The sequence below is a fragment of the Thamnophis elegans genome, chromosome 2, assembly GCF_009769535.1.
Source record: "Thamnophis elegans isolate rThaEle1 chromosome 2, rThaEle1.pri, whole genome shotgun sequence".
Taxonomy (NCBI): domain Eukaryota; kingdom Metazoa; phylum Chordata; class Lepidosauria; order Squamata; family Colubridae; genus Thamnophis; species Thamnophis elegans.
In genome coordinates, this window is record NC_045542.1 from 14140170 (window position 1) to 14212258 (window position 72089).

At 39.2% G+C, this 72089-nt stretch overlaps 2 protein-coding genes across 2 annotated transcripts in view; both read left to right on the forward strand.

The window, feature by feature from the left end:
- UBL5 (ubiquitin like 5) overlaps nucleotides 1–4209 on the forward strand; it is an 8752-nt gene extending 4543 nt beyond the window's left edge. The window contains exons 4-5 of the mRNA XM_032210251.1: nucleotides 972–1009; nucleotides 2092–4209. Of these exons, the coding sequence (XP_032066142.1) occupies nucleotides 972–1009; nucleotides 2092–2135 (82 nt within the window). The 3' untranslated portion in view covers nucleotides 2136–4209. The remainder of the gene's footprint in view (nucleotides 1–971; nucleotides 1010–2091) is intronic.
- Nucleotides 4210–10914: 6705 nt separating this feature from the next.
- PIN1 (peptidylprolyl cis/trans isomerase, NIMA-interacting 1) lies at nucleotides 10915–44216 on the forward strand. Its single transcript, XM_032210231.1, has 4 exons — nucleotides 10915–11020; nucleotides 22711–22911; nucleotides 33941–34051; nucleotides 42708–44216. The coding sequence occupies exons 1-4, from the start codon at nucleotides 10963–10965 to the stop codon at nucleotides 42815–42817; spliced, it is 480 nt and encodes a 159-aa protein (XP_032066122.1). The 5' UTR covers nucleotides 10915–10962; the 3' UTR covers nucleotides 42818–44216.
- Nucleotides 44217–72089: the final 27873 nt, after the last annotated feature.

Consider the following 72089-nt stretch of genomic DNA (forward strand, 5'->3'; position numbering starts at 1 on the left):
AAACTGAGCCTGGGGCGCCTTGGACAGGCCACTCGTGAGCTGGGCCTCTTCTAGGTTTCTTAGGGCTTATATACCTGCTCTGCTTATTGAGCACACCAGCAATAGCAATAGCAGCAATAGCAGTAGACTTATATACCGCTTCATAGGCCTTTCAGGCCTCTCTAAGCGGTTTACAGAGAGTCAGCATATTGCCCCCAACAATCTGGGTCCTCATTTTACCCACCTCGGAAGGATGGAAGGCTGAGTCAACCCTGAGCCGGTGAGATTTGAACCGCTGACCTGCTGATCTAGCAGTAGCCTGCAGTGCTGCATTTAACCACTGCGCCACCTTGGCATGGATGGAGTCGTTAAGCAACACAATAATGTGATGCCTGGCTTAATAACTCCCATTACAATGGTAGGTCAAGGACTATCTGTATCTTACAGTTTAGGAAGAAGCCACTGCAGTCTGTAACTGATGAAAATGGAATAAATTGTAACAAAGATTCATGCTTGAAAGAGAAACCTTGAATTGTGACTAACAGCAGACTGATAATCTGTACAAGTATTTAAGTTGATACAATTTGATGGATGAGTTTTTACTTTGGAATGGAACAAACTTGTGATGGTTCCCACAGTGCCAGCTGTTTAATGCTGATTGGCCCTTCATTTTATTATTGTGATTGTTTATACGGGCAGTCTTCAATTTATAACCAGTCACTAACTGGCTGTTCAGTTATAATGAACTTACCTTATTTACATACGACCAAGATTTGAAGTCATGGGGGTTCTCTCCCCTCCTGCATGCTTACATGAATGAACGGCGACTATGAAAAGGTCATAAAATCAGGTCTGTTTTATGATGATGATGATCACAACTTAAGTTGAGGCCTGATAGTATTTGATTGTGATAATTATTGACTTATTGTTACTGAACTGTGTAAAAGCTACAGTTATTTTTATACTTATATTTATATATATATATATTATAGGTATACAATTTTCAAGGACCACGTGATGCTGGCAGACTGTATCCTTTAAAAGATTGACAGTAGAAAAAGAAAATGTGACATTTTAACCTTTCTTTAAAATTACTTGCATGGCTTGTTATTTTTTGGGGAGGCATTTAAGTTTTAGTCAACTACCAAATCATCAATTGATTGTATCTCCTTTTAGACATTTTAACATGCTTATATATAGTATCTATGTTTTCCACATAATGTTTTGATGCTGAAATACTCCAAACTCAGAATGTCTTGTTCAATCGTCAAAACATTTACAACATCAAAACATCAATTTCAAGTATATTGAAAGTGTTTCTGCAAATTGACTTTTATCTTTGTTCTGAGGTTGAACCACCTTGGATATATGCAGAACAGCCTATTGTAAGATCAGAATGTTTCGGTCTCGAAATTAAAGATACCCTGAACTGTTTTGAGCACTAAATTTTGAAAATAAGGCATTTTTTAAACGTGTGAAACAGCTCTCTTCCAAACATAAACTTCTAAAATGTTCAAAATGAGAAATGGCATGAAGCATACTCAACAGTTTAAATTGAAAATTAAGGCTTTCTAGACTTCTACCTTTCCCATTTCCCAAGCCTTTTCCATTCAGTATGTTTCCTTTATGACCCCAGAATTCTCAGCAATATAAATCTTTCCAGTTCTATCAAGCCTTTAAGACATAAATTGTTTGAAGGACTCCATTTTTTGGTAATTTTTGGTCATTTTTAGGAATTGTGTACCCTGTTGCTTGATCCCTACACTATTCTGTTTTTCTGTCTTCTTGAGCTTTGAAAGAAATGGAAATTATAGGTCTTGATACTAATTGACAAGCACACTAACGTTCTTTGTCTCGAGAAAATAGAATTGGGCTTTAAATCCTGAATAACGGGGGGAAGCCAGATATTTGGGGCATTATAAAAATATATATGGTCATATTATATATATATATATATATATAATATATATATATATTTGCATAAACAGTATTGACAGTATTTCCAAAGGATAGTCACTTTGGCACGATGTTATTTTCAAAGGCTAAGCCTATTTTTAACTTGTATTTGTTAATATTTTCTTGTAAAAATTAACCTTAACTCCTTACTTTCAGATGAAATCCATGATGGCATGAACCTGGAACTGTATTATCAGTAGTGTTTGGTCATAACAAGTGCTATTTTTGCTCTTTTACCTTGTTCTGAATTTTCAGTTTATAGATGGGTTACTTTGTGGTTTGACATTAAGTCAGGAATATTTTATCCTTGATGGCAATAAATCAGGAAACCTGTATTCAAACCTTGTTTTATGTATTTGTATTGAATAAATGTGATTGACACATGTGCTCGATGCTTCTTTAAAAAATATTAACCATGGTGTTAGTGAATGTGACTTTAAAAACACAGCTGTCAGGAGATAAGCAAGAAAGTGCCCCCCCCCCCTACAGTTTCATTTAGCTGATAGCTAATCTTGAAAAATATTTGAACTTGCCAGAATTTGCCATCACTTGCATTAAACATGACCTCCACATTTAGTGTTGTCATGTTACTGAATATTGTTCATTCAATTATTATCCAAGGGTGCAGAATTCTTGGACAGATTCAGTAAACGTATACTGGTAGTTGTTGTTGAGACAGTCTGTCTTCTAGGTAATTCAATCATTTCCCCTTCAAATCAGCTAAAGGTATTCTTAATCCTGATATGTGACAGATCAAACAACCTATGTAACTAATTGCCAGGCAAAAGAAGGCTGATTAAAAACTAAAATCAATTTTGTAGCATGAATTCCTGGCTCAAGTGTTAAGCATGTGGCTAAGAAAAATATGTTTCCCCATTATCTGGAAATTAGGTGAATTTCACAAGAGATAATTAAAACCAGTCTTAAGAAAAGTCTAAACATGACTTTTTATCTTTAGTAGTTACAGCAAAAACAGTATTGAAAAGAATTATAAAATTCTCCTAAGATCACAGCTGAAAGTTGAACTTAAACTTTTAGGCAGAAAATAAATATTGGTCTGCCCCTAATTTAGAGGACTTCTGCTATAGGTACTAAGCTGAATAAACCACACAATTTACTGTGTACGATGAGTATAAATGCCAGAAATAGTAATGAGAAGAAAGAAAGAAACCAGTGCTAAATGTTGATTATCCCTTTAAAAGCCATTTTTTTTTCTGATAATCTCCTCAGTCTCCACTCTTTCTTTACTCCTCCCCCTTACAGTTTTTTGAAGATTCATCAGTTAATTCTGAGGCTGTTGTGAGGCGGAAGGTACCGTTTCTTTTGTCAGCTTCTATCCCCATTTTTTTTTGCTCATTTTTCCTCGATTTCTGCTGGCTTTTCAAAAGAACAAAGGCTCTTTAATATGGAAAGGGGTGGGGGGTTGGAGGGAATCTTTCTTTGCTATTGGTTCCAGGATATATAACTATCTCTTGTGTAGATATATTTTGGGGAAGTCTGAATTCTGGCTGAAATTGTGGTCTTGTAAAAGTAGACTAGCTGCTCACCAATATCTTATTACATTTAATAGGAGAGGGCAGTGCCAGTTTAAAGTCGTGCTTTAGGTCTGTTATGGGGGAAGAATCTACTTTGGTTTCTATTGTATGTGATGATCTTAGCAAAGGAGAATTAGGAATGCAATTCTGTTCTCTTTGACTTTGGGGCATTGGATCGTATCTTTCACCATCTTTGAACAAGGTGTTGCATTGCATATATTGTATCCAGTGATTTGGCTGGTTGTTTCTAGAAATAAAGATTAGAGAAACCATGGCCCATTGGGTCATTTCTGTGAGACTTCTTTATCTAAACCAATGTAGAATAGCCATGGGTAGGCAAAAAAGCAATGGAAGTGGAATGAATTCCAACTTCCTGCGAGCTGCCCCATTGACTTTGCTTGTGGGATGTTGACAGGAGCATTAGAAATTGCAATAATGTGACTGGCTGCAGTGTGATGCTGCAGTGGCCACAACTTTGCCAATACAAATGGTGTGAAGATCCTTGAAATTTCAATCCCACTGGAATAACAGGTCCTGGATTTTGGATGCATTTTTAAGTTAGCCTACTTGAGATATCTTAGTTCAAAAAATGTTGTCCGATGATGCATGGTTTTGCCCAATTGAAGATTATAAATAGATAGGGGAGTTTTAGTAGCATAAATAGATGAAGATTTTTGCGCTTTGGCAGTACTCATGGCTCATTTAACATATAATGAAGCTACTAGGAGGCAATAAATGTGAATGAGTTGTCATCAAGATAGAGATGACAAAACCTTATCTCATTTTTCATTCTGTACATTATATAGCAGCAGATATGTATACAGAGAAAAGGTAGTGCATTAGAGAGGACTCTATAAGTGTAGAATGTCTCCTTGGGAAGACGTATATTGTATCTATATTGCATTTCCAGCATCTGGCTAAATCATTCATTTCCTAGGCAGTATAAAATTTGATAATCTGGGACTTCAGGTGGAGGCATGACAGAATGGAGTTGAAGACTGAAGAACCGACAAGTAAAGGTTCTTTGGAACGTCCCTAAATAAGGATATGATAGGACAGGGGTGTCAAACTGGTGGCCCATGGGCCAGATGCGTCATGTGCAGGCCACGCTCCCCCAGCTCCGCAAAGACAAAAACATTTCAATACGTCATGTGACGCAATTGAGTTTGACACCTGAGGGATAGGAGATCACCTACATATGCTTTGGATGGTTGTTCCTTTTGAGGAGACTGCAGGATAACAGTCTCCCATGGGACTGAAAGCCAGGAAATGAAGGAACCAGCCATCTTGCTCACAAATGTGGTAGAGTTTTTAAAAGGCACCAAATTCATTATCCTTACTTTCTAATTATCTTCAATGATTGCATATTTACTATTTTAGTAGATATATTCAAAATGAAAAGTTTGGGAAACCATTGGTGAGTTTACTTTCCCCCTTCAACAATTTTTTTTTACTATGTTAATAAAATTAAAGAATTGGAAATAAGCAGCAAAAGGTTAAATAAGTTTGATCGAAGAAAGGTATAAACAAATTAAGGTCCAGACAGCTTTGGGATTTGGGCTTTTACTATAAGATTTTGAATAATTAAATAAAACACCATCTCACTGGAACCAGAATGTTTTTGCCTTTCTTAATTCAAAATAAGAACTTTAGCTTTATGAATTAAAATTGGATATTAGGTCTAAAAATTCCAGGCAGAAAAAGAAAAAAAAGTATAAACTGTGTTCTTCAATTAATGTGGGAATTTCTAAAATGACACAAAATACTTTAACATTAGAAATAATTCATTTTTTTTTCAAAAATTGGGCCAAATATTAGTAGCTAAAGTTTTCAGAAATGTCAGCAATAATGTCTGCTGCTGTGGCTAGACTTATGTCCAAAAAATGCAGAAATAATAGAACCCGTAATGGTGTGGATTATAAGATAGATAATTACAAATGAGAAGCCAGGGAAGTGATCCTGATAAGGACTTTTTATTGGATATCCAGAAGCTGGTTAAAGCTTTGAAAATCAAAGTGGAAATACAAATGACAAATCAAGACAATGACTTGGATAATGACTTTTTATTGTATTTAAAAATGAGATTTACTAAAGCCTTGAAGAAGCCTCTGTGATGGGAAGAAGGAAGAAAAATTGAAGAGGCCAAATCTTATGACAACGTCTGAATGAATTAAGGAATAAGATTGTTAGAAATGAAAGGAAGGAATACAAAGTTAGTTTTCTAACATAACACCAGGACTGAAAAGTTGATGATTCATGAATTTACATATAGCTAAGAGATGGGTTATGGGAACACTAGATACTTATTTGTAATCTTACAGGGGATAAAGAGTTATCAATTATTATTATTTTTTTATAAAGATTGGAAGTTACTTTACAGGTTTTTAAAAATCTTTTTTTCTTTGCATTTTTATAGTTTCATTTTTCTGAGTTTAATTTGTATTTGCTTTTATTACTGTAACTACAATATTTAATAAATATAAATTTAAAAAACTTTTGACAAGCTGGTTTTAATTTTTGATGCATTCATTATATTGGGATAGTGATTTCATATATGATTGTATATATTTTTATTTCTTTTTTAATAGCTTAGATTATAACCATAAAACTAATTACTGGGTTAAAAATTACCCAATAATGTAGTACATGCACAAAAATTAATTAATGAAACTGCAAAAAGGATATTTACATCTACCTAAACATGAGAATATTAGTCATTTAGTATATTTCCCATCTTTAAATGGGAGTTGCTTAGAAAAATAAATTTTGGATTTATCAATACATATTCTAATATATACTTAAGGAACATTCTTATTGATTACAGGGGAATGTTATACTGCATATATAGGTATGTGGTTATTGGTGGGACTGACAACTAAGTATATATGGGTGGTATATCTGTATCATAGACATACACACATACATAATTATGGGTGGCTTAAAGTAACTTTAAAACAAAAAATTGAAACAATGCAACACAATCACAACAAATACACAACCTATAAACATGGAGAGTCATTGGCAGTCAGATAATGACAACTGAAGATGACATATCAATCTCACAGATCATGGTAATCTTCTAACCCCATAGCGATGTTTTAAAAGCTTTTATGAAATGCCAGCATGTTAGGGCCAAACTGGATCTTGGAAGGGCAGGATGTTCCAGAGGGCACACTCTGATAGAAAAGCCTTTTAGGCCTTGCCAAATGACATTTTTTGATAGATGGAATCTATTTTTCAAGTATTTGAGCAAGGAAATTTTTTGTGAGCCTCTCCTAGGAACAAGCTACTTTGGCAGCAACAGTCCAGATCCATTTATTTAGCCTCTAGAACATTTCTCCCCATCTATCCTGGTGTTAATAATCAGTACCAGTATACTTATATTTTAGGGACAAAAGACAGAACAGTTTGCCCTTTAAATTCCACAAAAATAAAAAGATTTATAATTAAGCTTGACAAGGGCTATGAATATTTTCTGTATATTTCTATATTCTAACATGTATTTATTGGTGAGAATTATTGACAGCAGTAAAATAATTTAGAATTAGGATTCATCATAGTAATATATGGAGTTCTGCAGAAAAGAGAAATCCATTACATTCCTTAGTAAAGAGCTTGTTCAGAGTACAATGTTCCCTTCCTTAGCTTTCAGTTAAGTTTCCAATCCTGTTTACATATTCTCATTAGCGGTTGTCACTTATTACTACCATCCTGCGATCTACTGTAATTTACAAAATGTTATAATAAAAATATAACAGGAGAAATGTGTACCTATGGTGGCAAAAAAATCGAGTCTGTTGGTACCTTTTTTTTACCAACAAATTTTAGGTAGTTGGAAAATGTCAGGCCCAGCCCAAGAACTGACATAGAACAATCCAGCCAAAGTTCAGGTCTTTATTTACTTACACTATATAGAGAGAATCTTGTCTATACTGCTCTAAACCCTAACAAATACACTGTGAGAAATTCTACGACTATCCCAAATCTCTTCCATTTTTTTCTGATCCAAGACCAGGCTGTGTTGTCTCTTGCCTCCCCCTGTCATTGAAATGTGCTTCCTCTTCCCTGGGAAACCGCTGCTTCACTGTAGTCCATCACATCGCTTCCCCTTTCATAGCCACAACTGAGAAAATGTGCTACCAAACTTCTTCCATTTTAATAGAATACCATTCCATAGAATATGCAAACTAAGCAAGTTTTTGCAAAGTGGTCAAATTTGCATCCTCTTGTGGATTTATTTTAAGGGCAGCTTTTTTGCAATGCCTATCACCATGCTTACTAGTATGAAGATACTGAAATGGTGGATAGTTTCTACCTTTTAGGATTAACCATCAACAGTGAAGGAACAAGCATAAAAATTGTTACAGATTAATACTTGGTAGAATAGCTGTGAAAGCCTTGGAAAAGATATTCAAATTACTGTGATTTATCTATATCTACAAAAACTAGAATGGTGCAAGTTATGGCATTTCCTGTGACACTGTATGGAAGCAAAAGTTGGACTTTGAAGAAGCAGGAGAGGAAGAGTACTGAGACCTTTGAACTTGGTGTTGGAGAATATGGTGGACAGACAAGAAAATAAATTACAGGTAGTCCTTGATTTGCAACAGTTCACTCAATGACCGTTCAAAGTTACGGCATTGAAAAAATAGACATGACCATTTTTCAGACTTACCACCATTGTAGCATCCCCGTGGTTATGTGATTTGCATTCAGATGCTTGACAACTGACTCACATTTATGACAGTTGCAGTGGTCCCTGGGTCATGTGATCACCTTTTGCAAGCTTCTGACAAGCAGAGTCAATGGGAAACCAGATTCACTTAGCAACTGGGTTACTAATTTAACAACTGCAGTGATTCACTTAACAAAGGTGGCAAGAAAAATCATAAAATGGGGCAAAACTCACTTAACAAATTTCTCACTTAAGCTCAATTGTGCTCATAAATTGAGGACTGCCTGTAATGGATCATCAAACAAATCAATTCAGTGATTCATCGCTGTGATCACCATGTTCTCCCTCAAGGACAAATGACTAGGCTCAAATTATCCTATTTTGGGCACGATAGGTGATGGCACAGCTCTTTAGAAAAGGCTGTAATGGTGGAAGAGGTGAAAGGAAAGAGGATGTACAGCAACAAGATGAATGGACTCAGTTATAGTGGCAATGAAAGCACCATTGGAAAATTTGACAGGAATAGATCGTCATGAAGTGTACTCGTGATCGCTAGAAGTCAAAAATGACTTGATGCCATATAATTAATAATCTGCCATTTTGTGAGAGCAGCCTACTTTTGGTATCAAATGCACCTGGAATGCACTTTGGACTCCAGAATGGGAGCTAAACAAATGAACACAGGTCTACTAAAGTTCTCCCTTCTTGCACACTCTGAAATCTGATAAAGAAAACGGTTGCCTCTATTTTACCATAATGTGAAGATACAATGAAATAAAGCAAAGGATTGAGCAAAGACACATAACATGATCTTCCAAAGGCTATTGGGCAAAACCAATTAGTTTGCAACATTTTTAACTTACCGTAATAACCTTATGATTGCATATCATAAAACATGATCCACCTATAGAGACTTTTATGTCAAGAATTTGACACTTAATATTGCAGCCCTTGGGCTAATTACCTCATTCCCCTAGGCACCCAATATTTTAGTTTGAGACCACTCAACTATGCTGTACTGGATTTAGGCAAATGATGTTATTACCCAGCTGCACAAGCAATTCTTCAGATACTCAGTTGCTGGTCATTCTTTGTGTTTCCCATTTCAGGTCTCTTGCACCCAAACCAAACTGTTTTTTAGACAACCCTGCCCAAAGTGACCAAGCATCTTAAGCATGGGCAACAATATACTCACTTTTATGTGGTCCAAGCCTATGTGTGGGAGAAGTCGAGAGACTGCATTTGTTACTGTGGGAGACTGAATTTCCTGGAGTTTTTCACAAGTAAGAATAGAGAACGTTTCAGCTTCAACCATCTCCATGTAAGTAGTCTTCAATTTCAGGACCACAATGGAGGCCAAAATTTCTGTTGCTAAATGAGACATTTGTTAAGTGAGTTTTGCCCCATTTTATGACCTTCCTTGCCACAATTGTTAAGTGAATCAGCACACTTGTTAAATTAGTAACACCAATGTTAAACGAATCTGGATTCCATATTGACTTTGCTTGCCAGAAGGTTGGAAAAGATAAGCACCAGGACACAATCATAAATATGAGTCAATTGTCAAGCGTCTGAGTTTTGATCACATGACAATGAGGAGGCTGTAATGGTTGTAAGTGTGAAAAATGGTCATGTCACTTTTTTCAATGATGTCACTAAATGAACTGTTGTAAATTGAGCACTATTTGTAATTTCACGGTAGAAGAGCTGAAAATGATCTTTGTTAGAGACCCAAACTGCAAATGGATCTCTGACATTAAACATTTACTCTGACATTAAAAATTTACCTACGAAATTTACATTGACAATTGTTCCGCAGGCTGAGCCATAATGAAAGAAAATAGCTTATAAATGTAATAATAAAAAGCCTGGCATGGCTGTTTTCTGCTGCTTATGGAGGACCCAGATGCCAAGACTGGAAATAGTCATGAGGCTCAAGTAAGACTAATACTATCCTCTTACAGCACTTAAGTTTAGCACAGTTACAGTTCAGAGATTGACTTTCAAAACAGCCCGTCGCTAATCTTGGAATTGGAGAAGTGAGCAACTTATCTGCCTGCATCTCTAGCTGGTATTAATGCAATGGTTCTCGATTTCGTTACAGGCAAATTCTCCTCGAGCTCGAAGTCTCAGTTTCCAGCTTAAGACTGGAGAATTTCAGGATACAATTCAAAATGGCACAGGGGTCACCAATTTAGAGAATGCAATCCGATTTGTTGATATTATGAAGATTTTCCATCTTTGCACCTCAGGCTTCAACAGAGCCTAGCCTTTTAAAGATTCATCCTCCTTTCAACCTTCCACTGCAGCCTCCACCACCACCTCCACTGCCTCTACCAATAGTCTACGGAGATTCTCAGTCATGCAGGTCATGGTTGTCCCAAAGGTGCTTTTTCAAGAGGCAACTGGACTTTCTGGTTTTTCTTTGAAGACGTTTCACTTCTCATCCAAGAACTTTCCTGAGCTGAAGAAGCTTCTTGGATGAGAAGCGAAACGTCTTCAAAGAAAAACCAGAATGTCCAGTTGCCTCTTGGAAAAAATAAACACCCTTGGGTTTCAATGAGGCTGAAATAGTGGACAGGTTAGATAGGCCTTCCTCCTCCGAGCGGGATTCCATCCCTTCTTTTTTTTTCACAAAACCCGCCAATAGGAAGGAGGCTTTCCCGCCAGAGAGGCCAATGGCAGGGGAAGAAGCGCTGGCTGTCGCGAGATAGCCCGGCGCGTGGTGCCTATTCAGCGCGCGCGGCGGTGGCGGCGTTGCCAGGAGAAGTGGGCGTGGCCGGATCTGCGCTTGCCTGTGCTGTGAGAGGAGGAAAGATGGCGGAGGAGGAGAAGCTCCCCGCGGGCTGGGAGAAGCGCATGAGCCGCAGCTCCGGTACCGCCGCGGAGGGGAAGGGATGAGGGCTGGATCTGGGGGTGCCCCGCGGGGTGTGGGGGGTGGGGTGCGAGAAAGTTTGTACGTGCACGTCCCCGTCTGAAGCGACAATAGAAGGCCTTGACACACCGGGGGTGGTAGTGGTAACGGTGGGGGTGGGTCAGTGAGGCCTTTTTGCCTGAGGGAGTGGCGGCCTCCCCCCCCCTTTGGAAAAGAAGAGTTCCCGTGAAAAGACGGTTGAAGACGGGGAGGAAAATCTCCGGTATCGAACGGAGGGATTTGAATTTGGATGGAAGGCTTTCTGAGGGGGTGTTCAGTATGAGGCGTTACGTGTTAGGGCGGGCTGCATGCTGCTACGGCTCCTCGAAAAACAGCGCAGGCTTTTGAAAACGGGCATCATGTACATCGCGTTTTCCTCCCCCCCCCCCTTCCCTTCTTTTTGTTAAATCCGTTTATCTCCGAATTCTTTTGCCCTCCCCTTTTGCTCCATTCCTCCCCCGCCCCCGCTTTCCCCTCCTTCTCTCCATAGCTATTCATTTCTTTGACGGTGTTTTGAAAAAAATAAAACAATAAACTTCCAATTAATTTTATCATCGTTTTTTCTTATTCGTTTCAATGAAATAAGCACCCACCCCTACCTGCCCTTAAGGGATTCCCCCCCCCCCGTTTCATTAGGAATCTTGGTGCCTTCAGGACTTAAAAACTACAGAATTATGTAAGTGAATGTCATTTGGCACCCTCCCAGTTTACATTTTCGACCCGATATTGTGAATTCAAAATAGAGTTATGTGTGCTTCTGGGGCGGGAGAGGGGAGGAGCTGTTCTGAAAAATCATGGAAGGATCTCTGATGAATCAGAGGAAAAATTCCTCCACTGCAGTAATCAGAATATTAGGAATTTGGGGAGGGGGAGGCGTTCGGAAGCATGTAAGAAACAAAGCAACAGAACTTGAAGCTTTTCCACTACTCCTGTCCCAAATATACAAACAGTATCCAGCATGATTTCTGAATATGGACGCTCTCCTTTATTTAAAAAAAGCACAATATCTTCACTGTGAAATTGCTTAATCCCCTCTTAAAACTCTTAGACTTAGAACTGTGAATTCCCTAAGTTATGCATTTTGTGAAGCATTTGCTTGTGGCAATTTGTTGTGTGACCTCAAATTTTAGTTTTCTAAAAAATAGAAAATGCCCGTTAATTTTCTCCATATTCATCATTTTGCAAAAATTTACAGTTACTCCTATCATCAAGGTTCCTACTGCTGTTGCACAATGATTTTACTTCTTTTGAGCTCTCCACCATTATCCTATTTTTTGGATATCTAGTTTTTATTTATTTCTCACCAAGCTGGTCATCTTATTTTACTGAAAGATAGGATTTTGTAAATGTGTTGAATCTCATTTGCCATTTTCATGCCTGCTCAACAGTTTGAAGGTATACAATGGGAAGATTTCACTAGGTTAAATAATTTGTTTTCTACAAATTATTTTATCTGTTACCTTGTTCTCTAGCATGTAACTATCCTTTGAGATACTAATGATGCATAGTAGCCATTCATTGCTACCCTCAACTTCCTACTTAAACCATTTTTGATTAAAAAGATTTATTCTCTCCTCACATATTTATAGATGCCTTTGGCGAAGTATAGTAATTGGCCACTCTATATATGTTTTCTAACACTAATTGAATTTTAAAAGGTTTTTAAGGCAATATGTTCTCATAGAAGTTACACGGATTCTTGCTCAACAAAGTGCTGTTTCGGGGTATTCAGCCTTTGACTTTGATTTCAATCAATTTATCTTAAAACAGTTTTTGGATTTATATATATCATATAGATATTATATATTTTTATAAAAAGCAAAAAGTGTATTTACCTTTTGAATAATGGTGGATTATAGCAACTACATTGCATTATGACATTTCTTCCCCAATTTTCCTCCAAGGTGGAAGCAGGGTTCCTCCCCATATTTTATCTTTGTAACCACTCTGCAAGAAGGTAGGCTAGCTTGAGAAATAGTCATCCATTTGAGATTTTATAACTGGTATAGATTGGAAGCTGGATTTACCCCCAAATACTGTAGTTTGATCATGTTTTAACTATAATATGCTATCTAAATTTATAGATTTTTACGTTTTTAGTATGTTTGTTAAGTCTAAATGTAATTCTGTTGCATCTGTTTGATATTCTTTTAGGAAATAAGGCTTTGCTGACTCTGCATTTTCTGCAGTCATGGAGCTGCTTGTATTTTTGCTTAGTATTCTTTTTAGTCTTATAATTTAATTGTGTAGCTATTCTGATTCTTCTTCCTCCACTTTTGATGGATCTAGAGATGTTGAAGTTTGCTTGCTCATTATTAATAAGCCAAACTTGAAAAAATGCATATTTTATAACAATTTGTTCAAAATTATTTTAATATTTGCAGAATTAGAAAAAAAGATAGAGAAAGCAAATGGTGAAACCTCTCCCCATACAGCATTAGAAAGGGTTACATGTGTGTAGTCCCAGGAAAGAATAGAAAGAGGAAGGACTACAGATCAAATCAGGAAGTACAGAGGCATTTAGCCAAGCTACTTCTCAGCAGGAAACAGGCTCACATTGTCCACGGGGAAAAAATTGTGCTAAGAAATGGAGGACGAAAAAGATAAAGGTAGGATGCATTGAAGATTTATGGAGCACAAAAAACACCCCCCCCCCCAATGAATAATGACTGAACATGGGCCAATCATGCTTGTAGACTGTGTATCAGTCAGAAAGAGAAATAGGAAACAGAGGGTTGTTATATTGGATGAGCAAAATTCTGAATGTGAGCACTCCATTTTGCAGCATTTTGTTGAAACTTGTAATTAGGCTTTCCAAATTGCTTTGCTTTTTCATCTACTTTATTAAAAAGTAAAATTTGCTTTTGTTGGCATTGAGTTCTTTTTGCTCCTCTTAATTTTAGACTTCCACTTTTTAAAGGAAGCCTTTTTTGCCTCAGGACTGTTCATTAACCATAGTGACATCCTCTCCAATCTATTTGCATCTCTTAAAGCTGACATTGCGTTCATTATATTGTAAGTAACCTTTTTTCTTTCAGAGAACTGGAAATATCGTGCAGTAAGTCTGCTTTGACTTATGTTTAAACTAATATACCCATTTTGAGATGGCCGGTTTTGAAGTTAAATATGATCACATTGGATTTCCCCTGCAGATTTCACTTTATTGTATTAAATTTCTTATGCTGCCCATCTCACTGATATAGTGACTCTGAGTGGCATAGAAATTTTTAAATTTGATAGTGATATAATTTACAATGAGCACCAGCTCCATGACACCACTTTGGCTAGAATTATAAATAGCTGTTGTATAAGTAGGCGTGCAGCATTTACAAATGCCATGATTTATTTGGGACCATTTAACTCTGTAATGTAGGAGGAAGATGATACCCAGGTTTATAGGATTTTTCTAATTCTGATTCATTCCCCCCAACCTATAATGGGTTATGTGAATATATCTGAATATAATTATATCCCAGGGACACTTCCTATTTTGCAAGGTTTCTCATATATCCATATATCTACCAGGTTTTCCTCTTTGGGTCAGAATATTTCTGGCACTATTATGTATACCGGTAAGTCAGGATTGAAAAATACACTATATTGCAAAAAGTATTCGCTCACAACTGATTCTGATTGGATGGGTGAGCGATTACTTTTGGCAATATACTGTATGTGACATCTCTTCTGTGACCTACAGAGTGCATAGAATATTTTTTTTTAAAGAACTTCCCTTTTCCAGTTTTGAAAAGGAGAGGGGGTTAAAATGATAACCTTAAAGCTCTTCACACATCCAACAAGCAAATTGCGTCCACCTAGTTTCGGACATGAAACTTGACATGCTGTGTAAACTGCCTGCAGCTTGCAAACCAATAAAAATGCATTCCTGGTTTTGGCCGAACCCAACTTCCTATTTTATTTGATTGTCATATAGGCAATTATGCTAGCGTATTTTCCTAAGAAATCAGGTGGAACTGGTTTGAGGCTTTATTTTTTAGTAGCCATCTGATTTCATAACAACTGAAATACAGTTTAACTTAATCTTGACACCTTCATAGCAATAGCACTTGGACTTACATCTGCCCCACAATGCTTTTCAGCACAGTGCTTTATGACACTGAGCGGTTTACAATGCCAGCATATTGTGTCCAACCATCTGGCTCCTCATTTTACAGACCTTGCAAGGATGGAAGGATGAGTCAACCTTGAGCCCTGTCAGGATTGAACCCCAATATTGCATTCTAATAACTACCACGAGGCAATCTTGATGAGGCTATCTTACACATTGAGGTTTTTTTTTTTTTTTAGCTTTTCATTGACACTCCAGTGAAATAAGCTTCAATTATGTAACGGATTTTCAGATTGTTACAGAATCTCCCTATTATTAGAGCCCTACAAGATCTCTCCCACAGTTTGCATTTATAAAGTAAGCCATACTGTAATCAAACACCAGTCACAAATTTGGCAGTGTTTTAGATTATTCAGTTTGATATTGCTGATAAATTTTTGACACTGTTCTTAGAAATTTTTCTAGATCTCAGCTGAAAAATAGCAGATTGCTGGCTAATTCCTTACTATAAAGAATTGTGCCTAGATACACATTCACGCTTTGTCACGAGCAGATAATCATAGATAGCCATGGCTCTGAAAAATGTCACATATTCCATTATTTCTTCAGGTGAACATGATTTCCAAAGAGTCAGGTATTGGGTGCACTATCTAACCTTTTCAGACAGATGATAATTCTGCATAAACTATCTTGTTGAAAACATGGCTTAGTCCCCACACCTTTGATAGCTTCTAACTTTGTTTTTCCTTTTAGTTTTTACAAATATTTTTAAAGCTAAATTGAGCCTTGTTCTTAGGTTTATAATACTAATGGTTTAGCTTTTGTTTTCTTGAGTTTCATATCTTTGCCAGAACTATGCAGGCACATTTGTATATTTTGATTTCTTGTCTTTGGACTTCCTTCAGCTTCCACAATGAAGTTCTCTTACAAATGTCCCTAAATATATACATGTGATAGCATAAGAACTTGCCCAAAATGTATTAATTTCTTCCTATATTAGAAATTTTAAAATAATTATGAATATGGGAAGAAAACAAAGCTAATACATTCATCAGTAGCTTGTTGGAGCTCACTGCAGCTTCTGAAAATCATGGGTGTGCTGTGCTGCCTTCAAAAATGATAAAATTGCATTAGAACAAGGCAAAAATAATTGAGAAGTTGTTTCTGATGTTCTTCTCAAGGTTTAAGGGAAAAAAATAATGTACACTCTTATAAAGTATTCAGGATGAATTCCATATTTAAGTTCATTTACTTTTGTTTTTTTGGATTAACACTTGGGAAATAGTGATACCTAAAGAAATAAAAATTGTGCAAAATTGTGTCACCTCTTCCCTATAACTTTTTGAGATATATTGGTATTTATCTTGTGATTTTATGATAAGGTTCTTGGAACTTAGTTAAAAGGAGTGATCCTGGGATTTGACTTAGAATCTGTAAGATTCTTTTAGAGATATAGTAAGATTAAAAAATTTTTGGAGCAAAATGTAGTTTCTCATTCCACATTATATCTGTGCTCCATCATTCCATGATTTTAATTGTACACTTAGAATGTTGATCATTAAAATATCAGATATAGGCACTTTGCCACCACAGGTAATAGGTAATGGAACAAACGGCATGAGGAGCTAAGATATCTTCACAGATTTTTTTTAAAATGCACATTCTAAAAGATTGCCCTTGCCTGTAGGTAAGGTACTCCTTTTTCAAAATTATCTGAAATAAGGAATTTCAGATTTATAAATTATAATGTTTTACTGTGAATTGTCTTCTTTTTCAAGCAGATTGACAGTGCAAAAATGTGCATCCAGCAAATGTATTGTAGATAACATTGCCTTGCTCTTACATTTTTAACATATCCAAAAATACTTTTGCTTTGTTGATCTTTTTAAACAGATTTAAGTTTGTGCTCTCCATTTACATTAGGAAGAAACTTTTGACCAAAGTGCAATCAAAATATTGCACTTTGCTGTTACTATATTTTTTTCATGGTAATTGTTGAGGTAAATCCTTGCTTGAAGTCAGTTCTGTACCCTTCCTGCAATTAGACAAGGTTCAGGCCTGTCAACCACTTAATTTTTTTATCCCATTGCTTATTTAATTACTTTTGCTTGTGTTAGAGTTAAGAGGGTTGAAGTTGGTCACAGTGTCTAACTTTGTGTACATCTACCTCCCATATAGTTCATTTGCTGTTAGCAAGTGACTGTTATTACTATAACCTGCTCTGCATATAAGAACATGTGTTATTTTTTAAAAAAAATAAGGGTTACTTTTTTCCAGTTAAGTATAGTTTTGCCACCAAAATGCCCATTTTATGACATACTGTCAACTTTATTAGAATTAGGTGTGCGTGTAGACTGAATGCAAAAGTGAATGATGATAGAGATATCTACACCGAGAAGGTTTAGTTATGTAAAGAAAATGAACAAGTACGTGAATGGATTGTATGAATAGGGAAGGCTGAGAAAGTAATAATTGGATGAAGTTGATGAGACCCTCAAAAAGGGCAGTGGACCTTAGATTAGGTAGGAAAGACATAAACTACCGCTTCAATCAGTTTCATTGGGGGTGTTTGTAGGAAGCACATACACTATATTGCCAAAAGTATTCGCTCACAATTGATTCTGATTATTTGTATGGGTGAGCAAATACTTTTGGCAATATAGTGTATATATGTAGCATCTATACTGAAGTTTTCAAAGACAAGTTAGAAAAGAAGGGCATGTTATTTGTATGTTATTTTAAATTTGTAAAAAAAATTGAAATGGATTTTTGCAACCAGGTTTAAATGTCAGGGTACTACATGGAAAATTTTACATTAGACAGTTGATCCTGCAGCTTTTCTTAACTTCAATTGGACTAAGAAGGTCTGTACAAGTAGTCCTCAATTTCCGACTGTTCATTTAACAATGATTCAAAATTACATTGGTTTGGAAAAAGTGATGATATACCTTTGAAATTACAATTGTCTCACCCATCCCCATGATCATTTAATCTTAATTTGAGTGCTTGGAACAGGCTTCCATTTATGATAGTGGCATTGGCTTGCAATTGCTTGATTATGATTTTTGACTTTCCCAGCAAGCTTCTGAAAAGCAAAATCAATTGCGGAAAGTCAATTTCAATTAACAACCACATGACTCATTTAAAGACTGTGTCTTTAACACTTAACAGCCATGCTGATTTGTTTAATGATTATGCTAAAAATTGTCGTAAATTGGATCTGGTCATGTGATGACTCATTTAAGGGCCACTTTGCTTGGGGACAGAAATTCTCATTCCATTTATGGTTGTAAATTGAGAACTATCTGGACTTGACTACAGTGTCTTTAAAAAGCAAATTACAGTTTTTGCACTGTCATGCAATCCACCCTCATTACTGTTAATGTTTTTGATCTTGGAATGAATTTAAGGCCTCAAATATAATTCAGACCTAAAATAGTTATTTCCTAACAGTACTTTCTGGAAGATGAGCTATGATCATATTATAATCTGATCTGTGTTCACACTGCTTAGCAGTCTTTTTCAGTTTAATACAATGTTTGTAACTTTGTCCCATTGTTGGTATGGGAGAGTTGGCTATTCTATTATTAACTTTTCTTCTATATTTTATGAGCAAAGTAGTTGAAAAGTGGTTACCTTTTTTCACAATAGAAAATAATTTAAAATCATAATGACTGAAAATCAGTTGTTTCTCTGGATTTTTCTTTCTGTATTTAAAAGGCCTACTTAGATATCTATTTTTGACAGATAGATTGAAGTGAAGAGATTTTAAATATAATATGCTTATTTTTAGATTTTCATTCTAAACCAGACTGTTTTTCAGGTCATTAATAACATTGAAAAACAATTTTAGCATTTTCTGTAAATGATGTAAATTACAGTGATTAAAGTATGAGAAAAGAATATTAGGTTATTAAGATTTATGCAGCCTAACAGTTTGGCCCAATTTCTTTAAAGAGTATGTCTTACAGAGAAAAACCATTTTCTTCTTATCCCATTAGTGACTCAGGAGGTGTAATTGCAAAGTTTAACATCACCTATAATCTTGTTGAATCTTTTGGCGCCAAAATGAATAATGTAAAATTGCATATTATGTGTGTGATGTGCACATTGTATGGAAAAATTATTCATAATAGCAGCTGAACATACCAAATCTCAATGATAGAAATTTGATTGTTGCTTACAAATCACGTCTTGGATAATGATTTTCCAGTGAAACATACCCATAATATTCTTTTTCATGTTAAGCAATATTATGCAGAGTGAGAAAAGGAGTAAAAAATAGTAAACCAAAGATATTAAGCTATAGAAATGGAATAAATAAGAAAATAAAGATAAATGCAGTACACAAAAAGAAAATATAGCTAAAACAACTTAATACCAATACCATTTACTTTACTTTTTCATACCATTCTATCATTGCAAAACATCCTTGCTTCCACTGTGCCACTTATGTGCTCTATACAAGTCTCCTTGCTTTATTGCTCATGCATCAGTAGGCCATTCCATCTGCATTTTATGTTTTCATACTAAATTCTCATTTCCTTATAAAAATATGCAGAGCTATATTCTTATATACAGCCATTTATGCTTCTTTCAGCATTCACTTACACTAGGCAACAGACCACTCTGTACTTTTGTATCAGCCTGCTTGTATCTTAGATTGTCTTTATCCATTTCCCCATCTTTAGTAAACATTCAAAGAAGCTTATATAAATTCTTTTTTTTTTCATTTGCTTTTGCCCTTCATGTATAACTTGCCATTGTTGGCTCCATTTTCCCTATCCAAGGCAACAAGCTTGGCCTTGGTTACATTATTTTTCATATTTGTGCTTCTCATTATGCTATACAGCCTAACATTTACTGCAAATCATTTAGATTCTTAGCCAGAAGTTTAGCATCATCTGCATACAAGAAACATGTATGTTCATATTCCTGATCAACATACCTATAGTAATACCAGCACAGGAATTTATTTGTATTCATTAAATGCCCATCTCTCTACCAAGCATCTCTGGGCAACTTATAATGTCATAAAAAACAACAAGAGAATTAAAACATTAAAACAGCAGATGTTAAAAGCTAAAACATTACAATTAAGATTCAAATGGATAAAAAGAACCAGTGCATGCATGGGGTTGAGGTGAGATCTACTAGTCAATTAGTCCCCTCCAAAATGGGATGCCCTTGTTGGATCCCAAGCCAGTTGGCAAATCCATGTTTTAAGCCTCTCTTCTAAGGACAATAGGATGGTGATAGATTTCAACTCAAGAGGCATCATATTCCAAGGGGTGGAAATCATGGCAGAAAAGGCTCTTCTTCTGGATACCCCCTCCCCCAGCTGGAATTCCTTGCCTGGCAGGATCCTGAGCATCTCCTTTCTGCCAGAGCAAGTGGGGCAGGCCAATCCCATTGGACTGAGATGGTTCCTCAGGTAGCCTGGATTCATTCCATTAAGTGCTTTAAATGTGAGCACCTTGAATTGGACCAGGAAGCAAGTCAACAATCATGCAGTTCATGCAACCGTGGTGTAGCATGGGCCACCCTAGGGGCCCCTAAGATTTTTCATGTGATTGTAACTTCCAAATGCTCTTCAAGGATAACCCCATGTAGAGTGCATTGGAGTAGTCTAAACGCAAAATGACCAGGGCGTAACTTATTAAGCATAAGGCTTCTCAATCTAGGAAAGGTGCACAAAGTTGTACAAAAGGTCTCTTAGCCACAATGTCCATCTGCTCTTTGAGCAGGAGTCATGAATCTAGCAGGATCCCCAAATTGTGCTTTAGGAATGCAATCCCATCCAGGACTAAACACGTTAAGCTCTTGGATCCTAAGTCTCCATGTATCTAAAGCCATTCAGTTTATCAGGGTTCTGCTGAAGCCTGTTGTACTACATCTCCCCCCCCCCCCCAAGCCTCCAGGCACCACAAGAGGGCAGCAAAAGCAACACTTTTTTGCCTCTTGAAGATGTATTCTAAACACATTAAAGCAGTCAAAGGAACATCATACATGTGGTATATATGTTTGGCATTGAACTGCCTGTTAAACATTCCATTTATTAAGCATGTTTTCTATTCATCTTTCACTGTCTTTAGCGACCAATGTTTAATTGCATATTCACACAAAACATAGTTTAAGCTTTCTGTCAGGCACTTTCTCTTAATAAACATACAAGAAACTTATTTCTCACATTCATTTCTCACGACATGGCGAAAAGGACAACGCACACCCTCTGGCTAATAAAGTTGCTCACTTCACAAATTTTGCTCACCTTTCATAACCTTCCTATCAGAATTTGGCCGAACATTTTTCTAAGCACATTTAATCTTCCTGTTGTTTTTGCAATCACCTTTGCTTCCTTTTTGCTTCCGGTGTTTCCACAGCCATAGTCCATATTATTATTTTAAATTTTTTGCTGTCAACATCTGCAGTCTTTATCATTTTTAACATTCTCATAGCATGTATAACTTTTCATTATCAGTTTTCTTGAGAATTTATATTAATAGCATTTGCTTCAATTGGACTTTTTCACATGTTATTAACTGTCCCATAAGATTCCTACTTCTGTTAATTTTTTTCTTGCATTTTAAAATATATATTCTAATTGCAATATTCAGCTTATTCCTGTCATTCCTCTACAAATCTTCGAAATACTCCTTCCAGCATTGCCTTGTGCCAGTTTAATTCCAATTCATTCTGTCAATTTTAATTACATTAACTTCTGGAAGCTCCTTGTTTAGCCCTCTTCTAAAACCCATTTTTTCCCATCAAAATCACTCTGCATTTTCCTTTCCTCTTTTCCTCTTAGCTATTCCCTGCTCTTTTTAATTATGTTCTGTATAAGAGTCTTTCTCTTGTATAATTTCTTGCAGCAATAATTCCCTTATATGCATTTTTATGACATTTTATGAGCCATTTACTTTCATATCATTAATGTAAATGCATATACATTTGTGACATTCTATAATGTAAATCTTTACATTATGTTCCAAACAGCTTCTACATGCTCTTCTCTTATATCCATTTCCCAAGCATTCTCTTGGAAAATCAGTGAGTTGTCTAATGCTTTTTTACATGGAACATTTCTGCTTTCAGTCTATTTTTTTTAATTTTCCCCAAAAGTTTCATTTTTATATCACCAAAAATATTTTATTAAAACTCACCTGGGATATGTTGTTTTCCTGTGCACTGCTTGGAGAGTCCAAGCGACGGGTTAAATCAGTCTGATTTAACCCGTCGCTTGGATTCTCTTGCGGTGCACAGAAAAGGACCCTTCAGGTAAGCCAATGGTCATTCTTTCATACAGTTTACACATTCAGTGAAATCACAAGATAATGTAATGCTGGGGCTGTACTTGGTACTCGTTGAGGGGAGGTATATTGAATGAGTTGGTGGCACAAATTTGAGAAGTAATACATCAACCTGCTGATGTGGAAGAGAGTGAGAGTGGATTAAATGCTGGAAAGAAAAGCTGAAACCGAAATATTACAATGGGAAGGGAAGATCATGGGAAATTTATTTTAAGAAAGAATAAAGCTCTTAGTGAACTGCTTTGCCTTAGAACTAATTCTATTTTACTTTGCAGGGCGTGTTTATTATTTCAACCATATCACAAATGCCAGCCAATGGGAGCGCCCCACTGGAAACAGCAAGAATGGTCAAGGGGAGCCAACAAAAGTGCGATGCTCACATCTCTTGGTGAAACACAATCAATCCAGGAGACCCGCATCATGGAGGGAAGATAAAATCACTCGAAGCAAGGAGGAGGCCCTGGAACTAATTAATGGCAAGTAAAAGGAAAGGAAAGTGAGAGCATAACTTCTATAATCCTCCTTTCTGCATCTGGCCACCTAGCACGTCATGCAATTCTGTCCTTTAATATTTTTGTAGAGCCTAATAGGCTATTGGGTGATAGCAGGTGGTAGAAGGGTCCTCCTGCTCATTCTTAATCCCTTTTGTTTTCAGTTTTATATGTTTCTGTGGGAGGCTTCAAAAATTCTGCAAATTGTATATTCCCAATACCATACTGATTCTGGTATGAGAGCTGATTCATGGGAATCTTATATTTCATTATGTTGTTATGTCAAGGCTTTAGAATAGTGAAATACATTTTGAAATGGGGAAGATCTACAAAAGGCTTCCATTTGCTTGGCTTATTGCCAAAACTACCCATTCATTCATCTGACCTATATAGCTTTATTACTTTATCAATTTTTGCCCAGAATCACAACTACCACAGTATATTATGTCCTATATAAAATATGATAATTTACATGTGCAAAATAAATACAGTAGGCTGACCAAAAGCTTTGGTCAGAAGTATGAAGTGCTTTGCACTAGTTATATTTATGTTTATGCTTATGTTTCTAGACAGATAGAAAGAGAAGGAGGGAGAGAAAGCAAGAGAGAAACTGATCCAAATCACTTGTTGCTTGTATGTACACTGAGCTTAAGCATCAGAGACAAATGCCTTGTGTGTCTAATCACACTTGGTCAATAGAAAATGTTCCATTCCGTTCCAATATTCTGTTCTGTTCCAGTGTTCCATTCTATTCTGTTCCATTCCATGACAATATTCTGTTCTGGTCTGTTTCATTCCATTCAAATATTCTATATTCTATTCTGTTCCATTCCGTTACACTCAATAGATAGAATAGAATTCTTTATTGGCCACATGTGATTGGACATACAAGGAATTTGTCTTTGATGAGTATGCTCTCAGTGTACATAAAAAGACAAGATACATTCGTAAAGAATCATAAGGTACAATACTTAATGAGAGTCATAGGGTTCCAACATTCTGTTTTGTTCCATTCCAATATTATTCTGGTCCATTCCGTTCCATTCCCTCCCCTCCCATTGCAATCCAATCTTCTGTTTGGTTCCGTTCCAATATTCCTCTTCTCTTCTCTCTCTTCTCTTCTCTCCTCTCCTCTCCTCTCCTCTCCTCTCCTCTCCATTTCCCTTCCCTTCCCTCCTATTCCATTCCAATGTTCTGTTCCGTTCCATTCCTATATTCTATATATCCCAACCCACTCCACTCCACTCTGCTTGACTGTTCAGCCCTTGTCCTTGTCCTGTCCCTATCCCTCTTCCTCTCTCTCTCCCTTTTCCATTCTGTTCTGTTCCATTCCAATATTTCGTTCTGTTATGTTCTATTCTACTTTCTTTAGAAAATCTAGGTTATTAAGATCTATTATATCCATATACAAGATGAGCCATCTCTGAATGTTATCTGGATGTGACTTAAAAATCCTTTAGCATATCTCCATCAACATCTTCCTAACTCTCTATAAGAATGGTAGAGGAATAAGTTATTTTTTAATGCTTTTCTGACACAAAAAGACCTCATCCTTCTTGTTTTACTGCATGGAAATGGCAGCTGAACAGCTATTTGTCCATTCTTATTTTGAATCATTTTTATCATGAGAGTGCCAGCTAACAAGTCACTTTCAGTCCATTGACCTTTTCCCATGGAAGTCAGATCACTGCTGCATGGAAAAATGAGGGGAAGCGCCAGGAGAAGTGGTAACAAATGTTTTCTGAATGTATGTATGTATGTATGTATGTATGTATGTATGTATGTATGTATAGTGGTTCCCCGAAAATATGTCATGTCCTGAAACTAAGGCCATGCCACATTTTTCAGGTGGGCAAAAATATAAGCCCCCTCCCCAAAAATAACCCCCCTGGACAACCCCCTCCCTCCAGCCAGGCAGTGCACCACTCACCGACCTAGCGGTATCCCGAAGGCGCCAAGTCCCGGGAACCGGGGGGGGAGGGCAAAGGCACTCACATTGCTTGGTGCCTTCGGGATACCGCTAGGTTGGCGAGCGGCGCTGTGCCCAGCTGGAGAGGGGGGTTGCTGGGCAGCTACTGTCTTGCTAGCGGGCACAGCCTCAGGGGTCAACGGCTGAGTTGCGCTGTTGCAGCATCGCAACACAGCAGCTGTGAAGTGATCACACTCAGGGGCAGCCACCCGGCAAACCCCCTTTCCAGCCGTGCACAGCGCTATTCACTGACCTAGGGGTATCACCAAGCGCGTGAGCACCTGTTCGCTGCCCCCGGCTTCCGCGGCTTTTGGTGCCTTCGGAATGCCCCATGGTCAGTGAATAGCGCTCTGCATGGCTGGAGAGTGGGGTTGCACGAGCGGCTGTTGCAGTGGAAATGTTGGTGTGTCTTATACACTGAATACAGCCATTTTTGGCCTCCCAAAGACCTCCCCTGCATCCCATTTTTGCAAAAAACGGCCTGTTTTTCGCAAAAATAGAGGCATTTTTGCCTTTCCCCAGCCCCCGGAAGGACTTTGCAGGCTTCAGCAGGGCTGGGGGAAGGCAAAAATACCCCCATTTTTGCAAAAAAACTGTCCATTTTCCACCCATTGTTCGCAAAAACGGGCTTTTGCCTTCCCCAAGCCCTGCTTTTGGTTTGAAACCAAAGTCCCAGAACTACATTTTCAAGTAGAAATTCTGAGACCAGATTTTTTCTGCATGTTATCTTTTTCAGATAGAACACCAAGTAAATGAAAAGTTGTTGCTGCAGTAGCAATAAATGGCCTCCATCATCTGATAAGGTTATAGAAAGAGACATTTTAATCTTGTTTTATATGAGATCCAGATGTAATTTTTATATTCAAGCGTTGTTTAAAATGTATTAAAGTATCAGTTGATAGCCCCTGAGACAAAAGTCCCATCTGATAATTTTTGTGTTAGAACAATCTTCTGTGTCATTTAAGGACAGAAAGAAAGATGTGATTAAAGGTTGTTTCATCCAATTTTTCTGCTGCAGGTTTGATAAAACCAGTTAGGAATGTATGCATTTGTCACTTTTATTATCTTTTTTTATAATTCTCCAAAGTGTGAAATACTATGGTCAGAAGGGAAGGAAATCCATTTTCTACCAGAACCTCCATCTGCCCTTGAAATATTCCATTTGCTGCAAAGGTCATAGAACTTTGCATATAATTATTTAAAAGTGATGTGTACTTTGACTTGATAAAGAAAGATGGATACTGTTGACTTAGTGAGAACAGCCTGCTATTATCTTCCCAAAATGAGCAAGTAAAATTATAAACAAAAACAACAACAAAATCTCACAAAATGTATTACATCAATGCCCACCTCAGTCGCAATCAAACAGCTGAGCTTCATTGAATTTCTGTGAAGAGAGATCATATCTAATGAACATAATTATAACTCAGAATTGTTTAAATAGATGCTTTGGGAGCCATCAGTTTGACAGGTGTATCGTCATTGCCTGTCATGTATTTGTTTAGTAGATTTTAACTCTGCTATTACTGTGTATTCGTTAAATACCATTGTAAGGTAAGGGAATTGACAGAAGCTTTGTGAATGTGTTAAATTGTTTACAGGGATTGGCCAGATTCATTTATGAGTTCACTTGCCTGATTTGCTAGATTTGGGAGGACTGTTTGGGGTTATTTACAGTTATAGTTACACGATTTAGATATGTGTGAGCAGCTGATTTAAAAGCTGTGAAAGGCCTCTGTTGGTATTTACTATTAGGCACAACCAGTTAGAAAACATTCACCTGTTATCTGATTTGTATCGAAACAAAATGAATTACAATGTTGAGCTTCTGAAAAATCCCCTTTGAAGAGATATTGAGAGATATTTGAATACCATGGACAGCTAGAATATCTCATGATTTGATTTGATATAAGGCATGCTTTGCTGCTTACAGGCAGTCCTTATGACCAGTTGTTTAACAAACACTTATAGGTACAGTTGCCTCTGAAAGGATGCTTTAGGATCCATAAAGCATGTCCGGCCATCATAAAACATCACCCTGCTGCTCTGCTGAAGTCATACAACCACATCTCAGGTGCTTGAAAACTTCATGATTTACGCTCCATTTCTGCACCCTGAAGGAATGCCAGCTGCCTTCCGCAGTTCCTTCAGCCACTCCCTTGAGACAAGAGGGAGTTGTCTTGGCAGGTGGCAGCAGCGTGCAACCTTCCCTGCTGGTTTCCCCATTGACTTTCTGGGGCAGCCGGCAGAAAAGATCACATGATCACAGGGCACTTGGGAACTGCTGCGAACAGGATCTAGGCTCCTTTTCTCTACCCCACCAGAGGAGTTCCCTTCCCCGTACAGGGGAGAGCTCACATCCTTCGGTGAGATACAGAAACAAAGCTTAAATCTTTAAATCATGAAGATTTAAGCTTTGTTTCTGCTTTTCTGCACCCACCAGAGAAGTTCCCTTTCATGCACCAAGCAAAATTCCTCCTCCTGTGGGGTGCAGAAACAGAAATATTCTCCCCACCACTACACCTGGGAAGTCTATAGAGCCGTGATGGCTAAACTATGGTATGCGTACCAGAGGTGGCACGCAGAACCCTCTCTGCTGGCACGCACCCGGTCGCCCCAGGTCAGATCTCTGTGGTGTTTCTTTCATCAACTTCTGTTTATCTGCAAACAACGAAACAGAAGCTCATGAAAGAAAAGGACCTTACCGCTTGCCACGTTGCCAGTGTTGCAATTTCCCGCCTTCCACTGGTCAGCTGGTCTTCAGGTCTCCTGCATGTGTGCACATTCACATATCCGCACATGCATACATTCACACATGTCCATGCATGCACATGTCCGCGTGTTCACGCATGCACACACACCTTTCTGTTTAGGCATGCACATGCACGCAGTTTGGGCACTCGGTGTCTAAAAGATTCACCAACACTGCTATAGAGAATGGTACTTATAGAATTGCACAAACTGACCTCTGTAGGAAGGCTGTGCCTTGCATCAGCTGGGTAGGAGAGGTAAGTGAAGGAATGTATGTGCACGATTGGGCTCTGTAGCCAGCTGAGACCTCCTAGCCTGCAGCAGTTTTGCACAAGGTGGTGGGCCCTGTAGCTGCCTGAGACCTTCAGGGTTTGGTGGGGAGCAGTGCAAGGCCTCCAGAACCTCCACAAAGCCCTGAGGCACACACACGTACCCCATTCCCAGAGGCCACCCCCACACCCCATATAATGACCACCACAATCATACAAAGGATTTTGGCCCCAATTATAGTAGTAAGCTGAGGACTGTCCTTTAATTAACAGATATTTTTCTGTTTGTGTTGATCCATTTATATTGTTAGTTTTGTCAAACAGGTACAAAATGTTTAGAAACAAAGCTATGTGCATCATGAAGATTTTTCATAAGGCAACTAGATTAAGTCTGAAAGCTTTTCTATGGCGCTAGAACATTTGAAAGAACAGGCCTGGACTTGCAAATATTGCCACCTTTTTTCTCTGCTGCATCAGTTTTGATTATTTTTTTTTGTTTCTTGTTAGAGGGAAAGAAATGAAATCAAGGTTTAGTACTGAATTATGAATTTGTCTCATTCTCCCCCTTCCCCAAATTATTACTTATTTCCCTTTTCCTTGAGTTATATAGCCTGAGGTAGTTTAATGTTAGATAAGTTCAATTTAGATCCTGGCAGAAGTCCATGGTATCCCAAAGCCTGCATGCAGCAGGAAATAATGTTTTGAAGGCAATGTTCTTAGCATCTCAGTAGTACTGTTATTTCAGAAATGGTTATTAATGATCTTAGAATATTATTAAATTAGCCCTGCTGAAAGCTCTAGCAGGGAAATTAATTATCACAAGCAAAGGAGTCTTCCATGTTCTTTATAGCTGGGACAAAGACAGAGGAAGTAATCTCTCTAATGGATGAACTCCAGCCAAGTTAGTCAGAGAACAAGATAGCAGGAAAGTGACCCCCCCCCCATTTTTTTTTCCATGGAGACTTTTTTTTCTGTTCTTCTATTTGAGTTTTTTGCTGGCTCTCAAGATGATAGTAGTAGTGGAAAAGACTGCAGCTCTTAAAACTTAAGATGCTAAGAAACAGGATTTAAAAGGAATTATTCCTTCTCATGCATATGGTTGGGCTTGATGTGTGATCTGGCAGGGTTCCGATATCCTTTAGCTCATATAGATCAGACTAAGAGCCCACGTGTGATCAATCAGAGCCATTCAAGATGTCAAAAATATAAGAGAAGAGGAGACAATAGTTCAGCCATTGTTGCTCCCTAGTTATTGGTATTTGTGGTATGATGGTTTAAAGGGAAATAAATGTCAAAACCTGACCATCGGTAACCTAATTCCTCTTGAATATTTTCATCCTGTCATTAAAGATAAAATTTCCTTAATCCTGAGCTCGAATCCTGGTGACTTTGATGATACATCCCATTTTATTATGCATTACTCCCATTGGTCCTGAATTGCATTTTAATAAAGGACCCAGAGTTAAAATATTGTATGTGAAAACTCCCCTCCCCCACTTCTTTCTGCCCACATTTTCTGTACTTCTAAGATCTTTCCCTCATATTCATTTTTTCCAAACTAAAAAATCTTTAATGTTTACAACATTCCTTCTCAGGGGAGCTGCTCTAGTCCTCAAATGATTCTGGTTGCTTTGTTTTGCTCTCCTCCAGCTGTAGAACATCCTTTTTCAGGCATAGCTGAAAATTTTATTTTATATTTCCTATCTCTTTAACTGTCCATCTCCCTCAAAATGCAAAGGATCTATACATTCTAAAAGTCAAGCACAGTGAAAAAGTGGGGCCAAGATTAAATATATACAAGATAAAACTAATGACCACAGATAGAATAACCAGCCATAACTGACAATGAAGATAAGAAGTTGGTATCTCTACCTTTTAGAATCAATCCATTGGTGGTGAAGAATCAGCAGTCAAGAAATATATTGTAGACTAATTCTGGGTAGAGCAACCATGAAAAGATATTCAAAAGCTGTGATGTCTCTCTACATTCCATCGAATGGAGAAGTGCCTGAGAGCTGTACTGTGGGTTTGCCACTGTTAGACTGAGTGCCCATTCCTTTAAAAAAAGAAAGGAAGAAACCCCCCTCCTTTTCTCCTTTCTCTGGGTGAGAGTCTCTAGTAGACTGTGGGAGTAGCAAGGGAGGGCTGTCCCTGTATGTTGTTGTGAGTGTGTATCTGTGAATTTCTCCTCTTGATGAGAGTTGGAAGAGGAATTGACCATGTATAAAGGAAGCGACACCCTGACTGCCGGTGGTAGCTACAGAGAAGAGGTGCCTATTTATGCTAGTGTGTGCAGGTGTATCATAGTAGAGTGAGGGGGGGGGGAGGTTACTGTGTGACCTGAGAAACTCTTGAGAGTTGGTAATATGTCTTGGGGTGCCCAGTTACTCCTCCCAGGTGTTGGACAAGAAGACCTCCAAAGTCCCAACTCTGTTGTTCTGTTCTTTACCGAACTGAGCTGAACTGAATAGTAGCTGGTTCCTCGTCTTGGGAACTAAGGGCTTAGATATTTATATTCTGTTATTCATTAACCCAAGAACCTGAAGAAATAACAGTATGGGGATGGGGCTGCTGTTGGGGGACAGAGGAAGGCCAAACAATTATGATAGTGATAGGCAAGATGAGATATGGTGTGAGACAAGGGACAGGTCACTCCTGGAGGATGCAGGACTATTGTTTATAGATGTTCCACATTTCAGCCCCGATACCCTGTCGGTAGATTTTCAGAAGCCCTGGCGTTCAGCTCCTCCTCCTGAATGCTAGGTCAGTCTAATAAAGCTGATCTCATCAGTGATTTAACCATTAACGAGTGGGCCATCTTGCATGTATCACTTGATAGCTGTCTGGCTCTAGAAGGGATACGGCTCACCAAGAAATATGCCCAGCTGGGTTTCATATGTGGCATCAGCCAATGCTTTCCTCCCGTTGCGGAGCTGTCCCAACTTCAGCAGCTTTTGGCTGTGCTTTTGTCGCCGGCAAGAAGAGATTCTCTTGGATCAATCAGGGACTTTGTGATGTCCCTGAGATCAACAAGACGTACTCTTCCCTGTCACTGTCTCTTCGGGACGGTTTAGGTCCAAAAGGACCATCCAGCAGCAAAAGTATTGACTGTGATCTTGGAGCTCCAAGATCGCACGTCGTGTCATTGGGACGTCAGCTCTTGTCTCTCGTTATCTGGGAATTTCTTACCAGCTTCGGAGTTGCTGAACTACAGGTTGGCAGATCAGTGAGATCCTGTTCATTAAGTGGAATTCTAGGCTTCAATTGAGATTGCTGCTGTTATATCAGTCTCTCTGCTACACGCCAGCTCCAGTGCTTCTTAACTCAATTTCTGGGCTGGCAGTGGAATTCCTCAGATTTACAGTTTTGGCGGACTTCAGTCTGCCTTTTCTAGGATTGGACTCTGAGGTGGCTCGTGAGTTCAGGGATAACCATGATTGATCATGGGCCTATCCCAGATTGTCTAGAGAACAACATGGTGGGACAGTGGGCATACACAGGATATGGTATACTAGTTGGAGGCATTAAATATGTGATCTGTATTTATATAAAGACTCATAGGAACAAAGCGTCCACCCAAGAATGCAGAAAATCTTCAGAAATAGATCTCATTTTCTGCAGTAGAGAGCTCTAAGTTGAGGCTCATTTTATTTAGGTGAATTGATAGTCACCCGCTACCTCCCATCCCATCCAAAACAACAGTTCTTTGACAATTCAAATGCCGAAGTGCCATTTGCTTTCTATCCAGGTGCTGTTGATCTGCATAAACACGTCTCACTGCAGGAGAGAAATCAGAAATGTATTTCTCCAGTGCTCAGTTGAAAAATCCTGCTTGAATGCTTAGCTAGTTTTTTAAAGAAAATAGTTCATTTGATCTTGGTTTTCAGTGCACTTCCATAAATTTGTTCAGTGTACATCTGTAGGTAACATCTGCTCAATTGTCTTGCAAGTAACACAATAACGCTTAAGCAGTGCCATTAAAGAAGTACTGGACCCTCTATCATACGGTTCCTCCTGAATGGGCTGCCATGTAAGCAGTTTTTTGTTGTTATAAATAGATAAGATTAGAGCAGCCTCTCCAGGTGTACCCAGATCACATTAAGTCATACAGGCTGTGAATTCTGAAAGTTGTATTCCCAATACTGAAGGACAGAAGGAGAATTGCCCAGTTTCCAGCATAATATATCAAAGAACAGCAGCATCTGCAGATTGTTGTAGAGTTGAGCTGAGCTCTGACTCTGTTCCTTAATTGTGATGCATACAAAGTAAGCATCGGGATTTCTATTGAGCCTCTCTTGAGTCTCCATTTGTATTTTCTTTTAGCTTCAAACGACCACAATTGTCCTGATATAACAGTAGCAAAGAGAGGGTACACATTTCTTCATTGGAATTTGGGTGTTATTTGAAATGCTGTTAGTGACCACTAGGGAAACAGAATGTATCAGAATATAACTACTGAAACGGCTTACATATTGGACTATTAGCATGCGGAAGATGTAGATTCAAATTCCAGTGCAGCCTCAAGACTCATTGAGTACCCTTTGGCTGCTTGCAGACGCTCAACAATAACCAAGTTTGCAAACTTAGCAGCATGAAGATAAAATTATAAAACACTCTTGAACAGAATACAGATAATGGAACAGGTTTGCACATTTGTTTTACAAGTAAGGTAATGGCCATATGGAAATATAAGTGATTTTTAAATAACCAAAGGAACATACTGCATGGCAAATATGGAGGTTTAAAAAACCCAAAGAATGAATAATTGCTACTTCGCAATTAACCTATTGTTTTTGAAAAACTAAACTGCAAAGCGATTTGCTTTTATTTATATGGGAGGCAAGATGCCAGTACACACAAGTGTGTTCATCAGGGAGTGAGGCAAGGGAATGATCAAAGAAAAAGAAAGAAAAAGTTCTTTTACAAAATCAAGGCAAATTACATTGCTATAAAGGTAAGTTGAGAACAGTTTAAAGCATAACTGAAAGAACAGATTTAATATTTATAAAACCTAATTAGCTGTAACACAAAACAACAGGTAGATTCCCTCCCCCTCAATTTATCATTATACAAGTACGTTTTTCCAGGTCTTAAATTGCACAGGGAGCCAACTTAATTATACAAAGGACTCCCTGTTCAACCTCTCAAACAGGCAAAACTGAACGACTGAAGATGGGGGAGGGGGGCACTCAAATCTGTGTTCACCTTCACATTGTTTAACAGTGATTGTATTTGGGAAGAGAAAATGCCCAACAGAGCTTCTCTTGATTATAACTTCTCTCTAAAATTAGTGAAGGGAGGCTCACTTTTTTGGCTGTCTTCTGTTGCAAAATAAATGATAATAGTGTTTGTTATAAGTACTATAAGACAATTCCTGTTTATAGAAAACTACTGGAAAGTAATTAGACATACACACATAACTTTCATATATGGTCCTTTTCAGCTTTTTTTTTTTTAATACAGTTGTTCTACAAAAACCAAACCAGATAGGATGGTGAAATAGGGGAATATTGAACTGCAGTACAGAGGGCTTGTTTTTAGGAAAAACAACTAAGAAGTAGGTTTTGGATAGTGTATTTTAAGAATAAATAACTTGCAGTTGCAGGCAGTTTAGGATAATATATATGTACAATATACCAACAGAAAGAGAATGGTTTAGAAGGGAGATTGGTATCCACAGAAAAACATATCCAGATTCAGCCACTTCAAATATAAGATAATGCTTCCCCTTCCCCCCAACCTTTCAAATTCCCATATGCAAAAAAACAAGTATTCTAGAAAATAAGCAACATTAGGTCTGTGTTTTATGATACATAGCTTTCTATATGGAAATACTGTTTTTTGTAGAAAAAATAATAGGGTTTTGTGGATCTTTCCTTCCTAAAAATTGAAAAGAAACACCTGCAATTATCTAGACGTAGGTTTAACAGTAACATCTAAGTAATCCTAGTTTTGTAACTAGAAATATTCTCTTCTCATAGCAGACCCCTGATTCTCAACTCTTTTTACTCCTTGTTCTCTATAGGCTACATCCAGAAGATTAAATCTGGGGAGGAAGATTTTGAATCCTTAGCATCACAGTTCAGTGACTGCAGCTCAGCCAAGGCAGGGGGAGATCTGGGTACTTTTGGAAGAGGTGAGTCAATTGATGTTATGGGGCTGCAATCCTGCCTTCTGAGCAGGTTGGGGAGATCCATCAAAATTATAAAATGAAGGACACTGAAATTCCCTCTCCTTATGAAATAATTGTTGTTTTTTTGTGAAGCATATGCTAAAGAGAGAGTAAAGTGAGTAAATCAATGGGTTTGAATACAGAACAACCCTCAAGACAATCAGAACCTATAGCAATGGCCATATTATCAGGGCAATTCTTGAAATGAAAACCAAGCATTGAAAGTTGTCTATAGGCTGTTCTCTCTTATATTTCAAGGAAGCTTAATTTTGGGATCATTCTTTTAAAGAAGTTCTGGATATTATGAAAATAGCTCCATGTTCAGTTTGCACAGATTATGTACCTAATAATAACATACATTTCACTAATCAGATCATGCATTATGGAAGATATGACCTTGTTACAGTATATATTGTTGAAGGAACCAACTTTTTACTATTTTTCTTGTACAAAATGTGACTACACATGAAAGTACATACAGCAACACACATAGAGATGTGACAGAGGGTATCAGAATGTCCATAAGCAACTTTTGAGGAGTCAAAAGCCACAACTCAGCCTTTCAACCTTCAGGGAGCCTTCCAGTATGAAACCTCTATCACTAAAAGAGTTATGGCTCAGCTTTTTGGTCTGGTTATTTTTTGGATGGAAGAGATTTTCTAGATAGGAATAGGAGACTTCTAAGAGGTGAACTGAGTTAAGGCATAAAGCTAGACACAGAGACAGTGAGTTCCAGTCTCCCCTTAGGCATATAGCCACATAGCTTTGGGCTCACTCTCAGCTGGAGGAACCAGGCAATGGCAAACCACTTTTAAAAAAAAACCTTGCAAAGAAAACTGCAGGGATTGGTCAAGGCAGTTTCTGAGAATCATACATAATTGAACAGGGGAAAAAAAGGTGAGCTATTTAAAATTCCATGTAGGCCAAAAAAACTAGCTGAAATGTGGCCATTTTGCTGCTTAGCGTCGTTGAAGAGAATTCAAGATCTACTTATGGGTGACTTATTGCAAATGCTCCCAACTCTGTAGCTTGCATATTCATATTTTGACACTTATCTGCGCTGCTCAAAGACTCCTTTTCGACCTTTTTTGATGTTACTTAATACGTTATGTATCTCGTTAAAATTTCTTTGAGAAATGGAGTCAATCATGCATCTTGGATTCTGCTTTGGGTCAAAATAATTGCAGCATTTAATAAAAAAATGTTCTAAACCATAATAGGTGAGGATGCTGCATTGTTTGCATGCATCATGCATATGATAAACTTTTCTGCCTGCTCTGTCAGTCCAGCTGAATCATGGTTTCCCTCTAGTTCCTACTGTATATTTATTTATATTAACGGATGCTTTCTTGTTAAGCAATTTACCACCTGAAGGTTGTTTCCTTCACATTAGGTTAGTTTTCCTAGCCTTGGGCACAGCATAATGCACCTTGAAACGCTATGAATAATCTGTCTTTGCCGTCAAGTATGCTACCCAGGACAATTGCATCCATTTCTGGGCCATTGTCTTAAAAGTCCTGAAATCAGATATCCTTTAGGCTGGAAAAAAAAGTTTATAGAAAAATAGTAAAATGTTTCATCTATCAATCAGTCTCCTAAGCTGGGATATATCTGCTTGTTTTGAAAATAAAAGGTGCTAATAGAAAAGACATAGCAATGTTTCTGTTGCTTTGTCTCTCCTGGCTTTCATGAGACAGTATTTCTTTTTGTTTGAAAGTTAAAAGATGTTGAAGCTCAATGACAACGAACAAGAGTAGCTGCTAGCAGATATTGGGAAAGGCCTTTCCGTGCCTGAGATCTGGAAAGTTCTAGAATAGAGATACACATGAAGCAGATTCATATATTGAGATGTTGACTTGTTTCCCAAGAACACTGGAATTCTACTAAACTGCTTCTAATTAATTCTACCATATTTATTTTGTATCATCTATTCTGCTTGATTTCCTCATTTGAGAAGGGAAATGTATCTCACGAGCTGAAGTTCTCCCATTTTGCTAAACTTAAACTTCAGAATTTCACTAGCTGCTGCTTGTATGATTCTTGTTTTAAAAGCTAGAAACCTCCTTTTCTTTGAAACTGGAAGTTTCAAGAAGTTGAGTAGAGAACATGATGTCATCAGTTTGCAGGCAAGGTAGTATGGGATGATAAGATGGCCTAGAAATATCTTCCAGTAGAAGTAAATAGGAGCACTCTGAGTGTAACAACCTTTATTACATTTGAATCGTTTTGTATTTATTTCCCATTATTTATTTGCTACAGTCTATTTTGTATTTCTATCTTTTAATCATTTTCTGGTTTTGTAGCAGTGTTCCCTCTTAATATTTTTTCAGTGTGTGCGGAAAAGTATAGTGTTTGAGCAGCACATTTTCATGCCTGAGCACCTGAATTTTTTTTTGCCATAATTGCCATCAGAGCAGATGTTGGGGAGGGGGACAAGGAGGAAAAGGGTCCCTCCCTCTCCCTCAGACCCCCCCCCCCAGGAAGGAAGGAAGGAAAGGGAGGGGAGGGAAAGGAAATGGGAAAAAAGAAAAGAAAAGGATGAAGAAAGAAGGGAAAGGGAAGGGAAAAGAAAAAAGAAGGGAAAAGGAAATAAGGAAAGGAAAGGAAAAGACAGGAAAAGAGAAAGGAAAGGAAATGGAAAAGAAGGAAATGGGAAAGAAGAAAGGAAAGGATGAAGAAGTGAGGGAAAGGGAAGGGAAAAGGAAATAAGGAAAGGAAAAGGGAAAGGAAAAGAAAGGAAATGGAAAAGAAGGAAAATGGGAAAGAAGAAAGGAAAGGATGAAGAAGAGAAAGGAAGGGAAGGGAAAAGAAAAAAGGTGAAAGGAAAACAAAGGAAAGGAAAAGAGAAAGGAAAGGGAAAAGGAAAGGAAATGGGAAAGAAGGAAAGGAAATGGGAAAGAAAGGAAAGGATGAAGAAGGGAGGGAAAAGGAAGGGAAGGGAAAATAAAAAAGGGAAAAAGAAATAAGGAAAGGAAAAGAGAAAGGAAAGGAAAAGGAAGATAGAAGGACAGAAAGGGAAAGGAAAGAGTGGAATGGATCAGTACTGCTCAAAAATCAAGTCTCAAGATCCCGTGGACTCCTTTGGCTCAGGCATTCCAACTCCACGCTGCTTCCCTCTCTCCGCAAAGCGAAGGGATCGCAGAAAGGCTGCTGAGCCCAGAACGGGGCTTCAAATGACACAGTGCCTGAGAAACGCAGGATGTGCAGAGAAATGCAGGCTACAACCAGCGAATCGCGTTTACCCAGGAATCGCCGAAGCCCCAGAGGACCAATGGGAATTCTCCCTTCTGCAGCGTCATCTGTCTCCGGGTAGAGTCTTCCTTGACTTTATCCGCTGGAGGAGAGAGTTCGTTGCAGAGAGAGGAGGGAGGGAGGAGGAATATTTTTAGTCATATTGTAAGACATTAAAAAACACTGCACGGCAGTTGGAAACTGCTGCGCAGAGTTTTTGTTTGTTATCTGCGCGGCCATGCTGCCGCGCAGCTTAGAGGGAACATTGTTTTGTAGTTGTTTTTTAATTTGGTCTTAGACATAGAATATATAGAATGTTATATATAGAATGTAATAAAGGTTGTTACACATAGAATATATAGAATGTTATATATAGAATGAAGAAAAAAGATGTATGAAATAATAAAAATGCACATATATATATAAAGTTATAGCTATGCAAGACTTATATGTACAGATAAAAGAATCACAAGATATGTAAAAAAGTGTAATGTGTCGCAAAGATGTGAAGTTTGCATAAACAAAATAAAAAGTTTTTTAAAAAGAGCACTCTGAATGAATGAGCTGCAATGGCTAGTGCAGAATCAAGGAGCTATTAAGAGGGAATAATTCATTCTTTGATAGGGCATCTTCATCATTATACTCATTAAATTTGCATCTTGAATATTTGCTACGAAAATAATTTCTTTAGAAGAGATTGAGAATCAAACAATGCAGATTTTCATCTAGAACAAGAGGCAGCAATTGTTTAAGCTGGGACTCTGAATTGTAAGAGCTTACTCACAAAATATCTGGTATGAGGCAATGTTCCACTTAATGGTAGATAATTCTTTTGTGCAACTTTCTTGAACCTGAATTCAAATACATATGCTGTTAGGAGAGTATACTCTAATGAGCACAATGAAGATAATATAAAGACTGTTAAAACATTTTTAATTTGTAATGAAAATAATTAACTGTATGTTAATTATACATGAAGCTACAATAAAATATACTAGTTGTAGTGTAGTCTGCTAGTTTAGTTGGCCTGAGCCCTGACTCAGGTGGATCAGAAATTGCAGAGAGAAAAATATGTGATTTACAGTTTATCTCTGCAGTTGGCATCTCTCCATGCAGAGTAAGCTCTGTCCAGATCTGCTACCAACTTAACCCAATCATCTTGTTGAAATGAGCTACTTGAAAATAATGGCATAATTTAGTATTTGAATTTAATTTAATTAATTATGATGAAGTCGTAGTCTGCACCAGATGCTAGAAATATCCTCCAACCAATAGCCATCAAATTATCAGAGCCTGATATTGTTTTTTCTTGTCTATAAAAGTCAACATGTGTGGATACCTTGACCAATAAAAATCTGAAATCATTATACTGAGTGACCTTAACAATATTTCTAGAAAGAAAAGCTTTGTATTCTTAATATAGGCATTTATGTATTTCATGTGCTTTTATGCTGCTTATATCATCTGATTTTGTTATCCATCCCACCTTGGTCAATTAGGAAAGAAAGACTCTTGAACTCATGGTTAGCAAAAGTACACTTAAAGCCAAATGGTTACAGTGTAGTAAAGTCGGATTTGGATTTTCACGTCCAAAGCATCTGGTTAACTTTTCTCCTGTCTTCCTGTCCGTCCCCCCCCCATGGGTAATTTATTCAAATAAATGGTTTTGGTAGTCCCTGGCTGAGTGGGTTGGATGGTACTGCATTCCATTGGGTGACCTTGGTTTACAGCAAGATACAATACATAACGTTAGAGAAACCAGCAATTATATGTGTGTGTCACATTACAGTCATAAAAAACATAGCATTTTATATTTTTAAAATAAGCAGTTACATCCCAACTCAGGAGATTGACTTGATAGATGAAATTTTAAGCAATCCACCAAAGTATGTCCATTTTTTTCCATGTAAATTCTGTAAAAGCTTTAGCATCTCAATACATGTATTCTGGTAGTGTTCAGTAATCCTCATCACATGTGAATATTTCACATAGTTCAACGTGTTATGGGATTTTGGTATAGTAGAGGTTATGATGGCTTTCACAGGCCCTGAAGAAGGCCTTATTCATATTGCAAGCAGTTTTGTGGCAGAGTTTGGTTTTTGTCTTGATGAGCTTCCAAAAATACATTTGTATGTATTCCAACGATGAGAAATATTTGGAACACATATCGTCTTCAAGTAGTCCCAAAATAGAAATCCAAATAGGATCCATCAATAGTGGCAGAATAAATTTAGAGAAAAATATTTAATAATCTTCCCACAATCTTTTTTAAAAGAAATTTTAAAGAAATAAGTCTGTAAATTCATATCAATATATAGAATGTGAATGTGAAATACAGGTGAAATAATTGGCACAGCTAGTGTTTATCATCCAAGACTTTAGTTCCTTCTTAAAATGATAGACTTTGCCCTTGATAGTAAGTGTTGATGTGTAACTGGAAGGGGGAAAAAAAGTTGTTAACTTCGGTCAAAAATTTTATTTTATTTTCCTGGGAATAAGTTCTTGGTTTGCACAAAGATACTATTTTTTAAATTGTCCTTTATCTTCACAAATTCTGCCTTATTGTTCAGAGGTAGTAATTCCTTCCCGAGTCAAATATTTCCCAGAAGAAAAGATGATTGCTAATATTGGCATTTTGGATTGCAAAGTAATGAAAAAGCTATTAATCATAGGCTGCCAGTGACTGGTAGTTGGGTCTCATTTAGAAACTGTCACTTCAGCTGTGGTCTTGGGTGACTTACTGAAGGAGAGAGTTTAGATGAGGCACACTCAACGATGCAGTTGCAATGCTGCTGGAATTTTGTTGTCCACTAGATGGGACTAGGAGCACAAGTAGTTCTTCCATTATAACCACTTTTGATCTTCTTGTACTTATTTGATGGGATTACTAACCATAATTTGCTACAATTACAAATCCTAGATATGTTTAGAAGTTAAAAAAAAACCATAAGCATTCGCATTTAATCTTTTAAAAAATCAAGAGCAATTGATATTTCCTCTGTTTTATTAACTTCTGGATGAAGAAACTGAGAGGGTTTTTTTTTCTGATTCAGAAATTAAGAACTTTTGGGTTGAGATAAATCCAAATCAACATTTATTTGAAGGTTATAAATTATCACGTGCTGCACAGCTGCATGGAGAAAACCAATTATTTAAGGCAGAGTAGCATATCTTATTACAATTGTTAATTAGTATCCACATTTCTTCTGGAAATATGTGCATTTTAAAAAATTGAATACTTAATTACAAATAGTTATAAGCTCAGTTATGAAATGAGAAACAACTTAAGTAATTTACTTGAATGACTTAATTACCCTCTTGCATTTTTGTGGTGGCAATTCAATTTAATGCATCCTGCATTTTTAAACCAGTCTTGCATTTTTTTTCTTTTCAAAAAGAAATCCTATAGCTGTGAATTACATTGTTGTGGTCAGCCATTCATATTGTGGTTGTGCAAGAATGAGCAAAATTAGGATTGCAATGGTAGCATGTAGAGCATTGAACTGAGGCACATATGCATGCATTTACATCCTTATGCACAGGCTTTGGTGTCTTCAATAAAACAAAGATGTCGCAATTTTTTATATCTTCCATTTTAAAGCTCAGTTCAAAAGAGAAATATTTTGCTTGTGTTTTTCCCCCCCCCCCCCTTTAACATTCTGTTGCCAGCAGGATTATAACTTTAAATCTTTTCCTTTCCCCATTATATGAGCTAAAACTTTGGGGGAAATAACAGGCTGAAGCCATTATGACTAGTCCTGGAAGAAGCTTAGAGTCATAATGATAAAAGTTGCAGATGGATTGAAAGCCACAAGTAAATAATAAATTCTACTAATTTCTCAGACACACAAACCACCAGGAAGGTATGCAGCATACAAAGAACATGCAAAAAAAAAAATTCTGGCAAGGATTCATCTGGAATACTGCCTTTAAGATTTCTGGATTCACGCGGGATTGTAGGATTGGATGTGCGCATGCTGGAGTGCAGGAAACCCAAAGACCAGCTGGGCCAGTGTGCACATTTTTGTGGCCGTTTTCAGGGCATTTTGGGGACGTTTTCAGGCTGTTTTTGGGGCTGTTTTCTGGTGCTCTGGCGCCCGCGAAGACCAGTGCCAGAAACCAGAAGAGCAGCTGGTGATGTCAACGCATGCCCACAGACCAGGCTCTGTGTGCCACCTCTGGCATGCGTGCCATAGGTTCACCATCACAGCCCTACAGTAACACCTCTACTGCTAGAAATTAAGACACAGCATAGCAAGAAGATTAGGCTAGAATCCTTTCTTTGTTGTACTTTATTTTTGTAGATTTGTGAGTGGAACTCCCCCATATGTATATGCAAACCCATCCTGATTATATGAATCGTGAGGGTAAATTGAGCAGCAACGAAAGTGCAGATAAGATACGATAAGGGTGATTCAGGTTTCTATAGTCAAAACATGCACATACGTTTGGTATTAACATTGGTTCAATCACATTTGAGCTTGACACGGCTTATGGGTTGTGATGCATTTTCTCTGCTCCTCTGCATTCCAAATGGTGGACGATCACCACTGAACATGTCGATGGAGAATGTGTCAGGGAAAGGATAGCCTACCACTTTAATCCCAGAAGCTCCAAATATTAGAAAATGTATGCCCAAAGCTGGGTCCTTAGTTAACATTTTATCACTGTAAAAATGGTCACTAGTTGAAAGAAAAGCACATATATTTATCCAGCACTGAAATAGAATTAATATTTGGGTGATATTTTTCAGTAAGATCATCTAACATATCTTCAAATATTTAGACTCTTGCCATAAACGCGTAGAAGTCCAGTCTACGAATATGGAATCCTATATTATAGGTTTTTGTGTGCTCATAGCTATTATAGGTAGTCCTCGACTTACAACCATATGTTTAGGAAGCACTCAAAGTTACAGCAACACTGAAAAAAGTGACTTATGACTGTTTTTCATACTTACCACCATTACTACATCCCCATGGTTAAGTGATCAAAAATTGGATACTTGATAGCTGGCAGTATCCTAGGGTCATGTGATCATCTTTTTCAAAATTCTGGCAAGCAAAGTCAGTGGGAAATCCAGAGTCACTTAACAATTGTTACTAACTTAACAGCTGTAGTGATTCACTTAACAACTGTGACAAGAGGTCATAAAATGAAGCAAAACTCACTTAACAACTGCGTTGCTTAGCAGTGGTAATGTTGGATTCAATTGGGTGTAAATCAAGGACTATTTTATAGGATTACCTCTGGCTTTTTTCTGTTTAGCTAGAACCAGTGGGGCAACATTTGTTACTTCTAGATGTTCATGCTTGGAATTAATTCTACATATTCTTGATATGGCTGTCAGTTTTCCACTTTTCACTTGAATTTTTTTTCTTTCTGACAGGTCAAATGCAGAAACCTTTTGAAGATGCCTCCTTTGCTCTGAGGACTGGTGAGATGAGTGGACCAGTATTCACAGATTCAGGGATCCATATAATTCTGCGTACGGAATGAGTGTTTTGGCACCATGCGCTTGGAAAAGAAAGGGTGATGGGAAAAAAGGAACAAGAGAACCTTTATTCCAACCATTGGTACGCTCTCTATCCCAGAACAAACTTCATATCTAGCTTATTGTTTATTTTTGTTTATATATATACGTAAAATATAAAATATATAAACATAAACAATAAGTGTGTGCATATGCAACACACATCAATGTATCTCTGTTTCATATTTCAGTACCTTATTTGACATGTTGAAGAAATGTTTTCCCCCACCTGTATTGATGCATGTTAGCTGGGGCCGAAAACAATTGAAACAATGAGATAGTAGCATCTTGCATAGACACAATGACAGTGTTTTTAACAACAATAAAAAAGGAAATCCCTAGCTGCTTGAGTTTAATATTGACAGTTTCTTCCATTCAGGAGACATGTCTATACTTACAGGGTCATGCTTCCATGCTTACCCTCTATATCCAACTTATCATAGAGTTATTTATTATAGGGCTGCACTGATGGTGGCAGAGTTTAGCTCTCAGTGTCTTTAAGTAGAATAAAAATCTCCTTTGCCATGTTATATTCTGGTTTAAGTTCACAAGTAAAAACATCCCATTTCTTATCTCTCTCACCCACACTTCAGTGTCGTTCATTTCTTAATTTGGCCAATCATTGATAAATTGTTTTTGGATGTAAAACTAGAACACTCCTGTGGCCTCACTTTATTGCTGTAGATTTAGGGGTACAGATTCCTCACGATAATGTGCAAATTCCACTGGACTTCGCTTCCAACTTTCATCAAGGGTTGAGTTTCAGAAGTTGCAAAGGGACTTGATGTTGTCTGGATAGGAATTCTCTGTGCTCACCTAAGCATACACTGGACTCTGCGTCAGAAATATAAGTATAAATTCGCCTTATGCTGATTACCATAATGCGTTCACATTGAATTAAATCTTGCTGATGCCTTTTTGAGGCAGACAGATATTTATCTTCTACGTTATTCCAGTGCAGCCCCTCCCCAAGTTTATTTAGCCCTCTAAAATTTCATTAGATTTATTACATGTTAATCATTCTTGTGTGTTGTTCTTGATGCTGAAATACTACCCCAAGGGAAGGCCATTTAGTTATTGGCTTCCAAGTTTTTTGGTTTGCGTTTTCTTTTCTTTTTTTCTTTTCTATTTTCTTTTGTTCAGAAGCTGGTCATGATCCATTTGTGGTTTAAGATAACACTGTAAGTCACTCTTTCTATTTTTCTGCATTGTTTTTTCTCTATATAAAATCAGTACAATTCCCACCAAGTTCCCTGCTTTTGATCTGATGCAAACAAGCTTTGTGTATATATATATGTACAGAGAGTGTTCCAGTTCTCTTATGTGAGGAAATAAAAATAAATCCCTGCCAACTATCAACATCAACACCAAGTTTGATCTTGTGTTATTTCTTGTTATTTTTAATGTCATTGTGCAGATTTTATTTTAATGTGCTTTCTGATCAGTCAAATGGAACATAGGATTCAGTTTTTTTAGTGCAGACCTATAACTAGCCAAATCAACAGATCAAGGACATGCTCCTCCATAAACTGTGGCCTTCAAATTCCTTGATAAATCATCTGCTTTGAGCACTGCTGGATGGATGGAGGAAAAGAAACCTGATTAGTCTCCATTCATCCCTCTCAGTTTGATAAGTCACATGTTGTTCTGGTGATGAGAAAAGTATTGGAAAGGAAAAGTAAAGATTAAGGATAAGCATTGACCTATATAATATCTCATCGTAAAGTTTTATATAGGCATAGCTAGAGGTGCCTTTCAATAAATGTTTTGAGCAGGTTTCAAATGTTGGAAAATACTGGAAATACCTATCACACTGGTTTTACATCTTTCTACCCCCCAATTCTGACTCACTGAAGGATTTTTTTTTTGAGAAGATACATTTTTGAAAATTGTCATCCAATTACTCTTAAATGAAAATTTTTGTTTACGTCCTGTGATTTTCTGCATGTTATCTTCCACACTATAATATTACTTCATTTCAAAATGAATTCAGAAGACCAAAGTCTGCCTAGTTTCCATGGTGGAATTTATTGTATGACAGAAAAGAAACACTTTTTTGAGGCTGGGACTACACTTAGAAGAAGGGGAAAAAAAGTAAAACCCTTTAATGAGCTGAGATACCGGAAATGATGTATTGATGTTGTCAAAGGAGGCGTGGCTACATTTTAATTTCATCCCTTTTTATGCTTTTTTATGATTTTTTTTTTAATCATCAGCTGTGCTAAGCTTCCCCTTAGCTTGCATATATAAGTGGTGCTGCTAGTAAATACCCAGTAGTATTAACAAAGAAAATTTCTTTTAAAAAAGCTTGTTATTTTAAAATCTTTCTGAATGTTAAATCCATCCATCCTCCCTTTCTGGACCTATGCAAATTACCCACAATTTTTGCAGTCAACTTTTGTGAATATCTATTGGCATGAGAATCAAGTTCCTCAACAAGAGACATGCTTAAGAAGGAGAATGTCCTCCTGAAAATCTGTAGCGAGAGCAAAAGAGATCTTACCCTACCATATCTTCTGCTGAGAAATAGAGCTTGGATTATCTACCACAAGGCAAGGTGTTGTCTGTGTACAAGATTTAATTGTTGAGGCACTTGAGACAGTTGTACTGGGTCAATACTAGCCATGTTTTACAGGCTCAATTAAGCTTATGTGTGTTTTGCCTAAGGTCACATAGTGAATTTGTCAGGGGTAAAGCCATGCCTTTTCACTATGTCAAAATGACCATTGTGTTTAACAACGTACAAGGCACTCGGGGGGGGGGGGAATAAATGTAGTGTTACGGCACTGGATGGTTGCTCAAAATATGGGATATTTCCATTATCATTTTCACCTCTCTGCTTTTATCAGTCAAACTCATTGGGAAAATGAGATAGTTGCATTGGATGAAAGTTTGTCTCCATGGCAACACATTGATTTCTTTATTTTTAATGTAAATCTCCGGAATGCAGGGTGACAAGCAAGTGAAACATGGGGGAAGGGAAGAAAGTGAAAAGAAAAATCATCCCCAAAAGAGTATAATGTGGTGAGAACAATATCAAAGGAGAGAAGAAGGAAAATTAAGTTAAGATTTTCATTAAACAATGGCAGATTTAAAGATGAATAACTCTTTAAAAGTGAGTTACGAATGTATCTTCATTCCATGCTCTTTGGAAATTTGAAGGAGTTTCTGATCCAGTGGGATAAAATTGTTTTCAAAGTTAATTGGCTACGTTTCTTTTACTTCCATGCAAGCAATCCCCACTGAATGCCAAGTAAAAATTCAAATAGTATGCTTTTATAAAGTAGCTCTGAAAGATGAGAAAGAGTTCTTAAAAGTTTTTAGGATTTTTTTCTCAGCTGCTCTGCTGTTTTTGCTACTTTAGGAATTTAATCCTGGTTTTTAGGACTAGAGTCCTTCAATAGAGGAGAAATATTGGTGATTACTGTACCACAGCTCTGCAATTTATGAATAAAATGGCCAGGCCATCCTTCCTCTGTCTGACACCCCATAAATGCATGGAGATTCCAAGAATTTTTAGCCATGATGGATATTAACACTCCTGCCAGGTTCAAGGGATGGGAGGCTGGCAAAATCTCCCCTGTGGTGGCAGAATATGGAAGCAAATGTGTACTCCTTCAGCAGAATTGCATCTTCTAGTTCAGGAGCTGCACCAAGTAAAGAGTAAACAGCAATAGGCTAGGAAGAGCAATGGTTTGAATTGGTATAAAGCATTGTTCAGTTGACCCTCATTCTGTTTCTTAATGATCAAAACCTTCAATGCTGAATGTTCAGGATTTGCCATCAAGTTTGAATTGTAGAAATCCACATTAAAAAAGTAAAGCGTGGCTTCTTCGGGCTAAGAACTAAGGACCATTGGTTCCCAAATTGATCCCCTTCACCTCACTCTTTTGAAGCTCTTTCGGTGAGATTACATTGCCAACAGGTCTCAACATCTCTAGATAAAGAGAGAAGGAAATGAGAGAGCAAGCCATTTACCTTAGGAGAGGGGGAATTTATTGCAGGGTATCTTCAATTGCCAAGTCGACATAACAAAACGCCTTCATTTCCTGTTAGGAAGGGAGGAAAATGGCTTCTTGCTGTCTCTGCTTGAGGTTTTACAAGTAGAAGTGATGTATTTGTGAAATAACAGTTGGAAACTAGATAAAGTGATGGCAACCTCTGTTGCTTGGCTTCATTGTGCTGCCCGAACTGTAGAAGGTAACATGAGGACTTAACCTTTGATGGCTTTTTTGAATGAAAACAGACACGATAAAGCGAAATTGAATTTGGGCCAGTCACTGGGACCAGAGATGTACTCTTTCGAGCTTTCAGATTCATGCTGGAGCCCAGCTTCAGGAAATTTCTCTACTGGAATATGTGCTTTGGGCTGTTCTGTGAATCATGTTTATGTGGGGTCTTCCTATTGGCTTTCGGTACGTTGGTGGTAATTCAGCATTCCTGTTAACTGGCAAGCAGCCCATTTCACAGGCTTCAATCACTTTCCTGGCTATCTTTGTACCTGAATATGCTGACTCTAAACCATTTATAGAGGGCTGTAAAGCACTATGAAGCAATATATAAATCTAAGTGCTATTGCTACTTGACTCAGTATCACTGTTGCCTGTCTCAGGGATGCCAGCAGTACCTTTGCTTTTGTTTGAGCCACTTCTCTCATCAGTTTGGGCCACTAAAAGTACTGAAACCCGAGTTTATTCTATCAAGAGCTGTCACATCAAGTATAGAAGCAACTTGAGATTTGGTCTTAGAGAGTTGCTACATGTGGGAAAGCTGTCCTTTCTTCTATCACTTTTCTGTCATATTCTCAGACTATGCTGAAGAAGAATCGGTTATTTTTGATTCTGGTTCTAAAAGTAGTCAATTATATCTTTACAAAGGCTGTCCTCCATTGCATGATATCAGTGATTCTGGCCAGTTATAAGATTGCTGTGGCTCTCAGAAATTGAAAGATGAACCCAACCTACAGACATGCATAATACGCAAACGGGTGGTGGTTTTTCCTAGCAAAAGTCTTATAGTTCTTGAAAAATCCAGACCGAACTCTGTAGATGCAGAATCAGATTTATATGAATTCACAGGTGAAGCTCATCCAAATGCTGATTCCCTTTCTTTGTAAAGTGGGGCTCTTGCCTGCTTTATACTTCTGAGCCATATGCAGAAAGAACAGCTGTCCTATGACAATAACACCCATGCACTATTTTTTTATGACTTCAGTATGAAGAGAAAATGAAGACTTTTTCCTCTGTAGTCATTTTCTGCATCATTCCACAAAAAGTGGTTATTTTGTATGATTAAATATACATACAATTAAAAGATGTACAGTGTTCACCAAGCATTATGGTCTCTGGCCATAGATAGCATGGTTTTATTTTTGGGCTTTCAGCATCCTGCTCAGAATGCAAAGGACACCACATGTTTGGTCTTCAATCAGAAGCAACAAATTCTCCAGTTGAACAGACATGGGGGATGTGAGCTCTGAAGAGTCTCACATGAACCCTGTCTGACAAACCAATTCCGAGGTCCTTTTTGGATCAGAAGCCCCCTGGAAGGGGGGGGCAAGAAGGGGCAATGTCTCATCAGACCCGGAGGGAGGCAACAGGTCCCTCGCAGGTTGGAGATTTGCCTTCTGAATTGGAGTCAGGGCAGCAGCATGGCAACATGGCTGCCCAAGAAGCTGGCTTCCAGCCAAAGCTGAGCAGGAGCATTCAGGACGAGATGAAAGACTGGTAAGAAGATTCAATTAACCCACAGTCATAAATCAAAACACGGAAAAGGCAAAGAATCTTGAGACTATAAATAATATTAATGGACAGATCTGGATTTTGGCAAAAAGAAAGAAAAAGAAAAATGGAGGGTTGAATCACTAGCCCCTCCCTTAAAGCCATTTGCTTAAAACATTTTGGATTGAAAAGGAGAAAGTAGAGAAGCGACAAACCCACTCAAATACAAACTCTAAATTTGGTTTTGGTTTTGAAATAGAAGCCAAACATACTGAAGTTTGCTTTGTCTGAATTTCTTCTAACTAATATATCTTAAGCAACTCCAATTAATGAGAGGTGGAATGTAACAAGGAAAAAAAATCAAGAAAAAAGCACTATTTTCTCACTGATAACTGATAACATAATCTTGCCTGTGTGGGAAGATTTAATTAATTGCCATAAACCAGAACTTTGAAAAGGAGGATGCAAAGAGAAACATACCCGAGTTTGACTGTATGCAAGTTTGTTCCAATTAATATATTTTGAGCAACTACAACCAACGAGAGGTGGAAGGTAACAAGGGGAAAAATAAATCAAGAATTGGGAAAATACAAAGGTTTTTTTTCTCTGCAAAAGATCAAAATGGCTCCCGTTTCTCTTTGGTTTCACTTTAGCTGAATTAGCTAAATTTTAGGTGGACCAGAATTTTGAAATAAGAACTGTATAACTAATTGCAATTTTGGAACTGGGCATTAAGGAAGAACAAAAGACTAAGATGGCTCCCCATGCTCTTCTTCACATCAGCTGAGCTAGCTAAATTTAAGGTGGACCCGAACTCTGAAATGAGAACTGTATAATTATCTGTAGCTTTGGAACTGGACATTATGGAAAGGTGGGAATTCGAAGAAATATGTGAAATTATAAAAAAAATATGCATAAATCATTAAAATAAAGTTTAAATAGAATTCTGAACTCAGAAAAGCTGGAACTGAAAGAAGACGTGAAGGAAGAAGGGGCGAGGGATAATGAAGGGGTAGAAACGGTGGGAAATAAAAAGCAGACAAAAAACTTCATTGGGTTTGACAGTGGTATAGGGAAAATTGAAAAGGGGGGAGGTGTCCCAACAAAAGGAAACAAAAAGCAGGCAAAGGACCTTATGGAGGTTGATAATGGCATAGGGAAAACTGAAGAAGGGGGTTACGCCCCAATAAAGGGAAATATAAAAGATTTCTTTGGGTTTGACAATGGCTTGAAGAAAATTGAAGAGGGTGGACGTGTCAAAAGAGAAAAGGGAGAAGACAGGAATATAGAAGTGGGACAAAAGACTTCCTAGGAAAAAAATCAGACAATTGGAAATTGTTATATGGGGATATATAAAGCTGAGATATGTGGTTTACTCCTAAACATGATCATAAAATTGAGTTGCTAAATGTTTGAATATGATAATGGAAAGATAATTAAATAAAGGTCAAAATATATGGAATATGGACAAATATGAAATTGTTATGGGGAGATTGTAAAGGAGAGGTATATGGTTCACTTTTATAAATGATAATTAAACTGAATTGCTAATTGATTGAATATGACAATGGAAGAACAACTAAGCATGGGTTAAAATATACGAAACATGGACATATATAGAACTTCTAAGATGATGAACAAAGTGAGATGTGTACCGCTTGTTATTCTATATAGTAGATTGAGGGAATTGTAATGAACATTGAACAGTAAGGATTGTTATTTAAAGACAATTAAGGGTAACCTAAGCCAAGATATGGAAAAATGGAGGGAACATGAAATAAATTTACAATGGGAAATTACTGAGATTTAAAGACAGAATCACAAATTTGGGGCGTATAAGGATGCATAATTATATAAATATAATGATGAGAATATCAGGGAATTGTAACCAGGTCTACATCTCGACCAAAAATAGGCTGGCGGGGGGGTTATTTAAAAATACAATTACTATATATGTATACTTTTTGTTTTCTCTCGTTTAAAAAAGGAGGATATATGTTAAAATTAAATATGTATATTGAAAAGGAATTATAAATACCATTAACATAAAATGGAGCTCGCTCAGAAGCTGGAATACACCAAGTAAATGAGATGAAGTGTGTTAGAGGAGAGAGGTGAGAAAAGAAGAAGAGGGATAGGAGAGAGGTAGGGGGGGAAGAGGAGGAGAGAAAGAAGGAGTATAAAGGAGAGAGAGGGAGAAGGAGATAGGAAGGGGAAGTAGAGAAGAGAAGGATGATAGAGGGAAGAAAGGAGGTAGGGAGGAGGAGGAGAGCGGGAGAAGAAAGTGACTGATAAAGTACAAATATGGTGTATGGAGAGCAGAAGAGCCAATAATTGTTTAATTGTTTTTGGGAGTTGATGCTAAGACGAATTGATGTAAACATTTAATAATATAATACGATGTTGGCTATGTAAAAGTATACATGTGGTTATATGTTATGAAAATGAAAAAATAAAAAACTTTATTAAACAAATCAAATTCTCAACAAAAACAGTCCATAATAATGGATAGTGACTGTTTCAATTCTGCAACCTTTAGAAGAACTCAGGTTCCCCACTTCCATTTTGAATAAATGAAAATTATTCGCACTTTCGTAAAAGCCTCTCTAGATGGCATGCACGGACTCCTAAAATTAAATAAAAATAATTCAACTTTAGGTAAATAATTAAAATACTCGAGAAATGCTAAAATTTAGTGCTCTTACACAAGAAAACTTTGACGCAAGTGCTAATGGTTCATAAGATTTCCCAATCTCTTCAGATTTTCATTTTAAAAAAGTAATAAAAATTTCAGGCGAAAGAAATAGACCACTAATGTTACATCAAAGATCAAGAGCTCAGAGTGACAATCCTGAGTTTGGGATTATCTTGATTCCTCGTCTATGTTAAGGATATTCCATTTCTATGTAAAAAAGAGGTCTGTGAAGAGATTCATAGATGTTTGTGATAGAGTCATAGATTTTTTTTCTCTGTAATAAATGTATACATATATGCATATTGGGTGTATTTATTTTCTGTATGATACCCCTGTTTCCCTGAAAATACAACCTATTCAGAAAGTAAGTCCTAGATTGATTTTTATAAGTCCACCCAATAGAAGCCCTATCCCCAAAATAAGCCCTAATGAATTGGATTTGGATTTTATTCAATTTGTAGGCCGCCCTATTCCCCGAAGGGACTCAGGGCAGCTGAACAAAGCCAAGGGAGGAGAAATTACAAAAAGTAAGACAAAGACAATCAGACAATACAACAGTTTAAAAGCACAACAGACACAGCAGATTTGAGTAGGGGGGGGGGACTCAACCCTAGGCTTGCTGGGACAGCCAGGTCTTCACGGCCGTCCGGAAGGCCTGAAGGGTGGTGAGGGTCCGAATCTCCACAGGGAGCTCGTTCCAAAGGGCCGGGGCAGCCACAGAGAAGGCCCTCCCTGAGTAGTCGCCAGCCAACATTGGCTGGCAGATGGAATACGGAGGAGGCCTAATCTGTGGGATCGAATGGGTCTGTGGGAGGTAATCGGCAGAAGGCGGTCTCTCAAGTACCCAGGTCCAATACCATGTAGGGAAGACCCCCCAACCCATTCCAGGGTGCACAGGTAAAAATTAATAGGGATGGGTTGGGGTAAAGCTGCCCTACTTCTTACCTTTGGACAGTTGCAGCCAGGGCTTGCACACCTCAGCCCATTTCTTCTGCAGCCGGCAAGGTTTTCCTGAAGGCCTCTGGATTGATCCCGAGCTCTGTTATTGGCGAGAGAGACCTTCAGGAACACCTTGCTGGCCTTGCCAGAGGAAGAAATTCCTGAATGCCTGTGATAGCAAAAAAGAGGTCGAGGGGTGGGGGTGAAGCGCAAGTGAGGTGAGTCAGTGGACGACATTCCCCTCCCCTCGAAAATAAGACCTGGTGCCTTTTTTGGTGGCAAAAATATAACACAGGGTATTGTTTTCGGGAAAACACGGTATATATTCGCATTGAGAATACCAAAGGTTTTGTTCTTAATATGTCCAGGTTAAAATGCAAGACTGACTGGTGTGATGCAGCTAGTACTGAAATAGCCCAATGTTCCTCAAAATGTCTGGCGCAATAAGTCCCAGAATCCTAGATGGACTATTTGACGGATCAGTAAGGGATCATAAGGGATCTTGCTGCAATTGCTTTCTGTCAATCATTAACAACACAGTGGAGGAATTGGTTGCTTTCTCACCAATTGAAGGTTCTCTGGCTGCCGAGCTTCAGCTTTCAATACATTTTCTTTGCACAGGCATGCATTCAAAATAGCTTTAGCCTTTGATCAGGATAAAACTGGCCTCTCAGTGCAGACCTAATGAGGGCTCAGTGACAGATAATTTTCTAATTACAGAAAATATGGTCTGTCTCATTGCTTAAAATGGTTCTGCTCTAGGAATTGAAGATAAAGGTACTTAAATATTGCACAGTAATAGGTCAGGATATTGCACAGATTAATACCCTGTGCAGAGAAGTACAAGTCAGGATACAGGTTACACATTAAAATTGCACATACTATTTTTTTCTCGGCCAAATTCCTTGGAAGAACAATCACAGGTTTTTGTGTCTGCGCACCTTCAAGTCATTGTTCACTCCTGGTGATTGCCTGGACAAGTTCCTGCAGTTCTTTTGGCAAGATTTTGGAAGTGGTTTGCCATGGCCTCCCCCCTGGGGCTAAGGGAGAGAAACTGGACTAAAATCCACTAACTGGCTTTGTTCCTAAAGCAGGACTAGAACTCACAGCCTCCAAGTTTCTAACCTGGTGCTTCAATCACTGCACCAACCTACATGAAAATTGCACAGATTATTTGCATCTCTGCTAAGCTACTTGGAAAAACAATCAAACGTATCTAGAAATTACGCACCTTGCTTAAACAGTGGTCTCTAAGTGCCACCTTTAATGAATGGGGGGAAAAAACCAGTCATACAGGACTGGCACTGCAGTACACTGTTGTGTTGCAAGCATGGGCTAAGGTGGAAAGAAATCCCCAAACTGACTGTGCTTTGAAATGACACACACAATCTGCGTGCCACCCCCAAAAGCGGTCTTCCATTGGGTCTCCTGTGATTGGCGGTCTCCTGCCATGCCTCCTTCCAATCTGACACAGTTGGAGATGGAGCTAGCTGATCCCGCTGTCTTCTTTTTTTCTACTGGAAGTCTGTAGAGATTCTCAGTCACCCAGTTCATGGTTGTCCCAAAGGTGCTTTTTCAAGAGGCAACTGGACTTCCTTGCTTTTCTTTTGAAGACGTTTCACTTCTCAACCAGGAAGCTTCTTCAGCTCTAACTGGGTGGTGGGGAATGGAAGGATTTATACTCCTTGCAGACAGCTGGTCATTTGCATCATTTTAGAGGGTCATTGAAGCATGTGGAGATTTATCTATGTCTTCAGGGTCACCTGAGAAATGCTAATGGTTCATGTAGTCTGCATTTTTTTTTTCTGGAAATCCATTCCTACTCCCACACCATCCCAAATTGTATAGCTAAAAGTCTAAAAGGCTTCCTTTATACTGGAAGGAACAATCTCACAAAGTTGCCAGCTTTTAAAAGAAGTTGCCCATAATGTCTCTGCATAAGGCATAGGAGACATGCTCATGAGAGTATGAGCAGTGGGATGCCTTGCCGCAGATTAATTTTTAATGCTCTATTTATGGCTGAGATGAAAGAACTCCCCAATCTCATCCATTCTTGATGCTCTCACACAGATTCTTAATTTGTCATAGGGGCAGCTGCCCTCCCGCTCCTTTTAAAGATGCCAGGGTATGCCTGCCTTCCCTCTGCTCTTTAAATCTGTGCTGGCCCACAGCACTTAGTACAGCCGCTACTGTCTTTCCTCGCTCCCTGGATGACCTTGAATCAAGAGCATCTTGGCAGAGGAGAAAGCCTTGCAGTGCAATTTGGGGTTTAAAATGGAAAGGAGAAGGCTCTGGAGGGGAAGAGAAAGGCTTATGAAATATTGCTGGGAGGAAAGAAACCAAACAAAAAAATAGAATCAGCAGTGGAATTCACTTACCTTCCCTGCCAGTTTGCAAATGCGAGCGCATGTGCGAGCGCATGTGCTGCATATGCGCATGTGCACCACCTTTTGTGCATGTGCAGTGCTTGCACATTACGTTGGGGAGGGTAAGTGGAACCTCCTACAGCCGCCGCTACTGGTTTGCCTGAACTGGTGAGAACCAGCTGAATACCACCCAGTGATGGGATTTAGCCAGTCCCCACCTATTTGAGAGAACCGAACTTTCTAAGCAGTCCAGAGAACCGGTTGTTGGAAGAAATCTTGTTTTGGTTTTTTCCACTTTACAGGGCTAATCCTGCAAGGAAGGCAGGAAGGAAACATTCTGGTGTTGTTTCTAGCCTAATCTTTATTGCCCTCCTTACAGAAACCGCCTCTCCGGTTAACCCTTATTACATTGTAACAGCTAAGGCGAAGCGCCCATCGACCTGAGTGACCTTGAGTTGACTACGCCCACATGGTCACATGACCTCCGAGACACGCCTACCCAGCTGGTCATTAGGACAGAGAACCGGTTGTTAAATTATTTGAATCCCACCACTGATACCACCTCTGAATAGAATATAAGTAATCACTCCCCCCCCCTCATTTAAGATATTCAGTTTCATTAAAAATAACCACAGAATTGTAAAATGACCCCTCCTAAACAGAATTGAATTTCCAAAATGAGCAATTCTATTCTTCCTTATTAAGAATAATCCACTGTACCTAAAAAGATAATGTTGCTTGTCAGAGAAAGGCAGCAGGGAAAACATTTCTTCTATCAGAGATCTGATAAATAAAGACTTGAGAACATCTTCCTTTTGCCTTTTAATGAAGCTTTTGCAAGGACAGTTGGAATAATTTCTCTAATAAATCTACTGTCTCACTGTAGCATGGCAAGCCCTTCTTTCCTTGGTATAATCACCAATTCCCAGTTTCTGTAAACTGCTTCATGATAACTAAACTAGTTTTGGGTCAGCCTAGGTCATGTATTTTAATATCAGTTACATTATTATTTGGCAGAAGGATGTAAATCCCATTTCAATAGTAATAAATCCTTCTTAGGATCATGGATGTTATTAACTACATTTTTATGTGAGCTGTATTTTTATAACTGTAATTCCAAAGGTGCATTTCCTCATATGCCATCACTTGTATGCAGGCAAAATGAGATAACTTTTTAGCAACGGAATGAAGTAATATAAAACTAAAAATTGAAAACTGGATGATATACTTCTATTCCTTCTAGATCAGAAACATATTGTTGATGTTCCTTTCCCTTTCTTTTAAAAAATGTATTATTGGGCATATAACAAATATCAAATCTGGGTTCAGGATTCTTTCTGCTGGGTACAATTTTTAGGTTGCTAGGACAATCAACTGAGGAAATATATTTTTAGGATGCAGAATATTCCACAGTCTTCTTACATGAAATCTGCATGATGGCAAGATACGTGGCATGGTTCCAAGTAATAGATCCTTTGCAAGCAAAAACTCCGAGGCAGGTAGATTCTGCAAAGAATAGCTTTATTAGAAATACCAAATTGGCACATATCTGGTGAAAAGCATCTCTGAAGGGCCCCTTGGTTTTCATCTAATTAAAAGTAACAGTTCCCTCTCTCCCCCCTCGCCCCCGTCCCAAACTATCAGTCACATGCAGTGGTGGGATTCAATTTTTTTTACTACCAGTTCTGTGGGTGTGGCTTTGTGGGTGTGGCAGGGGAAGGATACTGCAAACTCCCCATTACCTCCCTACTTCTGGGGAAGGATACTGCAAAATCCTCACTCCCTCCCCATCCCGCTCACCTGCTTTCCAGTTCTGTTCTCCTGTTCAGGGCAACAAAAGAAGATCAGCTGGGAAGCAGCAGGGACAGAGCCAGCCTATTTGCCGGTTCTCCAAATTACTCAAAATTGAATACCACCTCTGCTCGCATGGCCCAATCAATGCAGCATCTGCTAGCCTGGTTACATCACCACTCCTTCCTCCAGCCAGGTGTGAGAACATCCTTGGTTCCCAGGGGAAAGTATTTTGTTTTAACTACACATCCCCAGCTATCTCTAATCCCCCCCCCCCCCGCCTTATCCCTTGCTTCAGTGTGGCAACGCTGAAGCTCCAAGATAGCTTCAGCCAGGTCAGTTTCAGAGTTGACTTCCTGGAAAACAAATTTGTGACTTTTGGTGAAAAGATCAACACGTGTACATTTTGATCATCCTCTAAAACACAAAGTTGGTTTCTTGAGCCCACGATTTTCTGGTCCATTTTACAGAAGGCCATTTGATATGGAGACAAAGAACTTGGAACTTCCTTGAGGGGATTAGAAACCCAAATGTCACCCTATTACAAAACAAAGGCTGTATAAGACACTGCATAAGAACAAATTAGGAGATCACATACACTGGTGTGTATCTTTGCTTTTAAAAAGACATTGCAATAGTGCATCCTCTGGGACATCTAATTTCACTTCCTAAATTGCTTTTTCCTTTCTTTGAGTGGCTTTTAAAAGATCAATTTTAAAAAATAAGCAGAGAGTTTGGAAGGAATAAAGAGGTCCTTAAACTGCAGACGGGTCCACAGCCACTATATTGAGCAGCAAATACTTGCTTCTCGTTCATCTTTCTTCACTTTATAATGGGAAGAAGAAATGGGGAGGAATGGAAGGAAGAGCCATTACCAAAACAATGACCAGATAAAGAAACCTGAGTCTGGGGCAGAACTGTAATCTGAGAAAGCCTCTCAGATAAGACCTCCCTGGCTCTCAGGAAGATGGACAGAGGGAGAAAGGAAGAACATTCATACTTGCAAGATTCTATTGCCATAATTTATAATAAGAGTAATATTAACCTGCACGACTTTGGTTTCCTAGCTTTGAAAGACTGACTTAACTCTCATGTATGTCAACTCTTACAGTTGACATGGTTCTCATATCTGTGGTCCCACAAGTCCCTAAAATGATAAATTGACCTATGTCCGGGATGGTGAACCATGGCACGCGTGTCACCTGTGGGAGCCATTTGTCAGGGCACGCAAAGTGTTGCCCTGTCGGCTGGCCAGGACGCATGCGGGCGCTGGCCAGTTGAGTTCAACCTTTTTAAAAGCCATTTTTCGCCCTCCCCTGGCTCCAGAGGCTTTATAGAAGCCTGGGGAGGGCGAAAAGAGCATCCCCTCCCCTCCCCAGGCCCTCCGACGGCTTCAGGAACTTCCCTGAAGCCTCCAGAGCATAAAATAACGGCCCTATGGGCAAACCGGAAGTTCGGGAATGGATTTCCAGTTTGCTTGTAGGGTCAGTTTAAGCCCCTCGGAGACTTCAGGGACCTTCAGGAGGCTTCCCTGAAGCCTCCGGAGGACTAAAAAGGACCCTATGAGTGAACTGGAAGTCACTTCTGGTTTGCTTGTAGGGCCAGTTTAGGCTTCAGGGACCTTCAGGAGGAAGTGACTTCGTAGGGTAGGGTAGGTTTGCTTGTAGGGTGGTTTTTAGTCCTCCGGAGGCTTCAGGGAAGCCTCCTGAAGGTCCCTGAAGCCTCCGGAGGGCCTTAGGGGGTGGGGTAGGCTGTTTTCGCCCTCTCCAGGCTCCTATAAAGCTTCTGGAGCCTGGGGAGGGTGAAAAAAGCATGCAAAAATGGGGGGAGCGCCTCTCATGTGCGCATGAGCACTGGGGGGGTGCGCATTGCATTATGGGTGTGGCATGCCTGCGCACGACGCCCCCTGCTCCCCCCATCTCTCTGATGGAGGGACTCTGAGTGGTGTACAAGCAAAATACTAAGAAAAACCCAATCTATAAAAATTATATATGATGCCAAGCTCTTGCTTTTTTTTTTAATGGCTTGTGATCAGTGTCGCCACATGATTCATCTTTCAGGATATGACTTCTTTTGCGTGGCGGTGTGTGGGTCATCTTAGATAAAAAATAAAATAAATAAACCAAGCATCTAGAGAAGAGAAGGCTGTAGATACAATGTGTTAAAGAAAATATTATTATTGCTGTCAACAAGTCCTTATGTGGGGTCCTTGGTGCTCTTTGAGCTTGGTGGTTTTCTTGCAGATTTTCATTACTAAACTAGTGCATTGATGATGTTACTTAGTTTGGTAATAAATGCCTGCCAGAAAATCACCAAGCTCAGAATGCTCTAAGGACCCCAGAGTTAATCTGAGCTACAAATGTTAGGACTTCCTTATGATTTCTGGATTGAGAACAGTAGATTATAGTTCTCGAAAGTAGATCAGGCAATAAGATAGTGCCATATTCAGCAAGCATCTTCTCAAGACCATAGTAGACCATTTCTCCATTTCCCCATTTGAAGATCATTTCTTCAAATAAATTAGCAACATTGATATAACAAGATTAGGTGGATTTATTTTCCCTTTGCCTTGTTTCCATAATAGTCAAGAAGCCACCCCTTCTTTCTCCTATAGCCCAGGGGATCCAATTGTGTCAATCAAAATTCCAGTTTCAGTTCATTTGGTGACAATAAATTGGTGGCATTTCCATGCATGTGGATAAAAAAAAATAATCAAGATGGCAACTTTGATTGCATGATCATAGCTGTGTCTTTCCTGATTTCTGTCCTATCTTGGTCCCTGACAAAAATCCCTGAATGATATTTACATTTGCATCAATAAAATAGAAATCATTGAGGGAAATCAATCACAAAACAGCACTACATAAAAACCTGGAAAATACATGTAGAGCAGGGGTGGGTTTCAAAAATTTTTAGAACCTATTCTGTGGGTGTGGCCTATTTTGTGGGCGTGGCTTGGCAGTCATGTGACCAGGCGGGTATGGACAACTTGACATCACTCATGCACACTCAGTCGCATGACACCCCCCCCCCAAGCCATGTGGCAAAAAAATTTGGGACTCCTATGAAGGGGAGGGGGAAGAGAGGGGAAAACCTTCCAAAAATAGACAACTGGAGGATTAAGGGCCGAAATTAGGGAGATAGGAGAAGGCAGGACAGGGGGGAATCCAGTAGAAAGCTATCACATGCTGGTGAAAGAACTTTGGGAGATCGGAGGAGGCAAGACAGGGGGGAATCCAATAGAAAGCTATCACACGCTGGGGAAAGAACTTTGAGAGATCGGAGAAGACAGGACAGAGGGGAATCCAGTAGAAAGCTATCACATGCTGGGGAAAGAACTTTGAGAGATCGGAGAAGACAGGATAGAGGGGAATCCAGTAGAAAGCTATCACGCTGGGGAAAGAACTTTGGGAGATCGGAGAAGACAGGATAGAGGGGAATCCAGTACAAAGCTATCACATGCTGGGGAAAGAACTTTGGAGATCTGAAAAGGGAGGACAGAGGGGAATCCAGTAGAAAGCTATCACGGCTGGGGAAAGAACTTTGAGAGATCGGAGAAGACAGGATAGAGGGGAATCCAGTAGAAAGCTATCACGCTGGGGAAAGAACTTTGAGAGATCGGAGAAGACAGGATAGAGGGGAATCCAGTACAAAGCTATCACATGCTGGGGAAAGAACTTTGGAGATCTGAAAAGGGAGGACAGAGGGGAATCCAGTAGAAAGCTATCACGGCTGGGGAAAGAACTTTGGGAGATCGGAGAAGACAGGATAGAGGGGAATCCAGTACAAAGCTATCACATGCTGGGGAAAGAACTTTGGAGATCTGAAAAGGGAGGACAGAGGGGAATCCAGTAGAAAGCTATCACGGCTGGGGAAAGAACTTTGAGAGATCGGAGAAGACAGGATAGAGGGGAATCCAGTAGAAAGCTATCACGGCTGGGGAAAGAACTTTGGGAGATCGGAGAAGACAGGACAGAGGGGAATCCAGTAGAAAGCTATCACACACTGGGAAAAGAACTTTGGGAGATTGAGGAGGCATTACAGAGAGGAATCCAGGAGAAAACTCCTGAGCTTGCTGTTGCTGTCTGGTGGATTGTGCCGCTGGACCTCTCCATGCTTCTCAGTTCATCACCTCCACTCCCAGGTATGGGACTTGACACCGAATTGGGCTAGGATAGTGCGGACGGGCAGGGGGAGCGAGCGATGGAACTGCTTCCGGATGGGCAAGGGTGAGCGAGCGACAGGGCAGGGGCAGGTGTTCTGGAAGTTACTTCTGGGTCCACTGGTCGAACCTTCTCTCACCGGATCAGTAAATTTCACCATCTGGTTAACCCACCACTGATGTAGAGGTATAAAGCACACCCTGGCACACTTCTGAATTTGTTAGGACTTTACAGTTGAATTAATAACTCTAGCATTGGGCCAAGAAATGAAACAAACAAAACAAGGACTATTGAAACGCTATTGTCATTGGCATAATAACATAACCTTGGAAACCTGCCTAAATATTCCTCTACAAAGAGTTGTTTTGAATGTCTTTCCCTTTCTCTTTTCAGAATTGAGTTTTCATTTACTTAATGGTACTTGCACTTCTTCCTTGTGCCCCATATTCCTCTACACTGAATAATAGTATATAATATTCTCTTTTGAGGGCTATTATCCAGAACTGAGAAGCATTTTATCCAGACCATTTTGAATTAATCTTCAGTGTCACACCAAATATAAAAAAAAATATGTTGAGATGAGTATAGACATGCCTTGTAAATGAGATGGTCAAGCCTTTTTAAAAGAAATATATGCTGCTTCTGATGGAATAGTATAAGGCACCACTGTGTCCCATCAGATTAATGTTAATAGCATGTCCTCTAGGTATAACTTAAGATCTGGGACAGGAGGAATTGATCTTCTGCTTAAATATAGTCTGAGTCTGTGAAAGCCTTAGACTTCCCCATCTGAAAACTCACATTGATCAATGGTTATTTGGATGCCATGAAACTGAAAATTAAATGATATTATCAGACATTTCCTATATTCAGAGTTTTGGGAATCCAGATTGTTCCATGACCCATTTGAATCAATAACTAATTTAGGAAACTGATCTACGTAAGTGAATATTGTTTCCCTCAGATTGAAACTGAGAGTTGCAAAAAAAGAGTACTCATACAATATATTGTTTTGCAAGTCTTCCAGAAGTTGCCAGTAAATTATCCCTGGTACTATGGCAGAGGAGAAATCAGAACATGGGTGGAATGATGTGAATTGCACTTAATCATTCTATAATAATTGAATTAATAGTACAAAAATTCATTTTTAACCTGGTATGATGGCAGAACTAGCATAACCATGATACAAGAGTTGTTGTGGCACAATGGTTAGAATGCAGTACTGCAGGCTACTTCTGCTGCCTGCCGGCTGCCTGTAATTTGCCAGTTCAGATCTCACCAGCTCAAGGTTGACTCATCCTTCCATCCTTCCGAGGTGGATAAAATGAGGACCCAGATTGTTGGGGACAGTATGCCGACTCTGTAAATCACTTAGAGAGGGCTGTAAAAAGCACTGTGGAGCAGTATATAAAGCATTGTGAAGCAGTATATAAAGCACTGTGAAGCGGTATATAAGGCTAAGTGTTATTGCTATAACACTCTCAAATATCCTCCAATCTCACTGTGCACCCCAATCTAATATATATTTCTGCCTGGATAGTATTTCTTCAGGACCAGTGAGAGATTTCTCTCTGATCTGCCCTTTTCTGAGTCCTTCTCATGTTGGGTATAAAAATTTCAGCTTATTTCTTTCTCTCTTGAAATGCACCAGTCACATGTCCAGCTTCTTTTAGAGCAGGAGTCTCCAACCTTGTCAACTTTAAGACTTGTGGTGTCAGACGTGCCTCCTTTGAAATTCAAAAAAGGAAACCCTCAACTCCATTGTTTTAGAGAAAAGGTACTTTTACTGAATATGAAGTGATAGCATCTCAAGTAAAGCAAGATCTGAGGTTAAAAGGCACAAAATTGTACACATCAAAAGTTTACCCAAATCCCTCCCCCCAGCAACCCCAAGCTATATGTCCAATCTCTAGCCTCCAAGGATGTCATGTGGGGTGCATCTTCAGGAGGCCTCATCCAACTAGTATGCAGAGACGGTTGACCTTGACCAAACCTAAACAGGACCATTCAGCATGCGCAGAAGATGGTGAGAACAAAACTTCCTCTTCGTTCCAAGATATCACCTCCGGTACAATTCCCCTCCCAAATACCAAAAACCCCTACCTCCCCAGTACTATGGCAGCTGATAGCGAGCAAAGCGATATAGAGATTGACATGTGGACTTCAACTCCCAGAGTTCTTCAGGAGAGGTTGGAGACCCCTGCTTTAGAGGGCAAATCTTTGCTTACACTTTTGATGTGTGCTTTAGCAATTTTGACCAAACCATTCAACCAACTTCACAGAAAAAAAAACATTTAGTTCTCCGTTTTATCGTGACTGGCATCCACCAACTTCACTCCAAAGGCCTGGAAGTAAACGGAGTTGCCTTCATCTTAATTGAGCAAGATTAAGATCCACTTCAAGGTTGTTATTCCTTTCACTGGCAGCAGCCCTATGAAGGAATTTGTGACATCCAATTAATTCTGTTTGAGTTCAAGCCCAGAGACCCTTGTCATCAAAACACATGCCAAGCCTCTTGCAGAATTTACTGGCTGATCTAAAAGGAAAAGGGAGAAAAAGCACATTAGGAAATTGCCTCTTTTTGAAGCCACGCAGAGAAGGAGAAGGGAATCCCCCACCGGGTGGGAAAGTCAATAGATACACTTCTCATCTGCCTGATTAAATGCTGGGCGCCTTTAACTAGAAGGGTCAGATAGCAGCTTCCAGGTGAGACTGCTCTTAGATGTTGGTGAGAGAATGCCATTTGAGTTAACAGGACAGGACTATCGAATTAGTGTTCCTCATTTGTATAGGGGCAGCTTCAGAACTAATTCTCTTTCATGTAATTTACAAGAAAAAGAGGAGTCTACCTTTCCCCCTATGTACACATCCTAGATCAGTGATTGCTAACCTTTTTGGCACCGAGTGCTGAAACTGGAGTGTGTGTGCCCGAGCACTGGAGCCCAAAAGAGAGCAGTTGGCCGGTGCGCATGAGAGCTGTGGCCAGTTCCTCTTCCAGATTCTGTCATGTGCATGCATGGTGGCCAGCTGCTCTCTTCTGGGTTCCAGTGTGCATGTGTGCGCTGGAACCTGGAAGAGCAGCTGGCCGCCGCGCTAAGGCCTGTTATTTCAGAGCTTGTAGCATCGGTCAGTGAGAAAGCTGATTAATACTGAAGTCTAAATTATATTCAGGCAGTTTTCTTGTACACATAATGCTCTAAAATGCCCTCCACATTATTGCCAGTGTAAGGAAATGAAAGAGGCCTATTAATTGAATGAGAAGTTGTGAAGACCAGCTGGCCGCTGCACATGTATACACTGGAACCCGGAAGAGCAGAGGGCTCTGTGTGCCACCGCTGGATCCCATAGGTTTGCCATCACAGTCCTAGGTGATTAGGACATATTTATCTTTTTAGTTCCATCCATAACTCCTTCCTGGGCTTTGTTTTCCTAGAGTGGCACTAGGCATCCAGACAGGGTATGTTTTACTGATACATCTGGGCCCTTTTTCTTACATAAATGAAAAAAGAAATAAAAGGTGCCAAGAAAGTTAAATGGCCACAAAAAGGTGCTATAGATTCATAGAGGACAAAGCTCCAGATGTATCTCCCTCTGTCCCATCCCATATCTAATTTAATGAATCATTAAATGTATGAGTAAAAGTCTGAAGTTTTTGTAGATATACACCAGTAAAAACATTAATTTTTTTCAGCAATTACTGTTCAGTACAAGCATCACAGACAATGTTCTCTTCTTTCTGAAGGCTGGAAAATTGATCGGGTGGATCTGCAAGGGCTTTTAATCCAGCAAAAACTTCCAACAATGAGTCAACTTGCAGAAGTATACATCAATGTAATCTTGCTGCTAGCAGTTGTTCATATTTCTTACCGTGTTTCCCCGAAAAAACAACCTGTCCTGAAACTAAAGCCTTGCCACATTTTTCGCGTGGGCAAAAGTATAAGCCCACCCCCTAAAATCAGCCCCCTGGACAATCCCCCCTCTGGCCAGGCAGAGCACCGCTCGCCAACCTAGCAGTATCCCGAAGGCACCAAGCCGCGGGAACGAGGTGCTTTTGGGGTACTGATGCTTGGTGCTTTTGGGGTACCGATAGGTCAATCAGCAGCATTGTGCCCAGCTGAAGAAGGGGGGGGGTGCCGGGCAGCTGCTCTCTTGCAAGCGGGCTCCCAAAGAGCTGCGCACAGCCTCAGGGTCGAATGGCTTTGTTGCGCTGTCGCAGCAGTAACACAGCAGCTATGAAGTGGCCATGTTCATGACCAGCCACCCGGCAACCCCCCTTTCCAGCCAGGCACAGCGCCACTGACCGATCTAGCAGTACCCAGAAGGCACCAAGCAACACAAGCGCCTGTTCGCCGCCCTTCGTCCTCTGCCTCCCGCTAACTTGGCAGTGGCACTGGGGCCGGTTGGAAAGGGGGGTTGCCGGGCAGCTGTTCGCGAGCGTGGCCACCTCATGGCTGCTGTGTTGCTGCTGTGACAGCGCAACACAGCCATTCGACCCTGAGGCTGTACCCAGCTCTTTGGGAGCCCGCTCGCAAGGGAGCAGCCGCCCAGCGACCCAAAAACAATACACCCTCCCCTTTAATAAGCCCAAGGCCATATTTCGTGGGTCAAAAAAATATAAGACCCTGTCGTATTTTCGAGAAAACACGGTATGCTCTTCTGAAGTATCTCCCAAACAGATTTTCCAAGGCTTCTCCTCTACCATCATAGAGATATTGCAAATTCGAACATTTAGCCCTCAAATCCTCTCTAGAAGTTGTCTGTGGAGTTTCTCAATCATCCAGGTCATAGTTGTCCCAAAGATGCTTTTCTAAAAGGCAACTGGACTTTCTTGGTTTTTTCCTTTGAAAGCATTTCATTTCTCATCCAAGAAGCTTCAGTTCAGTTCAGTTCAGTTTATTAAATTTCTATGCTGCCCTTTTCCCCCGAAGAGGACTCAGGGCGGCTCACAACTCGAACCGGGGAGGGGGATACAGACAAAAGATTTAAAAACAACAGCATAACAATATATAATTTAAAACTCACAACAGTCATACCATTCAAGACGGGGGCAACAGCTCTTTAGCCCCAGGCCTGTCGGAACAACCAGGTTTTGAGGGCTTTGCGGAAGGCCTGGAGGGTGGTGAGGGTTCGAATCTCCACGGGGAGCTCGTTCCAGAGGGTCGGAGCAGCCACAGAGAAGGCCCTCCTCCGGGTGGTCGCCAGTCGGCATTGGCTGGCGGATGGAATTCGGAGGAGGCCTAATCTGTGGGATCTGATCGGTCTATTGGAGGTAATTGGCAGCAGGCGGTCTCTCAAGTACCCAGGTCCAGTACCATGAAGGGCTTTATAAGTGACGACTAGCGCCTCTTCAGAACTGTTTTCAAAGAAAAAAACAAGAAAGTCCAGTGGACTTTTGGAAAAGCACCTTTGGGACTTTGCAACAGTAGTCACCAAATAGCAAAAATGAGGAAATTATGAAATATATAAGGAGTAGCCATTCTAATTGTATGCATCTGGTCTAATTAAATGTTAATTAAATTTAATTGAAAATAAGGTTGCCGTTGTTCTGGCCCTGCCTACAGTTTGGAAAGTGCTCTTCACATATCTCTTCAAAACTCAAACTTTACTCTTATGCAAAGTTTGTGCTGTTAATCAAGGTTATGCATCATTTCCCCCTCTAAATATTAGCGCAATGGTTACAACAGTTGTCTTCTAATTAAAATGGCATTGATTAAAGTTTCATCCAAAATAATTGCGATTACTATTTTTCTTTCCTTGAGTTTCGTATTTTTTTTATGCTTTAAAAAAATATATTGGTGCATCACACTATAGGTTTTCCAGCCATCTGATGTAAAATGGCTTCAAACCCCAGCTCCCCAATAATCAGAGGTTATTTGGACCACTAGATGATAGTTATCCTGCTTCCACACTTCCCCATACAAAGTCCCAAAGTATTTTCGTGGGACATGTGCAATCTGAAGAACATGGAATATTGAGCCCCCAGAAGTGAGACCTGCCCCCCCTCCCTCTTGTCCTTCTGTAAGAGGCCTCGTTATCTGACTCTGTCAATTAGCCTGGGTGCCAAAAGTGGCATCCCATGTTGGAGGTGATTAGTGGATTAGGAAGAAAATCCCACTCCCCCACCCTGTTGTATTCTGGCTCCTAATTTATTTAACCTCTGTTCATTTTAATACTTTAATACGTTTTCATGTTTGTTTTTATGAAGTTTGCAAGGTGCCTAGAGTTGCTTGACAGTGAGATGGGTGACATATAAATTTAATGTCAGACTGGCCCCAGCTTACTCCCTAGGAAAGAATGACCTTGTCTACATAGGTGTTAGAGAAAAGGTACTTTTACTAGAGATTCTGAGTGCAGCATAGCAAGGCAGGCTCTGAAGAAAAAACACATGAAAATCATATACTGAAAGTAACCCCCAATGTCCAAAATCTTCCCCCCTTTGAGAGTAGTCCAATCAGGTTCTGTTGTAATGTTTTGGGACCCCAGTGTATCAGGCACCATTGTAAATTCCTTTCCCAGGGCCGGTGTGTCCTTGAAGGCAGGAAGAGGGCTTACTTTGGAACCTCTGATTTATTTTAGTGTTCATACCCGCAAATTTCCCACAGCATTCTTTCACACCTTCAGCACTCTTCCCCTCCCAAATGCCCCATGTCCCCTCTGCCCCCGGGGCTGGTTATGGCTGTTGCTAGTGAGTTTCAAAGAAAACGAAGATGGAAGCTGACATTTAATAAATAAATAAATTCTTTTTTTGTTGTTGCAGCTGCTGTTTTAAGGTAGACATAACACAATCGTAATCACAATTTTTTTTCTACCGATCCTAATACCCTCAAAACTTTATTGTCTACTAAAATTCCTGAACTCCCTTTTCAAGCTGGGCAGCATAGCTTAAAGCTTTTTCCAACAGCATCTGTGCTTCCAAGTTATTAATCTGATCCATCTGGGTTAGCAAGGCAAGGCTGTTGCCAACAACTCACTTTTTCCTCTTTTGTCTCTAAAATCTTTTTTACACCTTACATCTTTTCTCCCCAGAGAAACAATCCTGAGCCTCTTTTTATCAAAACCATTTTTTTTCAAGCTCTCTTCACACCATAGCTCCAAGCTGTGTGGAAAAACTCAGAGCAGGCATGTGAGAGAGGTCAAGTTTTGTTCTTCAGTTGGTTTCCAGCTGGTGTGATTGTAACCTAGCAACCAGTTTTTCTCTTATCACCCCAGGATGGGCATCCTAAAAACTGTAAAGTTTGTTGCCAAGAGTCATCCTCTTTATTTTTTAACAAAAGTGGAAAACACAATTTCTGTTTCTGAGTCCATCACTTCCTTTACTTGTACCTGGAAGGTAACTCTTTGGTCCCAGTACTAGATGGGAAACTTGTTTGCCAGTCTCTTGTATCCTGCTATTACTACTCTGTTAGGTCTGCAGAATTTTTCAGAGTTTATTGCCCATCAGTCATGTAGATAGGATATCCCCACTTTGTCTCTTCTGTGAATAATGCTTATGCAAGAGATCATCTAAGACAGTGTTTTTCATCCCTTGGCGACTTTAAGTCCTGTGGACTTCAACTCCCAGAATCCCCCCAGCCAGCTCTCACGAGAGCTTTATGGACTGTCAACTTCCCAACGCAATACCTGCACTCATGGTCATATTCATATCCGCTGGGGTGGTGCAGTGATTAGAATGCAGTACTGCAAGCTACTTTTGCCTGCAATTTGGCAGTTCGAATCTCACCAGGCTCAAGGTTGAATCAGCCTTCCATCCTTTCTTCCGAGGTTGGGCTGTAAAGCACTGTGAAGTGGTGCATAAGTCTAACTGCTATTGCTATTGCTACCATTTCCCCCTGAAAATAAGACAGGGTCTTATTTTATTTTGACCCCCAAAATAAGCGCTTGGCCTTATTTTCAGGGAAGTCTTCTTATTTTTGAGGTACAGGAGGCAGCGAGCGTGATCACCTCATGGCGGCTGCTGTGTCACAGTATTTTCGGGGAGGGATTATTTTCAGGGGAGGGCTTATTTTAGCCCATGCGCTCAAAAGCCCGATTGGACTTATTATCCAGGGAGGTCTTATTTTTGGGAAAACAGGGTAGTACTATTACTAGTAGTAGTATTACTACTAGTAATAGAAGGGAGCATTGCTTCCTTGTATTAAGAAGCCTTTTTTGATACACCAGCCCAAATGCACTTGATGCACCAAGTTCAAATGCTCCTGTCTTAGCTTTGTGAAATAACTGCCAGATTTGCAAAGCAAGCATGCAGCTTAAAAGACAACAGGAAGAAACATCATGAGCATAGGAATATGCCTCAATGCAGATGTGGGAGTCAAGCGGCTTATATCCAATGCTTTCAGCCTAAGTAGGAGGGAAAGATTGAAGTGATGGATCAAAAAGCAAGAAGGCAAAACATAAGCCAGGAGCTAGATGGCAATGTTCCTCTGCCAGAAAGTGGAAACAAAGAATTTTTAAATAATTGCCTCCAAAGCCCATCTGATTGATGCTAAATTGACTCTAGTCCATCCTTGCCATGACCGTTTTGCTACTCCACAATGTGAAGCTTGCGATTGGCTTCTTCAAGAAATGTTCCAACTTTGGATGATCTATGATTGATGGAGAGAGATGTGTGTCTTGGCATTTTGAGTTTCCATTCCTTGTTGACCTCAATTCATTAGCCCCTTCATTAACATTAGCCAGACTCCTTATTTCTTTTCACTCCTTATAATCCTCAAGAATATAGGAACATAAATATATCAACATTCTCCAAGACAGCTGGTTCTTTTTAATAAACCACCATACCAGCAGTCTATCAGTGTCGCATATTGCAAGGTTCAATATTTAGCTGAGATATCACATTGCTAATTAATTCAATATGTTAGAAAAATTAGGTAGACTAGGAAAGGCAAGCAGGAGGGATTTTTTTTTAAAAAAAAACCCTTAAATACACTTATACTTAAACTGGTGTATTAAAAGGTGAGGTTATTGCACAGGCTTGGTATCACTAAATTATACCAATTCTGCTCATTTTTGATTCATGACTAATAAGTAGTTTGCTGGCTGAGGGGTAGAAACCAGAATTCCTTCCAAGAACAAGAACTATCAGGCTCATAATGGTCCCCAATTTCCCAGTCCGTGGACTGGCACTGATCCATGGCCTGTAAGAAATCAGTCTGCATGAACAAGCGAAACCCCACCCACGGGATGCAGGCAGCACATGAAACCATGCCACCTCGGGTTCATGGAAAAACCTCTCTCCATGGAATCGGTCCCTGGTACCCAAAAGGTTGCTCCCCCCACCGCCTGAACCGGTAGTAAAAAAAATGCTTAACAAAGCAAAAAAAAGTTCCTACGATCAGCTGTGCTGCACGATGGTAGGAACATTTTTTAAACTTTTTTTTTAGCATTTGTGGTCCAGTTTTGCTCCCAGGAGGCTTCCCTGAGGCTTGGTAAGCCAAAAACAAATGGGTGAGGTGGGTGCTATGAAAGAAAGAGAGAGAGAGAGAGAGAGAGAGCAAGAGAGAGAAAGAGAGAAAGAGAAAGAAAGAAAGAAAGAAAGAAAGAAAGAAAGAAAAAGAAAGAAGAGGTAGGGATGGGAGAAAAAAAGGGAAGGGAGAAAGAAAGAACAGAGACAGAGAAGGAGGGAGGAAGGAAGGACCACAAACCTGGCACTAGACGCAGCTTCAGAGGATATCTTGAAAGAGCACAGCAATCCAGGGCTGGAAGACCTAGACCTCTGCTCCAGCAGGACATTGTCAAAGTGAATTTCTGTCTTTTGACTCACCCCCCAGTCACATGACTATGTAGCCATGCCCACCCAGTCACAGGACTCCCCCCCCCCCAAGCCATACCCACAGAGCCGGTAGGAAAAAAAATTAGATTTCACCACTGTTGCCCCCACTCCACTGTTTTAGATAGTTGATCTTGAATTTGTTTAGGGCTTTATTTATGAATAACAATCTGGCTTGGTAGGACATTGGCAAACAACGTAGAACTTCTAGTAAAGGTTAAAAGGTATCAGGAAATTCTGGGCAAGTCCTAAGAGCAACTCCACAGAGTGCATGATGGAAAACCAATCTTTTTTTTATTGAAATTTTTTAGAAAAAAAAAAACCTTTTGCAAATATTTACCTCACCCCCTGCCTTCCCCACCCGAACAAATACAGGGTATAAATCTTTAACAAAGATGTTCTAAAATAAACTTAAAGAAAGTTAGTATCATCTTTCATTTGAGCTTTAACTCCTCTTTGCTAGGCTAACTCTAAACAGATTATATCATTCCTTGTTTCTTCAGTCATAAACTGTCTGGAATTTCTTAGTCCCATATTTATTTTGAATATAGTCAATCCATCTTCTCCACTCCAGTTTATATCTCTCATTTGAGTGGTCCTTGAGATATGCTGATATTTTAGCCATCTCTGCTAAGTTTGTTACTTTTAATGTCCATTCTTGAATGGTAGGCAAATCTTCCTTCTTCCAGTATTGTGCCACCAACAGTCTTGCTGCCGTTATTAAATACAAAATCAAGTTAGTCATAGAAAACCAATCTTGAACCCATACAGAAATCACAGTGACAAGGTTTTCCTGTCCTGTCCAATGAATGCTTGAGATGTAACAGGTTCTACTGGCAATGTATATTCCTAACCATGTAGCTTACCTGGACCACCAATCAGAGGTGGGTTGCTGCCGGTTCAGCCTGGATTGGGCGAACTGGTTGAAGCAGCGGCGGGAGTCTCCGCCTACTCGCCTGGACACTTCTGTGCATGCGCAGAAGCGTCACACATGCGTGAGCAAACCGGTAGGGGAAAAAATTAGAAACCCACCACTGCCACCAACAAATGAATTTAGGAGTTCCCCAGACTGTGAAACTTTTCCTTTAAGAAAAATATCACCTTATTCAAAGCACACAACATTTCCAGATCCCAGCAACCATTCATCCTTGTGATCCAGTCTTACTGGGATTGGTCTCCAAATGATTGACAAGACTTCACCTATGTCACAATGATAAATCAATCTTCTAGAAACTCCACCAGCTGAACAGTGAGTCAAAGACAAGGCTCCAGATGGAAATGTTGCTTTGATTGCAGATACAAGAATACTAAATATGGAATCAAGCAATTGAGTCCTCTAACAGCTCCGGGATTATTTTAGATCTTTCACCTGCCCTTAGACAACAATGGAATGGAGTTTTTGATGGTTATTTTTTTGAGGTTTTATGTGAAGGAAACTTGTATTATTTTTTGTAATCTCTCTATCTGATCTCGCATCTTTTCTTCTGACTTTGGCCTCAATTATTACTGACCTCCATCAACTCTATCACCATATTCAAGGACTACTTTAATCTTTCTCAATTCGGCTATTAACTACAGAAATGGAGCTGGCTATCATTAGCAAAGTGGTGACCCAATACCGTAATTCCCCAGATTACTGCATCCAGCAGCTTTTTATAGATAAAAACACTTGGGGCAAGATGGTACTCACAGTAGGCATGGTTGGGAACCATTGTAAATGAGAATCCTTAAACCCCAATACATGGAGCCAATCGAAGAGGATATGTTTGATGATACCAAAAACTCCTAAGGGATCTAG

Bases quoted from the DNA above. Each gene is read 5' to 3' on its own strand.
- PIN1 (XM_032210231.1), top strand. From the start codon at position 10,963: ATGGCGGAGGAGGAGAAGCTCCCCGCGGGCTGGGAGAAGCGCATGAGC. The intron at 22,912-33,940 runs GCAAGTAAAAGG...TGTTCTCTATAG, and splicing joins GGCCCTGGAACTAATTAATG to GCTACATCCAGAAGATTAAA. The intron at 34,052-42,707 runs GTGAGTCAATTG...TCTTTCTGACAG, and splicing joins TCTGGGTACTTTTGGAAGAG to GTCAAATGCAGAAACCTTTT.